Source organism: Staurois parvus, unplaced genomic scaffold (genome assembly GCF_062004578.1).
Source record: "Staurois parvus isolate SC_StPar_1 unplaced genomic scaffold, SC_StPar_1.0 ptg002720l, whole genome shotgun sequence".
In the NCBI taxonomy this organism is placed as follows: Eukaryota; Metazoa; Chordata; class Amphibia; order Anura; family Ranidae; genus Staurois; species Staurois parvus.
The window spans coordinates 5,760-71,578 of NW_028320516.1; the positions used below are offsets into that span (position 1 = coordinate 5,760).

The window sequence follows — 65,819 nt, forward strand, 5'->3', positions numbered from 1 at the left end:
CCTGGGAACTCAGCACAGGGATGGTGGGAACCCCTCATAATGGGCACAGCAGCCGTACAGACCCGGGAACTCAGCACAGGGATGGTGGGAACCCCTCATAATGGGCACAGCGGTTGTACAGATCCGGGAACACAGCACAGGGATGGTGGGAACCCCTCATAATGGGCACAGCGGTTGTACAGATCCGGGAACTCGGCATGGGGATGGTGGGAACCTCTCATAATGGGCACAGCGGGTGTACAGACCCGGGAACTCAGCACAGGGATGATGGGAACCCCTCATAATGGTGACCATTGGCACTGAGACTGAAAATGAAATCCAAACATTTTGGGTTGTCACGGGAAGAGGGAGGAAATGGTCCCCAGACTCAGGAATTGGGTGGCAAATCCCTGTAACCCTTTCAGCTCTACTTGTTGCAGGAGTTGGGTGTTTGTGAATCGCTCTTCCCTGTCTCAGTCGCCCATTGACTTTGCAGTGCGTCCCCTGTAATAGGAGAAGATCCGTGCTGCAGCAGGATGGCACCGTAGGCCGATGCGTGGCCCGGGCAGTGCGGGGTGTTGGGGTGATGGAGATCAGTTTTTCCCGCAGCTACTGGAGTGTTGCAGTCCATTGTGTCTGGCAGGTGGCCGATTGACGTCCTGTAATGAGATCTGACCTCCGCTCTGTAAACAATACTATTGTTGTGGGTGGAATTTGTGATGATCGGCGTTACTAAGAGAACCGTCCTGGAGGGCGAAACGCGGCCTGGAGCTGGGCCCGGCGCTGACAGCCAATGGCTCCCCTCTGACACACCGGCACCATCAGAGCTCCTGGGCAGGAGGGGGTTAAAGGAGAACTAAAGGCAAACCTTATTACTTCTTCATTTTATAGAAAGTAATGGGGGGAGATAACAACTGTCAGTCCCGTGGGGGAGATTTCCCTTCATTTCCTGTCCCATCGCCCAAACAGGAAGTGAGAGGAAATCCCTGGTTGTCACCAGAACTAGTGTCCCCAATTTCCTCTCTAAGAACCCCAAATTTGGGAGTTTCCTTTGCTTTGATCATTTTCAGCACAGAGAGGACGAATCTCCCCCACGGGGGTCACAAACAAGAATAAAAACCTAACGGGGGGGGTCTAACCCCTCGCCACTCTTGGACTAAAAAAAAAAAGTTTTAGTTTACGGAAGAAGTAAATGTTGCTAAAAAAATCCATTTATTAGGAAACAAGGAGATACAAATCCAGTGGAGGAAACTAGCGCGTTTCAGCATGACGTGAAACGCGTCGACTTCCAAGACTGTATTTTTATCTCCTTGATTCCCAATAAATGGATGTTCGTTAACCCCTTGGCTCCGCCCCCTCCTGTATATTCCTGCAAGCAGCCTGTAGTGGGTGGGGCCTGCTGGGCCCCTCCCAGAGCTCAGCTCTCTGCACAGGCTATGTTCAGTACAGTGACGTTGTCTGCTACGTTTACCAGGTAATATCTGAGTTTGCAAGACGTTAGGAGCGTACAAAGTGGATTTCCTACCTTTTGTGGCTGTTGAAGAATGAATAATGAAAGCGTTTGGGAAGAAAGTCCCCGCCTCCCGGCCCTTTAAGGGTATGAGAAGCCGGGAGGCAGGGCGGGGCTTAGGGTCACGTGACTGCCGTGACACGTCATCGCGGCGGTCACATGATCGGGAAAGGTCCCAATCGAAAGAGGAGATCGGAGAGGACCTTTTCGAGAGTACCGGACATGTGTGCTGGGAGCGGGCAGGGCGCGCGCTCTCAGCACATATGTTTTTTTTTAATAGAACGCAAACGTGTGGCTGCTTTGCGTCTAGGCCCAGACCCCGGGAGGACGCACATTCGCGTTCAGCCGGCGCCAAGAGGTTAAGTGAGTTTTACACCCTGGTCACACTGGGTGCGCAATTACAGCGGTCATATTGGTGCGATTCTGACTTGGTCGAACCGCATCGATTTCTAAAGTTGTCCATGCGTGACTTCAGGGACGACTTACATAGACGTCTGTGTCCTGCAAGCCGCAGATGTCTTGAGAGTTACAGCTCAATTTGGAATACCATCCGACTTTACTGGAAGTCGCACGATTTCCAAGTTGGATCGGTGTGACCGGGGTGTTACTTTGTTGCCTGCGGAGTCCCAGGAGGATGAAAGCCGGAGCGCCGCTCATTCCTATTCCCCTGATCAGGGTTTGGAGGTTCCATTACATTCCATCTCCCCTATCTGGACTGGTTTTGGATCCGAAGGACACAGAGAAGTTAATGAAAAATCACCAAATACATAGTAACGTTCCGGAAATCGCTACTTTCATCAAATCTAAATATTATCAGCTTCAAAATACAAGTATCAAAGAAATATCATTACATTATATCAAAAATGTCCTGGATTGTTTCTTGGATACACAGAATATACAGTCAGGTCCATAAATATTGGGACATGGACACAATTCTAACATTTTTGGCTCTATACACCACAATGGATTTGAAATGAAAGGAACAAGATGTGCTTTAACTGCAGACTGTCAGCTTTAATTTGAGGGTATTTACATCCAAATCAGGTGAACGGTGTAGGAATGACAACAGTTTGCATATGTGCCTCCCACTTGTTAAGGGACCAAAAGTAATGGGACAGAATAATAATCATAAATCAAACTTTCACTTTTTAATACTTGGTTGCAAATCCTTTGCAGTCAATTACAGCCTGAAGTGTGGAACGCATAGACATCAGCAGACGCTGGGTGTCATCCCTGGTGATGCTCTGCCAGGCCTCTACTGCAACTGTCTTCAGTTCCTGCTTGTTCTTGGGGCATTTTCCCTTCAGTTTTGTCTTCAGCAAGTGAAATGCTCCATCGGATTCAGGTCAGGTGATGGACTTGGCCATTGCAGAACATTCCACTTCTTTGGTGTCTTTTGCAGTCTGCTTTGGGTCATTGTCCATCTGCACTGTGAAGCGTCCAATGAGTTGTGAAGCATTTGGCTGAATATGAGCCGATAATATTCCCGAAACACTTCACAATTCATCCGGCTGCTTCTGTCAGCCGTCACATCATCAATAAATACAAGAGAAGCAGTTCCATTGGCAGCCATACATGCCCACGCCATGACACTACCACCACCATGATCACTGATGAGGTGGTATGCTGAGGACCATGAGCAGTTCCTTCTCCATACTCTTCTCTTCCCATCACTCTGGTACAAGTTGATGTCGGTCTCATCTGTCCATAGGATGTTGTTCCAGAACTGTGAAGGCTTTTTTACATGTCGTTTGGCAAACTCTAATCTGGCCTTCCTGTGTTTGAGGCTCACCAATGGTTTCCATCTTGTGGTGAACCCTCTGTATTCACTCTGGTGAAGTCTTCTCTTGATTGGTGACTTTGACACACATACACCTACCTCCTGGAGAGTGTTCTTGATCTGGCCAACTGTTGTGAAGGGTGTTTTCTTCACCAGGGAAAGAATTCTTCGGTCATCCACCACAGTTGTTTTCCATGGTCTTCCGGGTCTTTTGGTGTTGCTGAGCTCACCGGTGCGTTCCTTCTTTTTAAGAATGTCCCAAACAGTTGTTTTGGCCACGAATAATGTTTTTGCTATCTCTCTGATGGGTTTGTTTTGTTTTTTCAGCCTAATGATGGCTTCACTGATAGTGACAGCTCTTTGGATCTCATCTTGAGAGTTGACAGCAACAGATTCCAAATGCAAATAGCACACTTGAAATGAACTCTGGACCTTTTATCTGCTCATTGTAATTGGGATAATGAGGGAATAACACACACCTGGTCATGGAACAGCTGAGAAGCCAATTGTCCCATTACTTTTGGTCCCTTAACAAGTGGGAGGCACATATGCAAACTGTTGTAATTCCTACACCGTTCACCTGATTTGGATGTAAATACCCTCAAATTAAAGCTGACAGTCTGCAGTTAAAGCACATCTTGTTCATTTCATTTCAAATCCATTGTGGTGGTGTATAGAGCCAAAAATGTTAGAATTGTGTCCATGTCCCAATATTTATGGACCTGACTGTAACTGGATATAACATTTAGAGGGAAAGTTGATCCAGGGAATATCCGATTGCCTCTCAGGGGATCAGGATGGACTTTTTTTTCCCTGCAGGAGCAAATTGGATCATGCTTTGCTGGTTTTTTTTGCCTTCTTCTGGATCAACTGTGGGTGTAGGATTATAACTTTTTTTTTTCTATGGTTGCACTGGATGGACTTTTGTCTATTTTCAGCCAGACTAACTATGTAACTTCAATCAGATTCAGGAATCAGCCGGATCTTACAGTGTTCCTGAACCCCGGTCCCCGCATTCACTATATCCGCTCTCCCCGGTCCTCGCATTCACTATATCCGCTCTCCCCGGACCCCGCATTCACTATATCCGCTCTCCCCGGACCCCGCATTCACTATATCCGCTCTTCCCGGACCCCGCATTCACTATATCCTCTCTCCCCAGACCCCGCATTCACTATATCCGCTCTCCCCGGTCCTCGCATTCACTATATCCGCTCTCCCCGGACCCCGCATTCACTATATCCGCTCTCCCCGGACCCCGCATTCACTATATCCGCTCTCCCCGGATCCCGCATTCACTATATCTGCTCTCCCCGGACCCCGCATTCACTATATCCGCTCTCCCCGGACCCCGCATTCACTATATCCACTCTCCCAGACCCCGCATTCACTATATCCGCTCTCCCCGGACCCCGCATTCACTATATCCGCTCTCCCCGGACCCCGCATTCACTATATCCGCTCTCCCCGGACCCCGCATTCACTATATCGCTCTCCCCGGACCCCGCATTCACTATATTGCTCTCCCCGGACCCCGCATTCACTATATCTGTTCTCCCCGGACCCCGCATTCCCTATATCCCCTCTCCCCGGACCCTGCATTCACTATATCCGGTCTCCCTGGACCCCGCATTCACTATATCCGCTCTCCCCGGACCCCGCATTCACTATATCCGCTCTCCCCGGACCCCGCATTCACTATATCTGTTCTCCCCGGACCCCGCATTCCCTATATCCCCTCTCCCCGGACCCTGCATTCACTATATCCGGTCTCCCTGGACCCCGCATTCACTATATCCGCTCTCCCCGGACCCCGCATTCACTATATCCGCTCTCCCCGGACCCCGCATTCACTATATCTGATCTCCCCGGACCCCGCATTCACTATATCCGCTCTCCCCGGACCCCGCATTCACTATATCCACTCTCCCCGGACCCCGCATTCACTATATCCGCTCTCCCCGGACCCTGCATTCACTATATCCGCTCTCCCCGGACCCTGCATTCACTATATCCGCTCTCCCCGGACACGGCATTCACTATATCCACTCTCCCCGGACCCCGCATTCACTATATCCGCTCTCCCCGGACCCCGCATTCACTATATCCGCTCTCTCGGTATTGATCACTCACTGTGTTCATTGATAACAGAAGCCTAGTAAACTGTTTTTTTTTTTTCAAGGGGACCCTGTCAGGTTAACTGTATGGGGCCCCGTGATTTCTAACAGCAGCCCTGATTCACAGCGACAACTAAACACAATTTAACTGATAGGAGTGCAGCAGAGGAAGGAGGCAGCAGACAGAAATGACACCCAGTGCTCTGGACTGAGACAAGTACACACTATAGAATGATGTGCTTTGTCCATACTTCATGTCTGACCCCCACTACCACAGCCCAGGGCTGTGGGGAAGAGGCTCTTGTCCCCATAAATATGGGGACAAGGTGCCTTGGGGGGGGGGGAGCCCGCTCCCCCAAAGCACCCCCCCCCAAGGTTTGGGAGGGGGCGCTTGCTTGTCCCCCCTCTTTCCTGGCCTGCCAGGCCTGTGCTTGAATAAAGTGTCTGGTAGGAATTTTAGGGGATCCCTATGCTTGATTTTTGGGAGCCCCCTACCCCAAAGCACCCCCCCCCCCCCCGATGTTGAGGAAGGTACCAGAGATTTCTGGCAGGATCAACGGGTATATTTGTTGCCCGTATTGAACACATGCAATGAAATGCTTCCAATGGGGGATTGAACAGTCCAGAGGGGAGCAGATGAGAGACGCTCATTGTTGGGGATTACGTGTCCTTTAAGCTCACACAACTTGATGTCTGGTATGTAAAGCACCACAAGTCTTATAAATCCCCATAGATGGCGGGGGGGGGGGGGGTATAAAGCCTCAGGAGTCACAGATCTGTAGGCGGGGTGGAGTGAAGGATGAAAGCTCAGCGTTTTCAGGTTTGAGATGACAGGTTCATTCATGTGGCCCTCGGTGGGTGTCCGGGGGTCTCGTCATGCAATGAAGCCGCATTGTCTGGACGTGTGACGTGTCCCTGAGTTACATGTGAAGCCGCCTCCGGCATCTCCTGCCGGGACTTCTGTCAGCTGGGAGGACGATGCCAATACCAGGGAGGCAGTCGGGGCCCCTCACTCCATAGAACCCGGCGGCCATGCACAGCAGCCAAGGACAGGAGGTAAGAGAGACATCCGCACCTGATGAAGTCCAGATTCATGCATGAAGCAGACAATGATCTCCGGGATCAGCAATTCTTGTCTGTATTCATTCATCAGGCGTCTCGGGGAGATTTGTGTATTCCTTCCAGATCTGTACATTGAGCCAGTGTGACACTTCCTGGAATAAAGACCGCTCGCTGCTGCCCCCTCTCCTTGTGCAGGGGGTCTGGTCTGGTCTCCGCCCCCTCTTGTAGTTTTCTACAGGCAGCCTGCATTGGGTGGAGCCTCCTGTGCCCCTCCCCCAGCTCTGCTCCCTCCTTGTGCAGGGTGACCGGTCCCACCTCTGCCTCCTCCTGTAGTTGTCAGTGGTGGGTGGAGCCTACTGGGCCCCTCCCCCAGCTCTGCTCCCTCCTTGTGCAGGGTGACCGGTCCCACCTCTGCCTCCTCCTGTAGTTGTCAGTGGTGGGTGGAGCCTACTGGGCCCCTCCCCCAGCTCTGCTCCCACCTTGTGCAGGGTGACCGGTCCCACCTCTGCCTCCTCCTGTAGTTTTCTGCGGTGGGTGGAGCCTCCTGTGCCCCTCCCCCAGCTCTGCTCCCTCCTTGTGCAGGGTGACCGGTCTCACCTCTGCCCCCTCCTGTAGTTTTCTGTAGTGGGTGGAGCCTACTTGGCCCCTCCCACAGCTCTTCTCCCACCTTGTGCAGGGTGACCGGTCCAACCTCTGCCTCCTCCTGTAGTATTCGGTGGTGGGTGGAGCCTACTGGGCCCCTCCCCCAGCTCTGCCTAATGTAGTTTTCTGTGGTAGGTGGAGCCTCCTTGGCCCCGCCCCCAGCGCTGCTCCCTCCTTGTGCAGGGTGACCAATCCGACCTCTGCCTCCAACTGTAGTTTTCTGTAGTGGGTGGAGCCTCCTGGGCTCCTCCCACAACTCTTCTCTCTGCACAGGCTCTGTACAGCACAGCGATGATGCAATTGCTACTTTTACAAAGTAATAGCTGGGTTTGCAAAGGCATTTGGCGCTCACAAAGTAGATTTATATCATTAGTTAAAGTAAAGTTTTTGTGAGCGGATTTCAGCTTTAACGGCCCTATTTATTACAGTCTTATATACAGTTTATTGTTCACATTGCGCATGTAATTCGCAGAGGAATTGCACCGCACAGACATTCGATTACAATTCTCAGATGAATCGCACCGCACAGACATTCGCATGGAATTCGCAGAGGAATCGCACCGCACAGACATTCGCATGCAATTCGCAGAGGAATCGCACCACACAGACATTCGCATGTAATTCACAGAGGAATTGAACCGCACAGACATTCGCATGTAATTCGCAGAGGATTCGCACCGCACAGACATTCGCATGTAATTCGCAGAGGATTCGCACCGCACAGACATTCGCATGCAATTCGCAGAGGAATTGAACCGCACAGACATTCGCATATAATTTGCAGAGGATTCGCACCGCACAGACATTCGCATGTAATTCACAGAGGAATTGAACCGCACAGACATTCGCATGTAATTCGCAGAGGATTCGCACCGCACAGACATTCGCATATAATTTGCAGAGGATTTGCACCGCACAGACATTCGCATGCAATTCGCAGAGGACTCGAACCGCATTCCTATGCAAAATACATGCAATTGTCTGTGACGTGCGATTTCAGAATACATTTTGTGTGGCTCAAATCGCATCGCATCCGCACCAAAAAGGCGCAGGATCCTTTTTTAAATCTGCACCATGTGTTGTCACCTATTTCTGGAAGTCACATGGCGTTTTGCGACCTGTTTCGAGGCGTCATTCATTTATCACTAACACCCGCACCAAATCGCATGAACGCGATGCAGGAAAGGCAAAGGATGTGCGGCGTCTCCAGGTTTGAACCCGGGCTCAGAGTGCAAAATCATTTACAGTGATATCAGTTCACAACGGTAGAACATAAAACCGCCGATGCATTGTGGGAGCCCAGCAAGCTCCTCCTCCTTCAGGGCTCCGGTGCTGCGAAGACTGCGATAATGTAATGGGAGCCGCATGCTGGACCGCATGTCATCCGAATGCATAGAAACTGCTACACACGTGTGCTTCGTTCCAGATCGAAATTTGGATGAAATTTTCAGTATTCGAAGAGTTGGATGTATCCCAATTTCCAAATGACAATAGTAGCGAATTTAAACGAACCCGAAATAACACAACGAGATTTCGTCTGAAAATCGAATCGAATTCGAACACAAATTTGAGATATAAACATATTGCTGACTATTGCTGCTTTCCTTCAAAGACTGCGGGGTTTACTTATTAACCCTCGGGTCACATCTACACCGCGTTCCAAATCATTCTGCAAATTCTATTTAAGTGTCACAAAGATGAAATATTTAGTTTTTCAGTGTAACTCATGGATGGCATTGTGTGTCAGGGCTCTTTTGATCACTGAAAACAATCTCAGACACCTGTGATCATTAGATTGGCCGGTGAACCCAATTGAAGGAAAAACTACTAAAGGACATAAAGGCGTTCCACATTATTAACCTCTTCAATACCGGGGAATTTTACACCTTCCTGCCCAGGCCAATGTTCAGCTTTCAGCGCTCTCACACTTTGAATGACAATTGCGCGGTCATACAACATTGTACCCAAACTAAAATTTTATTATTTTCTTCACACAAATAGAAATTTCTTTTGGTGGTATATAATCACCGCTGGGGTTTTTATTTTTTGCTAAATTAACATAAAAAGACCAAAAATAAAAAAAACAACGTTTTTCTTTGTTTCTGTTATAAAAGTTTGCAAATAAATAATTGTTCTTCATAAATTTAGGCCGAGATGTATTCTGCTACATGTCTTTGGTGGAAATAACCCAAATTAGTATTTATTATTTCGTCTGTAGGAAAGTTAAAGAGTTCACAAACTATGAGATATATCTGAATATTGATCAATCCTGAAGTACTGACAGCCAATCTTTGAGGTCCAAGAATGTCAGAACAGTACAGATATCCCCCAAATGTCAGAACAGTACAGATATCCCCCAAATGTCAGAACAGTACAGATATCCCCCAAATGTCAGGACAGGACAGATATCCCCCAAATGTCAGGACAGATATCCCCCAAATGTCAGGACGGTACAGATATCCCCCAAATGTCAGAACGGTACAGATATCCCCCAAATGTCAGAACAGTACAGATAGCCCCCAAATGTCAGGACGGGACAGATATCCCCCAAATGTCAGAACAGTACAGATATCCCCCAAATGTCAGGACGGGACAGATATCCCCCCAAATGTCAGAACGGTACAGATATCCCCCAAATGTCAGGACGGGACAGATATTCCCCAAATGTCAGGACAGTACAGATATCCCCCAAATGTCAGGACGGTACAGATATCCCCCAAATGTCAGAACAGGACAGATATCCCCCAAATGTCAGGACGGGACAGATATCCCCCAAATGTCAGGAGAGTACAGATATCCTCCAAATGTCAGAACAGGACAGATATCCCCCAAATGTCAGGACGGGACAGATATCCCCCAAATGTCAGGAGAGTACAGATATCCCCCAAATGTCAGGACGGGACAGATATCCCCCAAATGTCAGGACAGTACAGATATCCCCCAAATGTCAGGAGAGTACAGATATCCCCCAAATGTCAGGAGAGTACAGATATCCCCCAAATGTCAGAACAGTACAGATATCCCCCAAATGTCAGGACGGTACAGATATCCCCCAAATGTCAGAACAGTACAGATATCCCCCAAATGTCAGGACGGTACAGATACCCCCCAAATGTCAGAACGGTACAGATATCCCCCATATATCAGGACGGTACAGATATCCCCCAAATGTCAGGAGAGTACAGATATCCCCCAAATGTCAGGAGAGTACAGATATCCCCCAAATGTCAGAACAGTACAGATATCCCCCAAATGTCAGGATGGTACAGATATCCCCCAAATGTCAGAACAGTACAGATATCCCCCAAATGTCAGGACGGTACAGATACCCCCCAAATGTCAGAACGGTACAGATATCCCCCATATATCAGGACGGTACAGATATCCCCCAAATGTCAGGAGAGTACAGATATCCCCCAAATGTCAGGAGAGTACAGATATCCCCCAAATGTCAGAACAGTACAGATATCCCCCAAATGTCAGGATGGTACAGATATCCCCCAAATGTCAGAACAGTACAGATATCCCCCAAATGTCAGGACGGTACAGATATCCCTCAAATGTCAGGACAGGACAGATATCCCCCAAATGTCAGGACAGTACAGATATCCCCCAAATGTCAGGACAGGACAGATATCCCCCAAATGTCAGGACGGTACAGATATCCCCCAAATGTCAGAACAGTACAGATATCCCCCAAATATCAGGACGGTACAGATATCCCCCAAATGTCAGGAGAGTACAGATATCCCCCAAATGTCAGGAGAGTACAGATATCCCCCAAATGTCAGGACAGTACAGATATCCCCCAAATGTCAGGACGGTACAGATATCCCCCAAATGTCAGAACAGTACAGATATCCCCCAAATATCAGGACGGTACAGATATCCCCCAAATGTCAGGAGAGTACAGATATCCCCCAAATGTCAGGACAGGACAGATATCCCCCAAATATCAGGACGGTACAGATATCCCCCAAATGTCAGGAGAGTACAGATATCCCCCAAATGTCAGGACAGGACAGATATCCCCCAAATGTCAGAACAGTACAGATATCCCCCAAATGTCAGGATGGTACAGATATCCCCCAAATGTCAGGACAGGACAGATATCCCCCAAATGTCAGGACAGGACAGATATCCCCCAAATGTCAGAACAGTACAGATATCCCCCAAATGTCAGGATGGTACAGATATCCCCCAAATGTCAGGACAGGACAGATATCCCCCAAATGTCAGGACAGTACAGATATCCCCCAAATGTCAGGACAGTACAGATATCCCCCAAATGTCAGGACAGTACAGATATCCCCCAAATGACCCCTTTTTGCAGAGTAGACAGTCCGACGTACTTCATAAGAGGCATGGCGAGTTTTTTGAAGTTGTATTTTTTTTGTCATAATTTTTCGGAAAATGAAAAAATGTAAAAAATTTGTTTCACTATTTTTTTTTTACATACTGTCACCAGTGCAGTACAGCGTCATCATATAACTGGCATGGCGGTGATCAGGGACACTGACTGGTGACAATATGAAAAAAAAAAAAATATATATATATTTTTTTTTTTTCTTTATTATTTTTTATTTTTTATTAAATTTTTTTATTTTTTTTAAGATTTTTTTTTCATATTTCACTATGACCAAAGTAGGATAATGTTACCATAGTAACATTGTACTACTTTGGGGAAGTGATCAGTATTTTTTTTTTTTTTACACAATTTGCTTATAGCAAAGAATTACTTTGCTATAAGGAAGCATTTACCTGAATGACATCGATTCATTCAGGGTTTTTTTTTGTGCTTAGCTGTGATTTGGCCACAGCTAATCACATGACATGTGCATGTGACCTGCTGTGACCATTCACAGCTAGACACTAGTATAAAAAAAAACAGAAAAAGACAGACAATCCCAGTATCTATCCCGCCATTTGTAGACGCTATAACTTTCACGTAAACTGATTAATTTACACGTATCGGGATATTTCTTTAGCGATCACACGGAGCGGGAGACATTTTGGCCTAAATTGATGACGAAATTTGATTTCTTAAATGTTTCTTCCAGGATATGTTTTATAGGAAAAAATCTAAAATATTGTTGTTGTTTTTTTCAAAATCGTCAGCCTTTTTTTGTTTATAGCTCAAAAAATAAGGAAAGCGCAGGCGATCAAATACCGCCGAAAGAAAGCTCTATTCATGGGAAAAAACCAACATAAATTAAATTTGAGTGCAGCGTCCCGCAATTGTCCGAATAACGCAGCTCCGTATTGCAAAAATGTCCTGGTCAGTAAAGGGGGGATCCTCTGGAGAGCAAATGGTGGGGTATAATTCCTCCCACTGACACCAATGATGGGACACTATTCCTCCCACTGACACCAATGATGGGGCACTATTCCTCCCACTGACACCAATGATGGGGCACTATTCCTCCCACTGACACCAATGATGGGGCACTATTCCTCCCACTGACACCAATGATGGGGCACTATTCCTCCCACTGACACCAATGATGGGGCACTATTCCTCCCACTGACACCAATGATGGGGCACTATTCCTCCCACTGACACCAATGATGGGGCACTATTCCTCTCACTGACACCAATGATGGGGCACTATTCCTCTCACTGACACCAATGATGGGGCACTATTCCTCCCACTGACACCAATGATGGGGCACTATTCCTCCCACTGACACCAATGATGGGGCACTATTCCTCCCACTGACACCAATGATGGGACACTATTCCTCCCACTGATACCAATGATGGGGCACTATTCCTCCCACTGACACCAATGATGGGGCACTATTCCTCCCACTGATACCAATGATGGGGCACTATTCCCCCCACTAACACCAATGATGGGGCACTATTCCTCCCACTGATACCAATGATGGGGCACTATTCCTCCCACTGACATCAATGATGGGGCACTATTCCCCCCACTGACACCAATGATGGGGCACTATTCCTCCCACTGACACCAATGATGGGGCACTATTCCTCCCAATGACACCAATGATGGGGCACTATTCCTCCCACTGACACCAATGATGGGGCACTATTCCCCCCACTGACACCAATGATGGGGCACTATTCCTCCCACTGACACTAATGATGGGGCACTATTCCTCCCACTGACACCAATGATGGGGCACTATTCCCCCCACTGACACCAATGATGGGGCACTATTCCTCCCACTGACACCAATGATGGGGCACTATTCCTCCCACTGACACCAATGATGGGGCACTATTCCCCCCACTGACACCAATGATGGGGCACTATTCCTCCCACTGACACCAATGATGGGGCACTATTCCTCCCACTGACACCAATGATGGGGCACTATTCCTCCCACTGACACCAATGATGGGGCACTATTCCCCCCACTGACACCAATGATGGGGCACTATTCCTCCCACTGACACCAATGATGGGACACTATTCCTCCCACTGATACCAATGATGGGGCACTATTCCTCCCACTGACACCAATGATGGGGCACTATTCCTCCCACTGACACCAATGATGGGGCACTATTCCTCCCACTGACACCAATGATGGGGCACTATTCCTCCCACTGATACCAATGATGGGGCACTATTCCTCCCACTGATACCAATGATGGGGCACTATTCCTCCCACTGACACCAATGATGAGGCACTATTCCTCCCCCTGACACCAATGATGGGGCACTATTCCCCCCACTAACACCAATGATGGGGCACTATTCCTCCCACTGACACCAATGATGAGGAGCTATTCCTCTCACTGACACCAATGATGGGATTTTGTGTATCCCAATGAGGATTTTTCACTGAACTATTGCACTGTAACTGCTGTAGCCGTGTTTGGCGTGTGGTTGTGGCACGGTCCCATAAACATCAAAGGGTGAGTTTGCCGAGCGGTGGTTGAGGGAAGTGGTTAGGGTTGGTAAAAACACAGTTCAGGGTCCTATTTATACTGCCCCTCTGACACCAGTATGAACTCATTCTTACCGGAAATTCACATCCAACGCCTTGCCTTCCGGGCTGGGAGATAGAATTGGATTTTCTAAAGCTTTATTAACTTTTTCTCCACGCAGGAAACAGGCTGACGTCATCGAGCGTACCAAACCAGAGCGCCGATTATGACGTTGTTTAGATTTTAGAAGTAGAAATCTGCGCACTCCATGAAGTCACGTGACAACCACAACCAGCGCCATAAAATACGAAAATAATTCTTCAAACAGCGTACATATAATTACAAAGACAATGGTGTCACGGGGGAGGGGAGGAGCTCGTGTGCCATGACCTGTGTGCTGAAAAAGATACAAAATATATACAGAAAGTTACAAAAGAAACGAGATCTATACAGAAGATCTGGGACTGATACATAAGATCTGGGACTGATACATAGGATCTGGGACTGATACATAAGATCTGGGACTGATACATAAGATCTGGGACTGATACATAAGATCTGGGATTGATACAGAAGATCTGGGACTGATACATAAGATCTGGGACTGATACAGAAGATCTGGGACTGATACATAAGATCTGGGACTGATACAGAAGATCTGGGACTGATACATAAGATCTGGGACTGATACAGAAGATCTGGGACTGATACCTAAGATCTGGGACTGATACAGAAGATCTGGGACTGATACATAAGATCTGGGACTGATACATAAGATCTGGGACTGATACATAAGATCTGGGACTGATACAGAAGATCTGGGACTGATACATAAGATCTGGGACTGATACATAAGATCTGGGACTGATACATAAGATCTGGGACTGATACATAAGATCTGGGACTGATAGATAAGATCTGGGACTGATACATAAGATCTGGGACTGATACATAAGATCTGGGACTGATACTTAAGATCTGGGACTGATACTTAAGATCTGGGACTGATACCTAAGATCTGGGACTGATATATAAAATCTAGGACTGATACATAGGATCTGGGACTGATACATAAGATCTGGGACTGATACATAGGATCTGGGACTGATACATAAGATCTGGGACTGATACATAGGATCTGGGACTGATACATAAGATCTGGGACTGATACATAGGATCTGAGACTGATACATAAGATCTGGGACTGATACATAAGATCTGGGACTGATACATAGGATCTGGGACTGATACATAAGATCTGGGACTGATACATAGGATCTGAGACTGATACATAGGATCTGAGACTGATACATAGGATCTGAGACTGATACATAAGATCTGGGACTGATACATAGGATCTGGGACTGATACATAGGATCTGGGACTGATACATAGGATCTGAGACTGATACATAGGATCTGAGACTGATACATAGGATCTGAGACTGATACATAAGATCTGGGACTGATACATAGGATCTGGGACTGATACATAAGATCTGGGACTGATACATAGGATCTGAGACTGATACATAGGATCTGAGACTGATACATAGGATCTGAGACTGATACATAAGATCTGGGACTGATACATAAGATCTGGGACTGATACATAGGATCTGGGACTGATACATAGGATCTGAGACTGATATATAAGATCTGGGACTGATACATAAGATCTGGGACTGATACCTAAGATCTGGGACTGATACATAAGATCTGGGACTGATACCTAAGATCTGGGACTGATACATAAGATCTAGGACTGATACATAGGATCTGGGACTGCCTGCATGAATCCGAGTTCTCTAACATGTATCCGGCTGGCCCCCATTTTGAAATAGATGTCACAATCTGCCTGTTTACCGATAGGCAATTTTTCCACCAATCGTATCCATTCCTGTATTGAAGGTGGTTTGGGGGGGTCCCTGGTATTTGGGGGTCAGTCTCCTGGTCATCGGGTGTGATATCGATGTATTCCTGTAGTGAAGGTGGTCTGGGGGGGTCCCTGGTATTTGGGGGTCAGTCTCCTGGTCATCGGGTGTGATATCGATGTATCCCTGTAGTGAAGGTGGTCTGGGGGGGTCCCTGGTATTTGGGGGTCAGGCTCCTGGTCATCGGGTGTGATATCGATGTATCCCTGTAGTGAAGGTGGTCTGGGGGGGTCCCTGGTATTTGGGGGTCAGGCTCCTGGTCATCGGGTGTGATATCGAAGTATCCCTGTAGTGAAGGTGGTCTGGGGGGGTCCCTGGTATTCGGGGGTCAGTCTCCTGGTCATCGGGTGTGATATCGATGTATTCCTGTAGTGAAGGTGGTCTGGGGGGGTCCCTGGTATTTGGGGGTCAGTCTCCTGGTCATCGGGTGTGATATCGATGTATTCCTGTAGTGAAGGTGGTCTGGGGGGGTCCCTGGTATTCGGGGGTCAGTCTCCTGGTCATCGGGTGTGATATCGATGTATTCCTGTATTGAAGGTGGTCTGGGGGGGTCCCTGGTATTTGGGGGTCAGTCTCCTGGTCATCGGGTGTGATATCGATGTATCCCTGTAGTGAAGGTGGTCTTGGGGGGTCCCTGGTATTTGGGGGTCAGTCTCCTGGTCATCGGGTGTGATACCTATGTATTCCTGTAGTGAAGGTGGTCTGGGGGGGTCCCTGGTATTTGGGGGTCAGTCTCCTGGTCATCGGGTGTGATATCGAAGTATTCCTGTAGTGAAGGTGGTCTGGGGGGGTCCTGGTATTTGGGGGTCAGTCTCCTGGTCATCGGGTGTGATATCAAAGTATTCCTGTAGTGAAGGTGGTCTGGGGGGGTTCATGGTATTTGGGGGTCAGTCTCCTGGTCATCGGGTGTGATATCGATGTATTCCTGTAGTGAAGGTGGTCAGGGGGGGTCCCTGGTATTTGGGGGTCAGTCTCCTGGTCATCGGGTGTGATATCGATGTATTCCTGTAGTGAAGGTGGTCTGGGGGGGTTCCTGGTATTTGGGGGTCAGTCTCCTGGTCATCGGGTGTGATATCGATGTATTCCTGTAGTGAAGGTGGTCTGGGGGGGTCCCTGGTATTCGGGGGTCAGTCTCCTGGTCATCGGGTGTGATATCGATGTATTCCTGTAGTGAAGGTGGTCTGGGGGGGTCCCTGGTATTTGGGGGTCAGTCTCTTGGTCATCGGGTGTGATATCGATGTATTACTGTAGTGAAGGTGGTCTGGGGGGGTCCCTAGTATTCGGGGGTCAGTCTCCTGGTCATCGGGTGTGATATCGATGTATTCCTGTAGTGAAGGTGGTCTGGGGGGGTCCCTGGTATTCGGGGGTCAGTCTCCTGGTCATCGGGTGTGATATCGATGTATTCCTGTAGTGAAGGTGGTCTGGGGGGGTCCCTGGTATTTGGGGGTCAGTCTCTTGGTCATCGGGTGTGATATCGATGTATTACTGTAGTGAAGGTGGTCTGGGGGGGTCCCTAGTATTCGGGGGTCAGTCTCCTGGTCATCAGGTGTGATATCGATGTATTACTGTAGTGAAGGTGGTCTGGGGGGCTCCTGGTATTCGGGGGTCAGTCTCTTGGTCATCGGGTGTGATATCGATGTATTCCTGTATGTGGGGACAGACATAGTTGTGTTCTGGAATACGAGGTCCAGGGGGTCCCATAGAAGGGTCACGATGGTCATTCTCACTGAGGTGGAATATCTGTTTCCAATAAAAGTCACTAAGTGGTCACCAATCAGGTGATAGGGGGGCCAGTCCACATCTCCAGCACATTGGAGGAACCCAAGGAGCCCCCCTACATGCAATGGGACATGCAATCCAGCTTTGTGGTGGGATTTAGGTGCAGTTAGTCCCAGAAACGTTGACATTCCCAGAAGATTATTCCTTCCTGAGTTAAGGAGAGCCCTGCATACCTCTGATGCGGGTCACATGATCCCCACTGCTGCAAGGTATGTGGTTGCGCTGAGACGTCTTTGACGTTATCGATGACAGCAGCAAATTTTATAAGCTGATGGGATTTAGTATTTTTCATGTTTTTTAGCACCTCTTCAGAAGACGAGAGGAAATAATTGTGGCATGTTAAGACAAATCTGTCTGAGTCACCCTAAGAAGAGTGCAATTCATTGACTGTAGTCCCTGGATGTCATGATGGAAAGGTGCCAGATCACGGATACAGAGCAAGGCAGCCACTAGCAGCAGAGGACTCGGGTTTCACGGTACGGTGAGGTGTACATAGGAAGATCTGTGACATTGTAGAGGAGTACATAGGATGATAAATGGGATGGTGGAGGAGTGCATAGGATGATCCATGACATGGTGGAGGAGAGCATAGGATGGACCATGGCATAGTAGAAGAGTACATAGGAGGGTCCATGGCATGGTGGAAGATTACATAGGAGAGTCCATGGCATGGTGGAAGAGTACATAGGATGACCCGTGGCATGGTGGAGGAGTACATAGGATGAACCATGGCATGGTGGAGGAGTACATAGGATGGACCATGGCATGGTGGAGGAGAACATAGGATGGACCATTGCATAGTAGAAGAGTACATAGGATGGTCCATGGCATGGTGGAAGAGTACATAGGATGGTCCATGGCATAGTGGAACAGTGCATAGGATGGTCCATGGCATTGTGGAAGATTACATAGAAGGGTCAATGGCATGGTGGAAGGTTACATAGGAGGGTCCATGGCATGGTGGAAGATTACATAGGAGGGTCCATGGCATAGTGATACAGTACATAGGATGGCCCATGACATAATGGAAGAGTACATAAGATGATCTATGGCAGAAGAGTACATGGGATGGTCAATGGCATCATGGAGGAGTGCATAGGATGGTCCATGACATGATGGAAGAGTACATAGGATGGTCCATGGCATAGTGGAACAGTGCATAGGATGGTCCATGGCATTGTGGAAGATTACATAGAAGGGTCAATGGCATGGTGGAAGGTTACATAGGAGGGTCCATGGCATGGTGGAAGATTACATAGGAGGGTCCATGGCATAGTGATACAGTACATAGGATGGCCCATGACATAATGGAAGAGTACATAAGATGATCTATGGCAGAAGAGTACATGGGATGGTCAATGGCATCATGGAGGAGTGCATAGGATGGTCCATGACATGATGGAAGAGTACATAGGATGATCCATGACATGGTGGAGGAGAACAGGATGGTCCATGGCATAGTAGAAGAGTGCATAGGATGGTCAATGGCATGGTGGAAGATTACATAGAAGGTTCAATGGCATGGTGGGAGATTATATAGGAGGGTCCATGGCATGATGGAAGAGTACATAGGATGGTCCATGGCATGGTGGAGGAGTACATAAGATGATCCAGGGCATGGTGGAGGAGTACATAGAATGGTCCGTGGCATGGTGGAGGAGTACATAGAATGGTCCGTGGCATGGTGGAAGAGTACATAGGTTGATCCATGGCATGGTGGTGGAGAACAGGATGGTCCATGGCATAGTAGAAGAGTGCATAGGATGGTCCATGGCATGGTGGAAGATTACATAGAAGGTTCAATGGCATGGTGGAAGATTACATAGGAGGGTCCATGGCATGGTGGAGGAGTATATAGGATGGTCCATGGCATGGTGTAGGAGTACATAGGATGATCCATGGAATGGTGGAAGGGTACATAGGATGATCCATGGCATGGTGGAAGGGTACATGGGATGATCCATGGCAGAAGAGTAGATAGGATGGCCCATCGCATGGTGTAGGAGTACATAGGATGATCCATGGCATGGTGTAGGAGTACATAGGATGATCCATGGCATGGTGTAGGAGTACATAGGATGATCCATGGCATGGTGGAGGAGTACATAGGATGATCCATGGCATGGTGGAGGAGTACATAGGATGATCCATGGCAGAAGAGTATGTGGGATGGTCAATAGCATCGTGGAGGAGTATGTAGGATGGTCCGTGGCATGGTGGAGGAGAACATAGGATAGTCCATGGCATGGTGGAGGAGAACATAGGATAGTCCATGGCATAGTAGAAGAGTGCATAGGATGGTCCATGGCAGGGGCGGACTGACCATTCGAGCACTCGTGCACTGCCCGAGGGCCCGGGGTCAGTAGGGGGCCCCATGAAATGCCCCTGGTACCTTTTTTATAGGCTTGTTTGAGTGTGGGCAAGGACACAGGGGCCCCATGATCCCCTATTGCCCGGGGGCCCCATGAGTTGTCAGTCCGCCCCTGGTCCATGGCATAATAGAATAGTGCATAGGATGGTCCATGGCATGGTGTAGGAGAACATAGGATGATCCATGGCATCGTGGAGGAGTACAAAGGATGGCCCATGACATGGTGGAGGAGTATATAGGATGGCCCATGACATGGTGTAGGAGAACATAGGATGATCCATGGCATCGTGGAGGAGTACAAAGGATGGCCCATGACATGGTGGAGGAGTATATAGGATGGCCCATGACATGATAGCACAGTACATGGGATGGTTTATTGCATAATGATGGGGTACATATGATGGTCCACAGCTTGAAAACACAGTACATGGTACATAGCAAGATGATAATGATGATGATAGTACATAAGATGGTCCATTGCATGATGGCACAGTACACAGGATGGTCCATTGCATGATGGCACAGTACACAGGATGGTCCATTGCATGATGGCACAGTACACAGGATGGTCCATTGCATGATGGCACAGTACACAGGATGGTCCATTGCGTGATGGCACAGTACACAGGATGGTCCTTGGCATGATGGCACAGTACACAGGATGGTCCATTGCGTGATGGCACAGTACACAGGATGGTCCTTGGCATGATGGCACAGTACACAGGATGGTCCTTGGCATGATGGCACAGTACACAGGATGGTCCTTGGTATGATGGCACAGTACACAGGATGGTCCATTGCGTGATGGCACAGTACACAGGATGGTCCTTGGCATGATGGCACAGTACACAGGATGGCCCTTGGCATGATGGCACAGTACACAGGATTGCCCTTGGCATGATGGCACAGTACACAGGATGGTCCTTGGCATGATGGCACAGTACACAGGATGGTCCTTGGCATGATGGCCCTTGGCATGATGGCACAGTACACAGGATGGTCCTTGGCATGATGGCACAGTACACAGGATGGTCCTTGGCATGATGGCACAGTACACAGGATGGCCTTGGTATGGTGGTGCAGTGGTGACTTTCCAGGACATCCCAGGATTCTACAGCTGAAAGTGTCATGGCTGCAACGTTTGTAAGTTCCCTGTAATGCATGTGGACAGATGTCAGAGACGGGTACAAGTTCCGAAATCTTCTCTCATCAGGGACATCATAATATTCCTTATAGCCCGGTGACCGGTACTCACAATGTAGTATTCGATGAATGCAATCCATCTAAACATGTAGCGGCACACAGCAGATAAATCGCCCAGATATTTCCAGTTTTTTTTTCTTTTCAAAACAAAATAGTCCCTTCAGAGGGTTGGTGAGCTCCTGAGGGCACACAGAGAAGGAGAGCAACATGAGAGAAGTCCTGTAAAATGACATCATCCATAATATCCGGGGTATTGTGAAGCTGATAAATCATACAGACCACATCTGCATTGCTGAATGTAGCATGGATAAAACGTATTAATACGTGTTCAAATAAAGTGCCGCCCCCTGATGACGTCGTCTATGACGAAACACGTAGGGTGGATCTGCGGATTGAGCATATTGCATCGGAGTCCGATCCATTATGCTCCACAATCCGCAGATCCGATCCATCCTGCAGGGATTGTCGGCTTGCTTTAAAACTTTCCTTCTCGTGGAGCTCGTGGAGAGATCAGTTAACCCCATACAGGTTGCAAGACAATGATCCCCGCAGATCCGATCCATCCTGCAGGGATCTTCCGAGGGGTGACACCAAGTGTTACCGCACCGGGTGACACCAACCCTAGGGACGCCCCTGGCCAGGGGTCTCCAACCTTTCTAAACAAAGGGACAGTTTACGGTCCTTCAGACTTTAGGGGGGCTGGACATCGGGAGTAGTCCGGGCATCAGTTGGAGTAAACAATGCCCCATCTTTGTTGTCATTGGTAGGAATTGTGCCCCGACATTGATGTGATCGAGCACCGTTGTTGGTGTCATTGAGAGGAATTGTGCTCTATCACAAGTGCAGATGCAAAGAATTGTCTCCCATCACTGGTGTCATTGGAAAAAATGTGCCCCATCTCTGGTGTTATTGGGCCCCATTGTTGGTATCATTGGGAGGAACTGTGCCCCACCATTGGTGTCATAGGGAGGAATTGTGTCCCATCGTTGGTGTCATTGGGAGAAATTGTTTCCCAACATTGATGTGATTGGGCACCATTGTTGGTGTCATTGAGAGGAATTGTAACCTATCACTGATGTAAATGCAAATAATTGTGCTCCATCACTGGTGTCATTGGAAAGAATGTGCTCCGTCTCTGGTGTTATTGGGCCCCATTGTTTGTGTCATTGGGAGGAACTGTGCCCCATCATTGGATTCATAGGAAGGAATTGTGTCCCATCGTTGGTGTCATTGGGAGGAACTGTGCTTCATCATTGGTTTCATAGGGAGGAATTGTTTCCCAACATTGATGTGATTGGGCACCATTGTTGGTGTCATTGAGAGGAATTGTGCCCTATCACCAGTGCAAATGCAAAGAATTGTGCCCCATCACTGGTGTCATTGGAAAGAATGTGCCTCGTCTCTGGTGTTATTGGGCCCCATTGCTTGTGTCATTGGGAGGAACTGTGCCCCATCATTGGTGTCATAGGGAAAAATTGTGTCCCATCGTTAGTGTCCTTGGAAGGAACTGTGCTCCATCATTGGTGTCATAGGAAGAAATTGTGTCCCATCGTTGGTGCCATTGGGAGAAACTGTGCTCCATCATTGGTGTCAATGGGAGGAATTGTGTCCCATCCTGGGTGTCATTGGGAGGAATAGTGTCCCATTGTTGGTGTCATTGAGAGAAATTGTGCCCCATTGTTGGTGTCAGTGGGAGGAATAGTGCTTCATCATTGGTGTCATTGGGAGGAATTGTGTCCCATCGTGGGTGTCATTGGGAGGAATTGTGTCCCATTGTTGGTGTCATTGAGAGAAATTGTGCCCCATCGTGGGTGTCATTGGGAAGAAATGTGCCCCATCATTGGTGTCATTGGGAGCAATTGTGCCCCTTCATTGGTGTCAGTCAATGAAGTAGTGCTCCAAGGGCCAGATAAAAGCAAACAAAGGGCCACATTCGGCCCCCGGGCCGCAGTTTGGAGACCTCTGCTCTAAGCACAGATTTTGGGTTATATTAATAAGTGTCTAATGCTGCCATCTAGTGACAGATTATAAAGCTGCACCAGCAGGGAGAACAGCACAGCAAATGATACCACAGACCTGATTTTAGTGCCGGTTCACACTGATAAAGTGCGGGACTTGCAGCGATTTCAGTGCGTTTCCCGCACCAACCCCCTCCCCAAAATGGTTCGCAAATTGCAGCGCAATTGGCTGAATCAAGCCACATGGGTGTGAACACCTATGTGATCCAATTCTAGTGCGGAAAACAAAAACTTTCATGCGGATGAGGTGCAATTTGCAGTGCGATCTGAGCCATACAAAATGAAGGACTCAAATAGTAAATCTGCAAAGAATCACATGTGGTTTGAACAGGAATGCGGCGTGATTCCTCTCCCAATCATACGTGGTTTGCCACACCGCAATAGTAGGAGCTTTGTGTACATATAAGAGCTCTAACAGCTGCTGCACTCAAATGAGAACCATCTGACACCATTCATATGTGCAAAAGAGAGATACAAAGTAACATTGTTTATAAACATCGATCAGACGGGAGATAGAGAGATACAAAGTAACATTGTTTATAAACATCGATCAGACGGGAGATAGAGAGATACAAAGTAACATTGTTTATAAACATCGATCAGACGGGAGATAGAGAGATACAAAGTAACATCGTTTATAAACATCGATCAGACGGGAGATAGAGAGATACAAAGTAACATTGTTTATAAACATCGATCAGACGGGAGATGGAGAGATACAAAGTAACATCGTTTATAAACATCGATCAGACGGGAGATAGAGAGATACAAAGTAACATCGTTTATAAACATCGATCAGACGGGAGATAGAGAGATACAAAGTAACATTGTTTATAAACATCGATCAGACAGGGGATAGAGAGATACAAAGTAACATTGTTTATAAACATCGATCAGACGGGAGACAGAGAGATACAAAGTAACATTGTTTATAGACATCGATCAGATGGGAGACGGAGAGATACAAAGTAACATTGTTTATAAACATCGATCAGACGGGAGATGGAGAGATACAAAGTAACATTGTTTATAAACATCGATCAGACGGGAGATAGAGATACAAAGTAACATTGTTTATAAACATCGATCAGACGGGAGATGAAGAGATACAAAGTAACATTGTTTATAAACATCGATCAGACGGGAGATAGAGATACAAAGTAACATTGTTTATAAACATCGATCAGACGGGAGATGGAGAGATACAAAGTAACATTGTTTATAAACATCGATCAGACGGGAGATAGAGAGATACAAAGTAGCATTGTTATTTTGTATCTACTCTGTCTCAGTCATCTACAGATCGATCGGATGAACTTCCATCTACATATTATGTCAGATAACACAACTTGACAAGTAGAAAAAAAACATTTTGTGTCATATATAAAAAAAGTGCAGCATTGAAAATAAAAGCCCTTATTTTATTTGCAAATAACTTTGCAATGCTTTTTGCCAGGATTCTCATTTCAGCATCCTTTTAACAACTTCCCGCCCGGCCCCTGTACATAAACGCCTGGACGGGAGCAGTGCAGGGGCGGGGTTGCCGTTTATAAACGTCCTCTCCACTTCCCTGCCTGTGCGCACTCCCTGGGAGCGCACGGCACCGCAATCTGGTGTCCGCTGTGTCCGGAGGAACACCGATCGCTGTAAGCGACCTCTGTGTGAGGTCCCAATCATGTGATCACTGATTGGCCAATTAGTGATCACATGCATAGTAGTAAGCACTTCCTGACATCATTGCTTACTACGTGTGAAATCTGTGAATGATCATAGAGGTCACATGGTACAGGGCTATTCACAACAGAGACAAGCTGTGACCAATCACAGCTCACAGCCAGAGAGAAGGAGAAATCATTTCTTTTACAGCCTTTATGGGTGTAAAAGCAATCAGTACAAAAAAAAAAAATCTTCATCAGCCCCCACAAGTAGCACTGCTAGGGTGACAGTATGTAAAAAAAAAAACATAAATAATAATATAAAAAAATAAAATTAAAATGAAACAAAACTTTTTTAAAAATTATAATTTTTGGTTATAAACTAATTTGGGTTATTTTTGTTTTACTAAAAAGATAACGGAATAAATTTTGGCCAAGATTTATGAAGAAAGATTATTTATTTGCAAAATTGTAAGAAAAAAACCTTTTTTTTTTCAAAATGTTTGCACTATTTCATTTATATTGCAAAAAATAACAATCCCAGCGGTGAATAAATACCACCAAAATAAAGTTTTTTCTATCTCAAAAAAAGGCTAAAAAATGCATACGGGTACAGTGATGCACGACCGCACAATTTTCATTCAAAGCGTGATAGCGCTGAAAGCTGAAAATTGGCATGGACAGGAATGGGGGTGAAAGTGTCCGGACTGGAAGGGGGGGAAAGTGTCCGGACAGGAATGGGGGTGAAAGTGTCCGGACTGGAAGGGGGGGAAAGTGTCAGGACTGGAAGGGGGGGAAAGTGTCCGGACTGGAAGGGGGGGAAAGTGTCCGGACTGGAAGGGGGGGAAAGTGTCCGGACTGGAAGGGGGGGAAAGTGTCCGGACTGGAAGGGGGGGAAAGTGTCAGGACTGGAAGGGGGGGAAAGTGTCCGGACTGGAAGGGGGGGAAAGTGTCCGGACTGGAAGGGGGGGAAAGTGTCCGGACTGGAAGGGGGGGAAAGTGTCCGGATAGGAAGGGGGTGAAAGTGTCCGGACTGGAAGGGGGGAAAGTGTCCGGACTGGAAGGGGGGGAAGTGTCCAAACTGGAAGGGGGGAAAGTGTCCGGACTGGAAGGGGGTGAAAGTGTCCGGACTGGAAGGGGGTGAAAGTGTCCGGACTGGAAGGGGGGGAAAGTGTCAGGACTGGAAGGGGGGGAAAGTGTCCGGACTGGAAGGGGGGGAAAGTGTCCGGACTGGAAGGGGGGGAAAGTGTCCGGACTGGAAGGGGGGGAAAGTGTCCGGATAGGAAGGGGGTGAAAGTGTCCGGACTGGAAGGGGGGGAAAGTGTCCGGACTGGAAGGGGGGGAAGTGTCCAAACTGGAAGGGGGGAAAGTGTCCGGACTGGAAGGGGGTGAAAGTGTCCGGACTGGAAGGGGGTGAAAGTGTCCGGACTGGAAGGGGGGGAAAGTTTCCGGACTGGAAGGGGGGGAAAGTGTCCGGACTGGAAGGGGGGTGAAAGTGTCCGGACTGGAAGGGGGTGAAAGTGTCCGGACTGGAAGGGGGGGAAAGTGTCCGGACTGGAAGGGGGGGGGAAAGTGTCCGGACTGGAAGGGGGGTGAAAGTGTCCGGACTGGAAGGGGGGGAAAGTGTCCGGACTGGAAAGGAGGGAAAGTTTCCGGACTGGAAGGGGGTGAAAGTGTCCGAACTGGAAGGGGGGGAAAGCGTCCGGACTGGAAGGGGGGTGAAAGTGTCCGGACTGGAAGGGGGGGAAAGTGTCCAGACTGGAAGGGGGGAAAGTGTCTGGACTGGAAGGGGGGAAAGTGTCCGGACTGGAAGGGGGGAAAGTGTCCGGACTGGAAGGGGGGAAAGTGTCCAGACTGGAAGGAGGGGGAAAGTGTCCGGACTGGAAGGGGGGGAAAGTGTTTAGACTGGAAGGGGTGAAAGTGTCCGAACTGGAAGGGGGGGAAAGTGTTTAGACTGGAAGGGGTGAAAGTGTCTGGACTGGAAGGGGGTGAAAGTGTCCGGAATGGAAGGGGGTGAAAGTGTCCGGAATGGAAGGGGGGGAAAGTGTCTGGACTGGAAGGGGGGGAAAGTGTCCGGACTGGAAGGGGGTGAAAGTGTCCGGACTGGAAGGGGGTGAAAGTGTCCGGAATGGAAGGGGGGGAAAGTTTCCAGACTGGAAGGGGTTGAAAGTGTCCGGACTGGAAGGGGGGGAAAGTGTCCGGACTGGAAGGGGTTGAAAGTGTCCGGACTGGAAGGGGGGGAAAGTGTCCGGACTGGAAGGGGGGGAAAGTGTCCAGACTGGAAGGGAGGGAAAGTGTCCAGACTGGACGGGGGGGAATGTGTCCGGAATGGAAGGGGGGTGAAAGTGTCCGGAATGGAAGGGGGGGAAAGTGTCCGGACTGGAAGGGGGGGAAAGTGTCCGGACTGGAAGGGGGTGAAAGTGTCCGGACTGGAAGGGGGTGAAAGTGTCCGGAATGGAAGGGGGGGGGGAAGTTTCCAGACTGGAAGGGGTTGAAAGTGTCCGGACTGGAAGGGGGGGAAAGTGTCCGGACTGGAAGGGGGGAAAGTGTCCGGACTGGAAGGGGGGGAAAGTGTCCGAACTGGAAGGAGGGGGAAAGTGTCCGGACTGGAAGGGGGGGAAAGTGTCCGAACTGAAAGGAGGGGGAAAGTGTCCGAACTGGAAGGAGGGGGAAAGTGTCCGAACTGGAAGGGGGGGAAAGTGTTTAGACTGGAAGGGGTGAAAGTGTCTGGACTGGAAGGGGGTGAAAGTGTCCAAACTGGAAGGGGGTGAAAGTGTCAGGACTGGAAGGGGGTGAAAGTGTCCGAACAGGAAGGGGGGTGAAAGTGTCCAGACTGAAAGGGGGGGAAAGTGTCCAGACTGGAAGGGGGGGAAGTGTCCAAACTGGAAGGGGGGAAAGTGTCCAAACTGGAAGGGGGTGAAAGTGTCCGGACTGGAAGGGGGGGAAAGTGTCCGGACTGGAAGGGGGGAAAGTGTCCGGACTGGAAGGGGGGGAAAGTGTCCAGACTGGAAGGGGGGAAAGTGTCCGGACTGGAAGGGGGGGAAAGTGTCCGGACTGGAAGGGGGTGAAAGTGTCCGGACTGGAAGGGGGTGAAAGTGTCCGGACAGGAAGGGGGTGAAAGCGTCCGGACTGGAAGGGGGGGAAAGTGTCCAGACTGGAAGGGGGGGGGGAAGTGTCCGAACTGGAAGGGGGTGAAAGTGTCCGGACTGGAAGGGGGGGAAAGTGTCCAGACTGGAAGGGGGGGGAAGTGTCCGAACTGGAAGGGGGTGAAAGTGTCCGGACTGGAAGGGGGGAAAGTGTCCGGACTGGAAGGGGGGGAAAGCATCTGGACTGGAAGGGGGTAAAAGCGTCCAGACTGGAAGGGGGTGAAAGTGTCCGGACTGGAAGGGGGTGAAAGTGTCCGGACTGGAAGGGGGGGAAAGTGTCCAAACTGGAAGGGGGGAAAGTGTCCGGACTGGAAGGGGGGAAAGTGTCCGGACTGGAAGGGGGGGAAAGTGTCCGAACTGGAAGGAGGGGGAAAGTGTTTAGACTGGAAGGGGTGAAAGTGTCTGGACTGGAAGGGGGTGAAACTGTGTGTGCAGGATTATAACTTTTGTTTTTTTTCTATGGTTGAACTGGATGGACTTTTGTCTTTTTTCAGCATTGGACTCATTGTGCTTCTTTTCCCTCGCAGTGACCATCCGCAGATCCTCTCGCCTTGCTATGGATATTGAGAAGGTCATCTGATTCCATTGGAATAAAGAGGAAGATTTGTGGATTTTGTTTTTCAAGGATTATTGCGATTGGCCCAGGTGAACGATATGATTCAGTCATGATTCTGGGGGAACATTGGATCCTGGATGGTACCAGGTGACCCTCAAGGAGGGCTCAGGGTATGGAGCCCCCTCTGAACTGTAGCGCCCTACCAGAGAGTCACATCGACACAACACTGGACAGAATGGAGGCGCTGGGGGTCCTGCAGGAACTGTGCCGCATGTCAGGGGTGAGCGGAACCGTCTGTGTGACATACAATGTGAATCCGTATTCAGAGTTAATGAAAGAGTTTCTTTACATTCATTTACCCCCGGGTCACATCTGTGCGGGTGGTGCCGCTGCGAAAGTCTGTGCAGCTGCCGCACAGAGAATTGTGGATCTGCGAGCGGGTACCGTTAGTTCTAACGGCACTCCGCCTGCACTAAGAAACACAACCGTACTGGGAACCTCGGCTGCGTTTTCCAAAGAAAATTATATATTAAAGTCCAATAAAAAAGTCCATGTTTGCCTGAAGTCTGGAACCCATGGACATGACCAAAGACTGGGTTTCCTCCTTTCTGATGCTTTGCATGAAGTCTGGAACCCATCGACATGACCAAAGACTGGGTTTCCTCCTTTCTGATGCTTTGCCTGAAGTCTGGAACCCGTGGACACTACCAAAGACTGGGTTTCCTCCTTTCTGATGCTTTGCCTTTAGTCTGGAACCCATGGACGTGACCAAAGACTGGGTTTCCTCCTTTTTGATGCTTTGCCTGAAGTCTGGAACCCATGGACATGACCAAAGACTGGGTTTCCTCCTTTCTGATGCTTTGCATGAAGTCTGGAACCCATCGACATGACCAAAGACTGGGTTTCCTCCTTTCTGATGCTTTGCATGAAGTCTGGAACCCATCGACATGACCAAAGACTGGGTTTCCTCCTTTCTGATGCTTTGCCTGAAGTCTGGAACCCATCGACATGACCAAAGACTGGGTTTCCTCCTTTCTGATGCTTTGCCTGAAGTCTGGAACCCATGGACATGACCAAAGACTGGGTTTCCTCCTTTCTGATGCTTTGCCTGAAGTCTGGAACCCATGGACATGACCAAAGACTGGGTTTCCTCCTTTCTGATGCTTTGCCTGAAGTCTAGAAAATGTATGAAGTTTGAGTAACAGTTCTAAAAAATATTTTTTTCACAAATTTTTGGGACATTTGACTTTAATTTGGGACTTTTTTTGTTGGACTTTAATATATAATTTTTTACATTTTTATTATTTGTATTATTTGCACTGTATCACTTCTATGAGTATATTTTGATGTTTCTGAACAGCAGCATTTATTTTTTATTTATTCCTTTGGGGCAAGTTTTCTATATATATATTCAAGCTATATATAAATCACCATATTTCTCTGGGTCAAAAAAAAATGACCTTCAAAACACAAACTGCGCTAAATGAAAAAATATAAAATATACCCCAAAATAAATGAAAATAAATAAATAAATTATCACTTTATTATTTACAGAGCGCCGCACTAATAGTTTGGAATTATAAAATATGATTTGTCAATAATATTTAAGCTATAGTTATATAATGGATATGGGCGGACAGTGCGCACTCTCAGGTTTACTTTGAGGGTATGTACATCCACATTGGAGGAAGGGTTTAGGAATTACAGTTATGACGGCGCTTCACAGTACAGATGGACAACGATCCAAAACACACTGCAAAAGCAACCCAGGAGCTTTTGAAGGAAAATACGTTGAGTATTCTGCAATGGCCGAGTCAATCATCTGATCTCAACCCCATTGAGCATGCATTTCACTTGCTGAAGGCAAAACTAAAGGCAGAAAGACCCAGAAACAAAGAACAACAGAAGACAGCTGCAGATAGAGCCTGACAAAGCATAAGAAAGGAGGAAACCCAGTCTTTGGTCATGTCCATGGGTTCCAGACTTCAGGCAAAGCATAAGAAAGGAGGAAACCCAGTCTTTGGTCATGTCCATGGGTTCCAGACTTCAGGCAAAGCATCAGAAAGGAGGAAACCCAGTCCTTGGTCATGTCCATGGGTTCCAGACTTCAGGCAAAGCATAAGAAGAAGAAAACCCAGTCTTTGGTCATGTCCATGGGTTATAGAGTTCAGGCAAAGCATCAGAAAGGAGGAAACCCAGTCTTTGGTCATGTCCATGGGTTATAGAGTTCAAGCAAAGCATCAGAAAGGAGGAAACCCAGTCTTTGGTCACGTCCATGGGTTTCAGACTTCAGGCAAAGCATCAGAAAGGAGGAAACCCAGTCTTTGGTCACGTCCATGGGTTTCAGACTTCAGGCAAAGCATCAGAAAAGAGGAAACCCAGTCTTTGGTCACGTCCATGGGTTCCAGACTTCAGGCAAAGCATCAGAAAAGAGGAAACCCAGTCTTTGGTCATGTCCATGGGTTTCAGACTTCAGGCAAAGCATCAGAAAAGAGGAAACCCAGTCTTTGGTCATGTCCATGGGTTTCAGACTTCAGGAAAAGCATCAGAAGGAGAAAACCCAGTCTTTGGTCATGTCCATGGGTTATAGAGTTCAGGCAAAGCATCAGAAAGGAGAAAACCCAGTCTTTGGTCACGTCCATGGGTTTCAGACTTCAGGCAAAGCATCAGAAAGGAGGAAACCCAGTCTTTGGTCACGTCCATGGGTTTCAGACTTCAGGCAAAGCATCAGAAAAGAGGAAACCCAGTCTTTGGTCACGTCCATGGGTTTCAGACTTCAGGCAAAGCATCAGAAAAGAGGAAACCCAGTCTTTGGTCATGTCCATGGGTTTCAGACTTCAGGAAAAGCATCAGAAGGAGAAAACCCAATCTTTGGTCATGTCCATGGGTTATAGAGTTCAGGCAAAGCATCAGAAAGGAGGAAACCCAGTCTTTGGTCATTTCCATGGGTTATAGAGTTCAGGCAAAGCATCAGAAAGGAGGAGACCCAGTCTTTGGTCATGTCCATGGGCTCCAGATTTCAGACAAAGCATCAGAAAGGAGGAAACCCAGTCTTCGGTCATGCCCATGGGTTCCAGACTTCAGGCAAAGCATCTTAAAGGAGGAAACCCAGTCTTTGGTCATGTTCATGCGTTCCAGACTGCAGGCAAAGCTTCAGAAAAGAGGAAACCCAGTCTTCGGTCATGTCCATGGGTTCCACTATTCAGGCAAAGCATCAGAAAGGAGGAAACCCAGTCTTTCATCACGTCCATGGGTTCCAGACTTCAGGCAAAGCATCAGAAAGGAGGAAACCCAGTCTTTGGTCACGTCCATGGGTTCCAGACTGCAGACAAAGCATCAGAAAGGAGGAAACCCAGTCTTTGGTCATTTCCATGGGTTCCAGACTTCAGGCAAAGCATCAGAAAGGAGGAAACCCAGTCTTTGGTCACGTCCATGGGTTCCAGACTGCAGACAAAGCATCAGAAAGGAGGAAACCCAGTCTTTGGTCATGTCCATGGGTTCCAGACTTCAGGCAAAGCATCAGAAAGGAGGAAACCCAGTCGTTGGTCATGTCCATGGGTTCCAGACTTCAGGCAGTCATTGCCAGTAAAGGATTCTCAACAAAATATTACAAATGAACATTTTATTTATGATTATATTCAATTGTCCAATTACTTTTGGTCCCTTGAAAAAGGGGGGGGTTGCTCTTAAGAGCTGTAATTCCTAAACCCTTCCTCCAATCTGGATGTACATACCCTCAAATTACACCTGAGAGTGTGTACTGTCCGCCCATTTCCAATATAGAACTGGAGCTTGAATGGGTTTTGGTTAATACCTGCAAAAAACTAAACTTGTGCCTGTGTCCAAATATATGTGGACCAAACTGTATGTAAAGGATATGTTCACCTTTTGTAACATGTTACACGTTGCGCCCATATTCAGGGTGTAACATCACTAAAATTCCCATCATTTATTATTTGGTGGTGCAACACATTTATTTTGGCGATATTTTTTGTATTATTGTGTGCAAATGTAGTGGGTGGTGCTCTCATTTGTCGTTATAAATTTCCACGCAGGACACTCCCCCCCCTTTTTTTTTAAACATGTAACATGTTACTGTTGGAGCAACCTCCGCCCCCCCCCCCCAATCCACCAGGAGCAGGGGATCCTCTCCCCGTACCCGCTGTCACAATTTTAACAAAAATGTGGGCGTATGGGGCTCCACCCACCTAGTGATGTAAGTCATTCACAGAGTTCTGTGAAGTGGAGAACTACATGTCCCGATGTGGCTGTTGGCTTGTGGTTCTCATTGAAGTACCATGGTGCTGACGAGTGATCTAGGTGGTTCATTGATGCTTCCCGTCATCCTGTAATTGCCTGCCTGTGTGAGGGACAAGCAGACCGCTTACACTGACAGTCTGCAGAGCCTCAAATTGTACCTGCGACCTGCTGATTGTGAGTGCATTGCTCTGCAGGCTCCTAGTAAAAAAATAAAATAAATAAATGCACATTTGTTTTACGTGCAAAAAGATGTGCAATTTTTGTTTACAAAGGTGAACTTATCCTTTTAAAGGGTATGTCCACCGCCAATGGTGAGACTTCCTTGAAGTAACTGTTGTGTCTGCTCCTCCCACAATGGGGAGATTCCCCCCCAGTAGTTTGTGTCTCTGCTCCTCCCACAATGGGGAGATTTCCCCCCACTAGTTTGTGTCTCTGCTCCTCCCACAATGGGGAGATTCCCCCCAGAAGTTTGTGCCTCTGCCCCTCCCACAATGGGGAGATTTCCCTGCAGTAGTTTGTGTCTCTGCTCCTCCCACAATGGGGAGATTTCCCCCCACTAGTTTGTGTCTCTGCTCCTCCCACAATGGGGAGATTCGCCCCAGTAGTTTGTGCCTCTGCCCCTCCCACAATGGGGAGATTTCCCTGCAGTAGTTTGTGTCTCTGCTCCTCCCACAATGGGGAGATTTCCCCCCACTAGTTTGTGTCTCTGCCCCTCCCACAATGGGGAGCTTCCCCCCAGTAGTTTGTGCCTCTGCCCCTCCCACAATGCGGAGATTTCCAGCAGTAGTTTGTGTCTCTGCCCCTCCCACAGTGGGGAGATTTCCCTGCAGTAGTTTGTGTCTCTGCCCCTCGCACAATGGGGAGAATCCGCCCAGTAGTTTGTGTCTCTACCCCTCCCACAATGGGGAGCTTCCCCACAGCAGTTTGGGTCTATGCCCTCCCAAAATGGGGAGATTCCCTCAGTAGTTTGTGTCTCTGCCCCTCCCACAATGGGGAGAATCCCCCCAGTAGTTTGTGTCTCTGCCCCTCCCACAGTGGGGAGATTTCCCTGCAGTAGTTTGTGTCTCTGCACCTTCCACAATGGGGAGATTCCCCCCAGTAGTTTGTCTCTGCCCCTCCCACAATGGGGAGAATCCGCCCAGTAGTTTGTGTCTCTGCCCCTCCCACAATGGGGAGATTCCCCCCAGTAGTTTGTGTCTCTGCCCCTCCCACAATGGGGAGAATCCCCCCAGTAGTTTGTGTCTCTGCCCCTCCCACAATGGGGAAATTTCCCCCAGTAGTTTGTGTCTCTGCCCCTCCCACAATGGGGAGATACCCCTCAGTAGTTTTTGTCTCTGCCCCTCCCACAATGAAGAGATTTCCCCCCAGTAGTTTGTGTCTCTGTCCCTCCCACAATGGGGAGATTTCCCCCCTGTAGTTTGTGTCTCTGCCCCTCCCACAATGGGGAGATTTCCCCCCTGTAGTTTGGGTCTATGCCCTCCCACAATGGGGAGATTCCCCCCAGTAGTTTGTGCCTCTGCCCCTCCCACAATGGGGAGATTTCCCTGCAGTAGTTTGTGTCTCTGCTCCTCCCACAATGGGGAGATTTCCCCCCACTAGTTTGTGTCTCTGCCCCTCCCACAATGGGGAGCTTCCCCCCAGTAGTTTGTGCCTCTGCCCCTCCCACAATGGGGAGATTTCCCGGCAGTAGTTTGGGTCTCTGTCCCTCCCACAATGGGGAGATTTCCAGCAGTAGTTTGTGTCTCTGCCCCTCCCACAGTGGGGAGATTTCCCTGCAGTAGTTTGTGTCTCTGCCCCTCCCACAATGGGGAGAATCCGCCCAGTAGTTTGTGTCTCTGCCCCTCCCACAATGGGGAGCTTCCCCACAGCAGTTTGGGTCTATGCCCTCCCACAATGGGGAGATTCCCCCAGTAGTTTGTGTCTCTGCCCCTCCCACAATGGGGAGAATCCCCCCAGTAGTTTGTGTCTCTGCCCCTCCCACAGTGGGGAGATTTCCCTGCAGTAGTTTGTGTCTCTGCACCTCCCACAATGGGGAGATTCCCCCCAGTAGTTTGTCTCTGCCCCTCCCACAATGGGGAGAATCCGCCCAGTAGTTTGTGTCTCTGCCCCTCCCACAATGGGGAGATTCCCCCCAGTAGTTTGTGTCTCTGCCCCTCCCACAATGGGGAGAATCCCCCCAGTAGTTTGTGTCTCTGCCCCTCCCACAATGGGGAAATTTCCCCCAGTAGTTTGTGTCTCTGCCCCTCCCACAATGGGGAGATACCCCTCAGTAGTTTTTGTCTCTGCCCCTCCCACAATGAAGAGATTTCCCCGCAGTAGTTTGCATCTCTGCAACTCCCACAATGGGGAGATTCCCCCCAGTAGTTTGTGTCTCTGTCCCTCCCACAATGGGGAGATTTCCCCCCTGTAGTTTGTGTCTCTGCCCCTCCCACAATGGGGAGATTTCCCCCAGTAGTTTGTGTCTCTGCCCCTCCCACAATGATGAGACTTCCCCCAGTAGTTTGTGTCTCTGCCCCTCCCACAATGGGGAGATTTCCCCCCTGTAGTTTGTGTTTATGCTCCTCCCACAATGGTGAGATTTCCCCCCACTAGTTTGTGTCTCTGCTCCTCCCACAATGGGGAGATTCCCCCCAGTAGTTTGTGCCTCTGCCCCTCCCACAATGGGGAGATTTCCCTGCAGTAGTTTGTGTCTCTGCTCCTCCCACAATGGGGAGATTTCCCCCCACTAGTTTGTGTCTCTGCCCCTCCCACAATGGGGAGATTTCCCCCCACTAGTTTGTGTCTCTGCCCCTCCCACAATGGGGAGATTTCCAGCAGTAGTTTGTGTCTCTGCCCCTCCCACAGTGGGGAGATTTCCCCCCAGTAGTTTGTGTCTCTGCCCCTCCCACAGTGGGGAGATTTCCCTGCAGTAGTTTGTGTCTCTGCACCTCCCACAATGGGGAGCTTCCCCACAGCAGTTTGGGTCTATGCCCACCCACAATGGGGAGAATCCCCCCAGTAGTTTGTGTCTCTGCTCCTCCCACAGTGGGGAGATTTCCCTGCAGTAGTTTGTGTCTCTGCACCGCCCACAATGGGGAGATTCCCCCCAGTAGTTTGTCTCTGCCCCTCCCACAATGGGGAGAATCCGCCCAGTAGTTTGTGTCTCTGCCCCTCCCACAATGGGGAGATTCCCCCCAGTAGTTTGTGTCTCTGCCCCTCCCACAATGGGGAGAATCCCCCCAGTAGTTTGTGTCTCTGCCCTTCCCACAATGGGGAGATACCCCTCAGTAGTTTGTGTCTCTGCCCCTCCCACAATGAGGAGATTTCCCCGCAGTAGTTTGCATCTCTGCCCCTCCCACAATGGGGAGATTCCCCCCAGTAGTTTGTGTCTCTGTCCCTCCCACAATGGGGAGATTTCCCCCCACTAGTTTGTGTCTCTGCCCCTCCCACAATGGGGAGATTTCCCCCAGTAGTATGTGTCTCTGCCCCTCCCACAATGAGGAGATTACCCCGCAGTAGTTTGCATCTCTGCCCCTCCCACAATGGGGAGATTTCCACCCTGTAGTTTGTGTGTCTGCCCCTCCCACAATGATGAGATTTCCCCCAGTAGTTTGTGTCTCTGCCCCTCCCACAATGGGGAGATTTCCCCCCTGTAGTTTGTGTTTATGCTCCTCCCACAATGGTGAGACTCCCCCCAGTAGTTTGTGTCTCTGCCCCTCCCACAATGGGGAGATTCCCCCCAGTAGTTTGTGTCTCTGCCCCTCCCACAATGGGGAGAATCCCCCCAGTAGTTTGTGTCTCTGCCCCTCCCACAATGGGGAGATTCCCCCCAGTATTTTGTGTCTCTGCCCCTCCCACAATGGGGAGATTCCCCCCAGTAGTTTGTGTCTCTGCCCCTCCCACAATGGGGAGATTCCCCCTAGTAGTTTGTGTCTCTGCCCCTCCCACAATGGGGAGAATCCCCCCAGTAGTTTGTGACTCTGCCCCTCCCACAATGGGGAGATTCCCCCCAGTAGTTTGTGTCTCTGCCCCTCCCACAATGGGAAGAATCCCCCCAGTAGTTTGTGTCTCTGCCCCTCCCACAATGGGGAGAATCCCCCCAGTAGTTTGTGTCTCTGCCCCTCCCACAATGGGGAGATTCCCCCCAGTAGTTTGTGTCTCTGCCCCTCCCACAGTGGGGAGATTTCCCCCCAGTAGTTTGTGTCTCTGCCCCTCCCACAGTGGGGAGATTTCCCTGCAGTAGTTTGTGTCTCTGCCCCTCCCACAGTGGGGAGATTTCCCCCCAGTAGTTTGTGTCTTTGCCCCTCCCACAGTGGGGAGATTTCCTTGCAGTAGTTTGTGTCTCTGCCCCTCCCACAATGGGGAGAATTCGCCCAGTAGTTTGTGTCTCTGCCCCTCCCACAATGGGGAGCGCCCCACAGCAGTTTGGGTCTATGCCCTCCCACAATGGGGAGATTCCCCCAGTAGTTTGTGTCTCTGCCCCTCCCACAGTGGGGAGATTTCCCTGCAGTAGTTTGTGTCTCTGCACCTCCCACAATGGGGAGATTCCCCCCAGTAGTTTGTCTCTGCCCCTCCCACAATGGGGAGAATCCGCCCAGTAGTTTGTGTCTCTGCCCCTCCCACAATGGGGAGATTCTCCCCAGTAGTTTGTGTCTCTGCCCCTCCCACAATGGGGAGAATCCCCCCAGTAGTTTGTGTCTCTGCCCCTCCCACAATGGGGAGATTCCCCTCAGTAGTTTGTGTCTCTGCCCCTCCCACAATGGGGAGATTTCCCCCAGTAGTTTGTGTCTCTGCCCCTCCCACAATGGGGAGATTCTCCCCAGTAGTTTGTGTCTCTGCCCCTCCCACAATGGGGAGATTCCCCCCAGTAGTTTGCATCTCTGCCCCTCCCACAATGGGGAGATTTCCACCCTGTAGTTTGTGTCTCTGCCCCTCCCACAATGATGAGAATTCCCCCAGTAGTTTGTGTCTCTGCCCCTCCCACAATGGGGAGATTTCCCCCCTGTAGTTTGTGTTTATGCTCCTCCCACAATGTGGAGAATCCCCCCAGTAGTTTGTGACTCTGCCCCTCCCACAATGGGGAGATTCCCCCCAGTAGTTTGTGTCTCTGCCCCTCCCACAATGGGAAGAATCCCCCCAATAGTTTGTGCCTATGCCCCTCCCACAATGGGGAGAATCCCCCCAGTAGTTTGTGTCTCTGCCCCTCCCACAATGGGGAGATTTCCCTCCAGTAGTTTGTGTCTCTGCCCCTCCCACAATGGGGATAATCCCCCAGTAGTTTGTGTCTCTGCCCCCATCTCAGGGGTCCTCAGTCCTGATGCAAGCAGTGGGCTAACTCTTGGGAGGAGTTATGCAAATATAATACATTAATGGATACAGGTCAGTCTGGAGAAGTGGGCGTTCCTAGGCAGGCTGTATTTGCATGAAGACCTTTCTAGGTAACACCCACATGCGATCCTGTGAAATCCAATGAATGAAAGGGGCGTGACCAAGGACAGTCAGGCTGGAGAGGAAAGGACTAGATGACGCTGGATGTCCTCCAGCCACGCAGGCTCTATCTTTTGGTGTTCGTGGATCGATTTGCTCACCATAAGTACAATTGTTCCATTAGGCTGATATATGATGTAGGATTTACCTCTATGTGGTGTAATGAGTGATGCTCGGTATCTCCCCCTACAGGCCTCTGACAGAACACAGCTTTCCACTGCAGTACAGGGAATTCTGGGATCTCTGCTCTCCTGCGGACTCCTGTTGTCTCTCTTCTTCATCATTTTCACCATTCGCTTCCGGCAGAACAGGTATTGGCTGTTGGGTAGGCTAAACCCTATAGAGAGGAACACAGCATGACACCAAGTGACACCATGTGAGGTCCTGAGGTCACCCAGGAAAGGGACTGTCACATCCATCCCTATCATCCAGAACTGCAAATCTGTAAAGCCCATCCAAAGACACAGAAGACCTTGTACTACTTTCTTCATATAGCAGATGTGACGGGGTCCTAAAACATGACTGTGCAGTCCCGCAGGCACCAGGGTTAAGCACGATGCAAAAAACAAATTAAAATTTCAAATAGTTTGTTTTCCGCATCAATGGCGTGCCAGCTGCGACATGCGATTTTCCTGCCGCAATCGAAAGTGCCTGATCCAACACGATGGATTTTTATTAGAAAAGCAAAATAATTGATGGCACAACCTGATGAGCTATTTTTGACTCATCTATGGCCTTGCCCTAGACATAGCACACTCAATAATCAGCACTCAGTAAGACACAGTATATTACTCACTTCAGCCCCCCCATCCATCATGGCTTTGTATACTTTACTGTATATATATATATTATTGACACTAACACTGACAATACTCACTGTCTTCACCTTTGTGTCAGGATAGTGAAGATGTCCAGCCCCAACCTGAACCTGGTCATCCTGCTGGGAAGTCTTCTCGTGTACATCAGTGCCTTCATGTTTGCTCTCCAGGAATCTGTCTCCTCCATACAGACTGTTATCCAGGTGAGTGACAGCCGAGGATATACGTTCTACGCACAATGTCTGTGAGAGTGTGAAGGACGAGGAGGTACCTTCTACGCACAATGTCTGTGAGAGAGACGAGGAGGTATCTTCTACACACAATGTCTGTGAAGGACGAGGAGGTACCTTCTATGCACAATGTCTGTGAGAGACGAGGAGGTACCTTCTATGCACAAGGTCTGTGAGAGATGAGGAGGTACCTTCTACACACAATGCCTGTGAGAGATGAGGAGGTACCTTCTACACACAAGGTCTGTGAAGGACGAGGAGGTACCTTCTACACACAAGGTCTGTGAGAGATGAGGAGGTACCTTCTACACACAATGTCTGTGAGAGATGAGGAGGTACCTTCTACGCACAATGTCTGTGAAGGACGAGGAGGTACCTTCTATGCACAATGTCTGTGAGAGACGAGGAGGTACCTTCTATGCACAAGGTCTGTGAGAGACGAGGAGGTACATTCTACGCACAATGTCTGTGAAGGACGAGGAGGTACATTCTACGCACAATGTCTGTGAAGGACGAGGAGGTACCTTCTATGCACAAGGTCTGTGAAGGACGAGGAGGTACCTTCTATGCACAAGGTCTGTGAGAGACGAGGAGGTACCTTCTACGCACAATGTCTGTGAAGGACGAGGAGGTACCTTCTATGCACAAGGTCTGTGAGAAACGAGGAGGTACCTTCTACACACAATGTCTGTGAAAGTTGAGGAGGTACCTTCTACACACAAGGTCTGTGAAGGACAAGGAGGTACCTTCTACGCACAATGTCTGTGAAAGACACAAAAGTATCTCCTAGGCACAATGTTCGAAAGACGAGGCTGTACCTTCTAAACACAATGTCTGAAAGACAAGGAGGTACCTTCTATGCACAATGTCTGTGACAGATGATTACATGCCTTCTACACACAATGTCTGTGAGAGTTGAGGAGGTACCTTCTACGCACAATGTCTGTGAAAGATGAGGAGGTACCTTCTACGCACAATGTCTGTGAGAGACGAGGAGGTACCTTCTACACACAATGTCTGTGAAAGATGAGGAGGTACCTTCTACACACAAGGTCTGTGAAGGACAAGGAGGTACCTTTTACGCACAATGACTGTGAAAGACACAAAAGTATCTTCTAGGCACAATGTTCGAAAGACAGGGAGGTACCTTCTACACACATTGTCTTTGACAGATGAGGACATGCTTTCTACACACAATGTCTGTGAGAGACGAGGAGGTACCTTCTACGCACAATGTCTGTGAGAGACGAGGAGGTACCTTCTACTCACAATGTCTGTGAGAGACGAGGAGGTACCTTCTACACACAATGTCTTTGAAAGACACAAAAGTATCTTCGAGGCACAATGTTCGAAAGACGAGGCTGTACTTTCTACACACAATGTCTGAAAGACAAGGAGGTACCTTCTACACACATTGTCTGTGACAGATGAGGACATGCCTTCTACACACAATGTCTGTGACAGATGAGGACATGCCTTCTACACACAATGTCTGTGAGAGACGAGGAGGTACCTTTTACGCACAATGTCTGTGAAAGACACAAAAGTATCTTCTAGGCACAATGTGAGAAGGTACCTTCTACACACAATATCTGTGAAGGACGAGAAATTACCTTCTACACACAAGGTCTGAAAGACAAGGAGGTACCTTCTATGTACAATGTCTGTGAAAGACGAGGAGGTACCTTCTACACACAAGGTCTGTGAAGGATGAGGAGGTACCTTCTACACACAAGGTCTGTGAAGGACCAGGAGGTACCTTCTACACACAAGGTCTGTGAAAGATGAGGAGGTACCTTCTACACACAAGGTCTGACTGTGACAGTCGAGGACATGCCTTCTACACACAAGGCCTGTGAAAGATGAGGAGGTACCTTCTACACACAATGTCTGTGAGAGACGAGTAGGTACCTTCTACACACAAGGTCTGTGGAAAACGAGGAGGTACCTTCTACACACAATGTCTGTGAAAAATGAGGAGGTACCTTCTACACACAAGGTCTGTGAAGGACGAGGAGGTAACTTCTACACACAATGTCTGTGAGAGATGAGGAGGTACCTTCTACAGACAAGGTCTGTGAAGGACTAGGAGGTACCTTCTACACACAATGTCTGTGAGAGATGAGGAGGTACCTTCTACACACAAGGTCTGTGAAGGACGAGGAGGTACCTTCTACACACAAGGTCTGTGAAGGACGAGGAGGTACCTTCTGCACATAATGTCTGTGAGAGATGAGGAGGTACCTTCTACACACAAGGTCTGTGAAGGACGAGAAGGTACCTTCTGCACACAAGGTCTATGAAGGATGAGGAGGTACCTTCTGCACCTATCTGTGAATGATTGACTAGGGTCTGTTGCATGACAAGGAATATATGTCAGTACTTGTATGAGCCATTGAACCCCCCCCCACCTGATTTCCTTCCCTGGACCTTTCCCTGGTTAATTTTGGAAAGTAATTCTCCTTTATCCATGCCTATGAAATGCAGAGAGCATGCCAACTTGATGTCTACGCTGAGCTAATGCATCTAAGTCAGAGGGAGTGCAGGCAGAGGCAGCAACACTCAAATATTAGTGACTCTGTAAATGCTGCTGCTCTGTTAATGTGGACCACCCAGTAAGGGTTGACTTCCATCCATGCTTTTTTGGGGAAACGTGTTAACATGGGTGTCACCCCAATGCCTGTTTATAGATGTTAGAGGCAGATTGCACATTTTTCTAAGCACAGGCCTCCTTAAAAATACTGTACAGTGTATATATCTCCCTCAACTCCATTTTCTCCTTGCTCAGCCCCCCTGCTGCATTCATCTAGGGCAGGGGTGGGCAACTGTGGCCCTCCAGCTGTTTTAGAACTACAAGTCCCATGAGACATTGTAAAATTGACAGTTACAAGCATGACTCCCAAAGGCAGAGGCATGATGGGACTTGTAGTTCACCAACAACTGGAGGGCCACAGTTGCCCAGCCCTGATCTAGGGATATCATAAACTGCATTGTATTCCCTGACTGACTCTTTTTTTTTTTGGCTCTCAGGTGAGGATCAGCTTCCTGTATATCGGGGTGTCTCTGGTGTTTGGGCCATTGCTGGGGAAGAGCTGGAGACTACATCGAGTGTTCACGCATCGCATCCCCGACAAACGAGTGGTGAGTTTTACTGAACCCCAATAGTGATCACAACCAGGGGCGGACTGACCATTTGGAAGCTCGGGCACTGCCCGAGGGCCCGGGGTCAGTAGGGGGCCCCATGAGATGCCCCTGGTACATTTTTCATAGGCTTTTTTGAGTTTGGGCAAGGACACAGGGGCCCCATGATCCCCTATTGCCTGGGGGCCCCATGAGTTGTCAGTCTGCCCCTGTTCTAGATTACATTTTTTTGTATGAATGAGTAAGACTACTATGGACCCATACTCATTAACATGGGGGGGTGGGGTGATGTTTGGCTTATGTCTATTAAGGTTCTATTTCCTGTTAGATCATATCCTGCAGCCTCACTTCCTGGGAGCTCATGAACCAGTCTAACAGGTTCATTTGCATTTCAATAGGGGAGGCCTGCCTTCCAAAAACCACAGGTAACTAAAATGTTAATGCTATAAAATCACTACAAATGGCCATGGCAACACAGGGGCTTACCTGAGGGCCCCTTATTCTTAAAGGAGGCTTCCACATTTAAATGAGACCCCCCCCCGCAGCCACTGGGCCAGGATTGTAGGGAAGAGGCCCTTGTCCTCATCAATATAGGAACAAGGTGCTTTGCCAGGGCCCCCTTTCTGGCAAGACACCCCCTTTGTTGAGGGCTGGTATGGTTCAAGAGGGGAGGAGGTCATTTGCTCATCCCTCCCTTTCCTGGGCACCCTTCCTGCATGCTCAGATTAAGGGTCTGATATGGATTTTTAGGGGGACCCAACACCTTATTTGCTTTGGAATGCCCCTTAAAATCAATACCAGACCCCAACTATATGGTATGAATTTCCTGGAGGATCTCATGCATTTTTCTTTGTATTTTTTTGGCATGTGGTACCCCTTAAAATCCATACCAGTCTCAAAGGGTCTGGTATTCATTTTGGGGAAGGGGGGGGGGACTCTACACAAAAGTTCTTTGTCATTCTTACTGTACATATAGCAAAAGTGACGTTTATGAAGACAAAAAAGATGATACAAGTTAAATTAGCAAATGACATTTCATTGCCGGCTTCTTGAAAAAAAAAACACACAGGTTCCTCCAAAGGTCCCCCAAAATACATAGCAGACCCTATATCTGCTATGTATTTTGGGATTCTTTGGTGGGGCCTGTGAGGTTTTTTTTTTTTTTTTTAATGAAACCAGCAATGAAATGTCATTTGCTAACAATTTAACCTGTATATTATCAATCTTAAGAAGGCAGCGGGGAGATGTCATTTGCTGGCACTTTGTAATAATGTTTTCCTTGTGGTTTGATGGATTCGGCTCCCATTGATTTTAATGGGATTCAGGTTCAGCATCCGAACTTTGAAGTTTGTGAACCCAAGGCAGTTCGTCTCATCCCCTAGTGGACAGAGAGACACACAGCATGGTACCCCAGTCCCTGGCACCTCTCACACCGAACACATCTAGTGTTACCACAACACTAATATCGGGGGGTCAGGTCAGAAATGAAAGTTGTGATCAGGGGCGGACTGACAACACATGGGGTCCCCCGGGCAATAGGGGATCATGGGGCCCCTGTGTCCTCACCCACACTGAAACCACACCAAAAAAAAAGTTACCAGGGGCATCTCATGGCCCGATTGCCCAAATGGTCAGTCCACCCCGGGCCTCAGGATGCCAACACTGTTATGTGATTACTGACCTCTGCGGAGCTGAGCTTTGGCAGGTCTCACATTTACAGAGAAGGAATAGCAGCAGTGCCGTGACAGGTCCTCTTATGATGTATCACTGATTCCTGTGTTCATCCTGCAGATTATAAAGGACCTGACCCTGCTGGGTCTACAGGCCGCCCTGCTGTTCATTGACTCCGTGCTGCTCCTCTCCTGGGTGTTGTCTGATCCCATCCTTTGTGCCCAGAATGTCAGCGCCAGCATCAAGGTGAGAACCCAAATCCATTCTGATCAGTAATAGAACCCAATATGTGATGTCACTGGACAGTCAGCAGGCAAATATCTTCTAGCTACATAAAAAACGGGAACTCGCTGCCATGTCTTGCATTCACTCTCCTTGGACTTCGCCCCATTTTACAGTGTTTTGGTGCATAAAGGCTTCTTTCTAGAAACTTGACCATGCAGCTCGTTTTTGTTCATGTATCTTTGTACAAAACCAATCCTACTACCTTTTCCCAGAGCAGCCTGAATTTCTCCTGAGGTCACCTGTGGGGTTTTTCTTTGTATCCTGGCAGTTGTGGCTACAATCTTTCTTGGTTGACCTGACCTTGGCTTTGTATCGAGAGCCCATAATTTTCCACTTCTTAGTAAGTGATTGAACAGTACAGACTGGCATATTCAAGGCTTTGGATATCATTTCATATCCTTTTCCATCTTTATAAAGTTCTCTTACCTTGTTACGCAAGTCTTTTGACACTATATTGCTAAAAGTATTGGGCCGCCGGCCTTTCCACACACATGACCTTTAATGGCCTCCCAGTCTTAGTCCGGAGGGTTCAATATTGAGTTGGCCCCGCCCTTTCCACGCACATGACCTTTAATGGCCTCCCAGTCTTAGTCCAGAAGGTTCAATATTGAGTTGGCCCCGCCCTTTGCAGCTATAACAGCTTCAACTCTTCTGGGAAGGCCGTCCACAAGGTTTAGGAGGGTGTCTATGGGAAGGTTGGACCATTCTTCCAGAAGCACATTTGTCAGGTCAGGCACTGATGTTGGGGGAGGGGGCCTGGCTCGCAGTCTCCGCTCTAATTCATCCCAAAGGTGTTCTATGGGGTTGAGGTCAGGACTCTGTGCAGGACAGTCAAGTTCCTCCACCCCAAACTGGCTCCTCCATGTCTTTATGGACCTTGCTTTGTGCACTGGTGCGCACTCATGTTGGAACAGGAAGGGGCCATCCCCAAACTCCTCCCACAAAGTTGGGAGCATGAAATTGTCCAAAATATCACCTTAAGAGTTCCCTTCACTGGAACTAGGGGGCCAAGCCCAACCCCTGAAAAACAACCCCACACCATAATCCCCCCTCCACCAAACTTCACACTTGGCACAATGCAGTCAGGCAAGTACCGCTCTCCTGGCAACCGCCAAACCCAGACACGTCCATCGGATAGCCAGACAGAGAAGCTTGATTGGTCACTCCAGAGAACACGCCTCCACTGCTCTAGAGTCCAGTGGCAGCGTGCTTTACACCACGGCATCCGACACTTTGCATTGCACTTGGTGATGGAAAGCTTGGATGCAGCTGCTCGGCCATGGAAACCCATTCCATGAAGCTCTCTACGCACTGTTGTTGGGCTCATCTGAAGGCCACACCAAGTTTGGAGGTCTTTAGGTATTGACTTTTCAGACAGTTGGCGACTTCTGCGCACTGTGCGCTTCAGCATGCGCTGACCCCGCTCTGTCATGTGACGTGGCCTACCACTTGGTGGCTGAGTGGCTGTTGTTCCCAGTGGCTTCCACTTTGTTATAATCCCACTAACAGTTGAGCGTGGAATATTTAGTAGCCAGGAAATGTCACGGATGGACTTATTGCCCAGGTGGCCACCTATCATGGGACCACGCTTGGAGTCACTGAGCTCCTTAGAGCTCCATTCTTTCACCAATGTTTGTAGAAGCCGTCTGCATGCCTAGGGGCTTGATTGTATACACCTGTGTCCATGGAGGAGATTGGAACACCTGAATCACATGATATGGAGGGGATTGGAACACCTGAATCACATGATATGGAGGGGATTGGAGCACCTGAATCACATGATTGGGAGGGGATTGGAACACCTGAATCACATGATTTGGAGGGGATTGGAACACCTGAATCACATGATTTGGAGGGGATTGGAACACCTGAATCACATGATTTGGAGGGGATTGGAACACCTGAATCACATGATTTGGAGGGGATTGGAACACCTGAATCACATGATTGGGAGGGCGGGGACAATACTTTTGGCAATATAATATACAATATTAAGTGTATAATTGTACATAATGTATATACAATGATCTTTTAACACTTCTAGATTCCTAGACAGATTTTCTATGCAACCCATAAACTCACAATATGAATTTTGTACTGTTTCTTACAGGCGGCTGAGAGGGAGACGCACTGCGCTGTGACCAGAACCCTCTCCTGCTCCTCCCTCTACCCAGATTTCTGGGTCACCCTGTTGTTGGGCTTCAAGGTAATAGCAGAGCTGAGACACACATAGGGGTCGATTCATAAAACATTTGTTGCACGAATGTCCGAAGTAATCCTACCCCCTGAACGAAATGTCAGGTTCATTCCTGTGTCATCAGCTCCATCTAGAGGTCAAAATGTGCTATAGTTTTCTCCTTGAGATATTTCACAAAACTACTGCATTGTGGCCACTAGGTGGAGCTGAAGATACAGGCAGTAACCTCTGTCAAATGCTTCTGATATTCGTGCAACGAATGTTTTATGACCGAACCCAACAGAATTATTCACGGCTTCCAGTGTAGGATGTGTACATATTCGCCAGCACACCACGGATCTCCAATATGGTCCAAAAAAGGTTTTTATTCTAAAAAGATCACAGCACAACAGAAAGTCAAGGTTTTGGAGCCACGCAGGACCCCTTTGTCAGGCATGTCGTGCCTTTTGTGGGAAGGCAGTTTTAGTGGCCAGCGGTGGTATGCAGGAGCTCAGCAACTGTCCTTGTTGAGGATATCCAGTCCTGTTATGTGGTAGGGAGATCCAGTGGCCGTATTATCACAGGGACTGCATGGGCTGCAGGTTAATCCTTAACAAGCACTTCTCTGCAAGTAATCCCCCATCCAAAATTTTGTTGGAGTTAAAATGCATCCAAAGCCAACATTTTTTTGTGTTTTGGATGGAGCAGAGAAGAATTAGGACCCCTGATGGGTGTTTTTTTTCAGCAGCCATTGGAGCAAATCGCCCTCTCTGCTGGTCCTTGTGACCATTATCCCAGTGGCACAAAGTGATGGGAAATCCCGCATTTTACAGTTGTCACCAGAAAAGGAAGTGAGGGTAGATCTTACAGTGGGGACAACTAAGAAGCAATTTTCCTTCATTTTGGAAAGATTCCTAAAAGTTTTGTCTCCTGGACAGGAAGTGATGGAAAATCTCATCAAAAAGACACAGGCAGCAAAAGAATGAAATCAGACCTGGGGCTTTAAACACTCCCTAAAGGTATACTTAAATCTGACCGCCGGCCTCCCCTTCACTCTTGCACAGTTATACCGGCATTTCCCCTTCAGCCTTGCATCGGTGTATCGGCTCCTCCCCTTCAGCCTTGCACAGGTGTATTGGCTCCTCCCCTTCAGTCTTGCACAGTTATACCGGCTCCTCCCCTTCAGCCTTGCACCGGTGTATAGGCTCCTCCCCTTCAGCCTTGCACAGGTGTATTGGCTCCTCCCCTTCAGTCTTGCACAGTTATACCGGCTCCTCCCCTTCAGCCTTGCACGGTGTATCGGCTCCTCCCCTTCAGCCTTGCACAGGTGTAGCGGATCCTCCCCTTCAGTCTTGCACAGGTGTACCGGCTCCTCCCCTTCAGTCTTTCACAGGTGTACTGGCTCCTCCCCTTCAGTCTTGCATAGCTGTACCCCCACCACCACCCCCAGCCGCCGTTTGGTGGTTCTCTGGCTTATTGGGATGATTGGTGAGTCCGAGAACTGATCTGACAATCGCAGCTGCTGGGCATGGAGATGACTGACAGAAGGATGGCCTCCACTCATCTCTATGGCCTAGGAAGACCGGTATGATGTCATTACGTCCGGCTTATTGTAAACAAGGTGATTTTTTTTTCTTTTACAGCACTAGATTGATGCTTTTTTTAAAATCTAATGCTTTACATTGTAGAGGAGAGATGTGGGGTCATATCGACTTATTCAACCTTTCTCAACCAGGGTACCTTGAGGTTTCTTCAGGGGTGCCTTGGCACATTAGCTGAGTGATGGAGAAAAACTGAGGGAGAAGAGAAACATTGGAATATTAGTCAGTACCAGTGTGCAAAAGTGTATGCTTTGGAAGAATTAATCACCTGTAACGTTGGGTGTCCTACGTGTGTGGATGTTGCTGCGTTATATACAACTATTAGAATAGTTTTTCACATTTTAGAATGGGGTGCCTCAAGTCTGTCCATAATTTAAAAGGGTGCCTCAGGACTGTCCGTAATTATAAAGGGTGCCTTGGGGCTGTTTGTAATTTTAAAGGGCACCCCGGGATTGTCCATAATTATAAAGGGTGCCTCGGGACTGTCCATAATATAAAGGGTGCCTCGGGACTGTCCATAATATAAAGGGTGCCTCTGGACTGTCCATAATATAAAGGGTGCCTCAGGACTGTCCGTCATTATAAAGGGTGCCTCGGGACTGTCCATAATATAAAGGGTGCTTTGGCTGAAAAAAGGTTGAGCATCACTGGACGTATTGATTGGTTAAAGAGTACCTGTCGCTGCTTATTTCTATCACTAGGGATGTTTACATTCCTTGTGATAGGAATAAAGTGATCAACAATAACCAAGGAAAGCACATTAAACATCATCTTTTAAAAACAGTGCGAAAAAATATAATAATAATTAAGAATCTTTCTGGTTCATTTCAGGGTATTTTCCTCCTCTATGGAAGTTACTTGGCTGGCCTGACCAAGAACATCAGCACTCCTCCGGTGAACCAGTCTTTGGTCATCATGGTTGGCACCACCTTTGTGGTTGTGGGCACCGGGGTCGTGCTCTTAGTCACTCGATTCTTCCACTCCTGGCCCAACTTGGTGTATGGGGTGACCTCCGGCAGCATCCTCATCTGTACCACCACCATCAACTGCCTCATCTTCATCCCACAGGTACCAAAGGAAGCATGGAGAGCCCTCCTGACCCTCGTGTACTGATTGGTATTGTAGCTGCACGGTCTCCTATCGTTTTATAAAGCACCGAGTACACTGCTGGTGTTATATAAATCCGGTATAATGACAATCATTGCAAGCCCTTTCTCCATAGGATCATTATTATGGAAATAAAAATGTTAATCTTGTTGTTCCTCATAGCTGATTGGCTCATTGCCCGCCACAATTCTTGTATGAGGTGTCTTAAGGCGATATTAAGTCCAAAACCATAAATGTAACATAGTGCTGCTTGCCAATCATTCAGTTCCTCATTGCTTCCCTTTTGTTAGCAAAGCATATGTGCCATGCCTGTCCAACGTGCTCCCCTTGGCCTCGTCCACCTTGTGTCCCTTCCAGGGGCGGACTGACCATTTGGAAATTTGGGCACTCCCCGAGGGCCTGGGGTCAGTAGAGGGCCCCATGAGATGCCCCTGGTACCTTTTTCATAGGCTTTTTTGAGTTTGGGCAAGGACACAGGGGCCCCATGATCCCCTATTGCACGGGGGCCCCATGAGTTGTCAGTCCGCCCCTGGTCCCTTCCCAGTGACATTCAACATCCCATGCCCTGTTGCCCCCCTGTGGACTCCAAGCTGTAAATGTTGGTTCACCATTTGTCACTATGTAAGTTTGGAGTCCACAGGGACCACTAGGCAAACTAGTCAGCCGTCTAGGGCGCACTGCTTCCTAGGGCGCAGCCACGGCCGCTGGTTTCTCTACTCTCACCATCGCCAGATAAAGGGGGTGCTGGGGTGGAGCTCACAGGCTAGGGGAACTGTACACAATGAAAAGTGGGGGGGGGGGTGACAATCATTTGCGCTGAAATGAGTGGTTTGGGCAGGAGTGGGATGGGGGATATTTGTTCTGGGAAGGGTAATGGGGATGATGGGGGGAAATTTGTGCTGAGAGAAGCAATAGGAGGATATGTGCTAGGAGTAGGAGGGAGGCTTGGATGGGGGGGATTTGTGCTACAATAGGGGGTGAGATTTGGATAAAGTGGGAGGATTTTATGCTGGGAAGGGTAATATGGAGGAGTTTTAGTTAGAGTAGGGATTTCGGGAATTTGTGATTTGTGTTAGGAGGGGGAATGGAGGATATTTGTACTAGGAGAGGGGATTGGGGGGGTTGTCCTAGGAGGAAGGAATGGGGGGGGGTGGATTTGGGTTACAGGAGGGATTGGGGTGGGCTGTGCTAGTAGAGGGGATTGGGGGAGGGAGTATTTGTGCTAAGAGAGTGGGATTGGAGGGATTTGTGTTGGGGGGGGGGGGGGTTGTGCTAAGAGGAGGAATTGGAAGGGGTTGTGCTAGGATGTGGAATTTAGGCGGGGAGCAAGGATTTGTACTGGGAAGAGTAATTTGGATGGGGTTGTGCTAGGAGGAGCGGTTTAAGGGGATTTGTGCTAGGATATGGGATTGGGGGGATTTATGCTAGGAGGGGGGGTTTGGGGGAGAGGATTTATGCTTGGGTAAAATGTGAGGGGAAAGAGGATGTGTGCTAGTATGGGCAAAGTCGAACTACAGGTGAAGGTTGATTTTTTTTTAGGAGGGGAGGGTGCAAGTAGCTAGTCTCGCCTAGGGCGCAAAATAGTCTGGCACCGGCCCTGCACAGGGATGGCACTTTCCTGGAGGGGACAACGCAGGCCCTGCTTAGGGGGCCTTTTCTACCCTGGGACAAGAAGCCAAGGAATTGTCTGGATCACCAAGCTATTCTCGATTTAAAGCCTGTGCGACAGGGTGACAACACAGGAGTACCTTTGGGCAAGAGGAACAGAGCGTTGTCACCCTCTAACAGGAAGTGCCTGGCCAAGGCGGTAGTGGGATCACCAGGTATTACTTTAATAAAAGCTGATGATCTGAAAATAATAGCAATGGCTTTTGAAGTTACAATGTTATGGCGCATGTGAGCAGCAAGTGAATATTTTTTCTGTCTCCCCCAGCTGCTGCAGTGGAGGCAGTTGGAAGAGGAGTCCAGTCACACAAATGTCCACATGGCCAAATATTTCAACAGTCCCAGCAAAAGCATGAGATCGATGTACAGCGAGGAGCAGATCTACCAGCTGCTGGGTGAAAATACGTCCATGAAACGCCTGCTGACTGAGGTAAGTTCTGGGGTCGGTTGAGCAGCATCCATCCCTTCACTTCTGGGGTCGGCTGAGCAGTGTCCATCCCTTCACTTCTGGGGTCAGTTGAGCAGCGTCCATCCCTTCACTTCTGAGGTCGGTTTAGCAGCGTCCATCCCTTCACTTCTGGGATCGGTTTAGCAGCGTCCATCCCTTCACTTCTGGGATCGGTTGACCAGCATCCATCCCTTCACTTCTGGGGTCGGTTGACCAGCATCCATCCCTTCACTTCTGGGGTCGGTTGAGCAGCGTCCATCCCTTCGCTTCCGGGATCGGTTGAGCAGCGTCCATTCCTTCACTTCTGGGGTCGGTTGAGCAGCGTCCATTCCTTCACTTCTGGGGTCGGTTGAGCAGCGTCCATCCCTTCACTTCTGGGATCGGTTGAGCAGCGCCCATCCCTTCACATCTAAGGTCGGTTGAGCAGCGTCCATCCCTTCACTTCTGGGGTCGGTTGAGCAGGGTTCATCCCTTCACTTCTGGGGTCAGTAGAAGCAGCGTTCATCCCTTCTCTTCTGAGGTCGGTTTAGCAGTGTCCATCCCTTCACTTCTGGGGTCGGTTTAGCAGCGTCCATCCCTTCACTTCTGGGATCGGTTGAGCAGCGTCCATCCCTTCACATCTGAGGTCGGTTTAGCACCGTCCATCCCTTCACTTCTGGGGTCGGAAGAAGCAGATCCCATCCCTTCACTTCTGGGGTCGGTTGAGCAGCGATCATCCCTTCACATCTGAGGTCGGTTTAGCAGCGTCCATCCCTTCACTTCTGAGGTCGGTTGAGCAGCGGTCATCCCTTTACTTCTGAGGTCGGTTGAGCAGCGTCCATCCCTTCACTTCTGAGGTCAGTTGAGCAGCATCCATCCCTTCACTTCTGGGGTCAGTTGAGCAGCGTCCATCCCTTCTCTTCTGGGGTCAGTTGAGCAGCGTCCATCCCTTCACTTCTGAGGTCGGTTGAGCAGCGTCCATCCCTTCACTTCTGGGGTCAGTTGAGCAGCATCCATCCCTTCACTTCTGGGGTCAGTTGAGCAGCGTCCATCCCTTCACTTCTGGGGTCGGTTGAGCAGCGTCCATCCCTTCACTTCTGGGGTCGGTTGAGCAGCGTCCATCCCTTCACTTCTGGGGTCGGTTTAGCAGCGTCCATCCCTTCACTTCTGGGGTCAGTTGAGCAGCACCCATCCCTTCACTTCTGGGGTCGGTTGAGCAGCAACCATCCCTTCACTTCTGGGGTCGGTTGAGCAGCATCCATCCCTTCACTTCTGGGGTCAGTTGAGCAGCGTCCATCCCTTCACTTCTGGGGTCAGTTAAGCAGCGTCCATCCCTTCACTTCTGGGGTCGGTTGAGCAGCGTCCATCCCTTCACTTCTGGGGTCGGTTTAGCAGCGTCCATCCCTTCACTTCTGGGGTCAGTTAAGCAGCGCCCAGCCCTTCACTTCTGGGGTCGGTTTAGCAGCGTCCATCCCTTCACTTCTGGGGTCGGTTGAGCAGCGTCCATCCCTTCACTTCTGGGGTCGGTTTAGCAGCGTCCATCCCTTCACTTCTGGGGTTGGTTGAGCAGCGTCCATCCTTCACTTCTGGGGTCGGTTGAGCAGCGTCCATCCCTTCACTTGTATTGGCTGACACTGGAATCGCCCGGACTCATGCTCCCTTCTTCGCACTTGCCGGAGGGGTGATTTTTTTCCTTCCATCCACAGCTTGGAGCGAAGCCATAAGGTATACTTTTCATTAATATCTGGCACTTTGGTTGTATCTGCTTCTGCCTTAAACAATAATGGCCGGCTCACAACTTGGTTTCTTATAGGTTATAGAACAGAAAGAGCGAGGTGTGGCTTCACTCCCTCTATAATCCTCAGGGGCCGGCTTATACTGTGGGGTACTGCCAGGCTGCCATATGAAATAGTGGGGCCCCATATTGCCTGCCTGACATAATCCCCCCCCCCTTCCTGGATAGGGATGAGCAGGGGAAGACTGACAACTCATGGGGCCCCCGGGCAATAGGGGATCATGGGGCCCCTGTGTCCTTGCCCAAACTCAAAAAAGCCTATGAAAAAGGCACCAGGGGCATCTCATGGGGCCCCCTACTGACCCCGGGCCCTCAGGCAGTGCCCGAGCTTCCAAATGGTCAGTCTGCCCCTGGGGATGAGCCAACAGTTCGGTCCAAATTCAACTATGGCTGTATGGCATTCAAACAAATACAAGAACTATGGCCTATTCAGCAGAAGCTGAGCATCATACGTATATGGAAGGCATTTCTACCATTTGTATATATCACCGCTTCCCTCTATCAATGGTTCCTAAGGAAGCAGCACTTTGGCTAAATGGTTAGCACTTCCACCCGGCAGGACTAGGGTCGTTGGTTTGAATCCCAACCAGGGCACCACCTGCCTGGAGTTGCATGTTCTTCCTGTGCCTGTGTGGGTTTCCTCTCACACTCCAAAGATATGCTGGTAGGTATGTTGGCTCCTGTCTACATTTTCCTTAGTATGTATGAATGTGAGTTAGGGACCTTAGATTGTACCCCCCTTGAGGGTTAGGGACTGATGTGAATGTACAATATATATGTAAATTGATGGTGCTATATAAGTACCTGAAATATATATAATAAGCAGCAGGTGCTTGCATTTGCTACATCTCTAGCCCCTGCCAATGCCAGTGGCACAAATTCCAATGAACCTTCCATAGATCCCCATGGAGTAATCCTCTGTGCCGTGGCTCTCAGCAATTAAATTATAGTTCTGTCCTGCCCTAGTGGATTGAAATCGAAGAAAAGGCCAACATTTTCAAAATTTATAAAATTTTGTCGGGAGCTGAGGCAGCAAAGACTACGCCACCTGCTCCTAAAAGTCAGAAAATAGTTCCTTCTTTGTCCTCGGGCCCTGATGGTGCCCAGGGAACTTTATTTGTGGGGAACCCCATCCTGTGGTATCAAAAGTAATTTAAAAAAAGTCCACTCTTTGTCCCGGGCCCCCCTGCTAAACTGATAGGCCCTGGGCCCCGTGTCAAAATGAATTCTGAATGCATTTAGACAGGTGCTCCTGCTGCGCAATGCAAAGCAAATGTCATAATGATTGAGCAGGAGGGGTGGTGGCCAATGAGGAGGTGCAGGACGTAAGAGGCCTTTCCTCAAAACTCTTGCTGAAGTTTTTTTAGGACGTATCTCTTATATTTCCCTTCTGTTCAAAATCCTCAAGTGGTTACACAGTCAGCAACCTCATCGCTGTCCGAAAACGAGTCAATGGCAGCCACCCGTTAAGAGAATTGGCCGAATAATTACCTGTCTAGTGGGTGGTGAAGGAAAGCTGGAACTTCTGTCAGACATTTGTTGCTGTCTGAGCCTCTGTTGCAGATTTCCGCTCATTTCCTGTCTGGTGAAACTGTTGCGAATGTGTAACACCCTCCTAGTTAGGTGCTAGGTTAGGAAAATTTCGTTCTTAGCTCCACTGTAGTCAGTTGAGCTGCTTGTGATTAATATGGGCTGTTCTGTATCTCACTGGTTGCTGGATTGGCTGTTTCCCTCTGCCTTCTGCAGGGTTCCTGGAAAACAGTGGGCTGGGAGAGTCAAATCAGTAACTTAATATTTATACAATCCCAGCCAATCCCTGGGGGAGGATGTCCAGATGGTGGCTGGGAGGGAGCATAAATAGCTTGGGGCTTGGAACAGAAGGGTTCTTGTCCAGAGATCCCAGTGTGAAGGACTGCTGCCCTTCTGGGCATTCTACTGCTCAACAAGGTCCCAGCTGTGCTAGCTGGGGGGCCTATTGTGCTAAACTTTGCTAGAGCCTAACTTTAACCCCTGTAAATCCCTTACTTTACAAAGTGCCAAGATCTATCTACACCCTATGCTGGAAGCCACTAATTCACTTTTATTTGCTCCACAGAAAAATGCAGTGATCGACAGTCTACAGGAACAAGTTACAAATGCGAAGGAAAAGTTAATGCAACTCTTAAAATCAGAATGCAGCGTAGAGATCACAGAAGTGTCCATGCTGTCTGTTTCTACATTGCAAATAGCTCCTATCAGCGAGGCCACCAACAAATCAGAGAACCAGGAACCAAGTGAAAAAGTGACGACCAGCGACACAAACCTGGATCAGAGTCCACATGAAGAAGGTGACATAGAGTCAAATGTTGAAAACCCTCATCCTCTTACAGAAGACCCCAAGGAAGACAATGCCCTCCAGCCCTCTGAAAGCTCCATTCCAAAACAAGAGTTTGATGTGCCCACATGTTTCATGGAGAGCACCTCAAAACCTCCAAGTGAGTGCACAGACAAAGGAGCAGAAGGCACGTGCGAGGCTTGGGAACGGTTATCGAGGAAGGTGAACTATGTGAGCACCGAGAAGCTGCAGGAGATTCTCAGGGAACTTAGTGTAGAAACTCTGTCAAAAGGTTGCCAGTTGTCCCCTGGAAGACAGAGGTGTGGAAGCCACAGCATCCACAGAGAGACAATGGGGCATTCTACGGAACGCTTCCGGAATGTCAGCCTCAACTTTTCGCCGTCCATGCCTCGAAGAAGAAGGGGGCTTGCCTACAGTCGTAGGAATACTGGGCCTTCCTTGCAGCCCAACAAGAAAATGCCCCAAGCAGACCAATGGTTCATAAACCAGAGTGCTAGAGACAAATGGGAATGTGCAAACGCACACACGGAGGACACACTAAATAACCCGGGTGAAATGAGTCTGGATGAAACTATTGATAACATTTCACAGCATGTACCCTCTTCTCCAGCCAATAATATGGAACTAGGTGTTCAAACCGAAGGGACGAGGGTCCATGAAAATGGTGGACTATGGATATCCACATTATCAGACCCATCAAACTTTTCAAGGCAACCTGGCCGTATTATAAACTGGATTCATGCGGGACAGGACACAAATGGGCCATTGAGGTTTCGATCGGAGTCTCCTTTCTCCGAGTCAGACACCAGCAGCTCTGAGGAGACTTTTTGTCTTTGTCACCGGCCGTACTGCGATATATGCTTTCCACATATGTGTGAGACCAGCGACACGGAGACTGAGTCTACAGACTACTTAAAAGGTTGGCCAACCCATCTCACAGGTTCTCAGCTTGTTGTAAATTTTAAGGAAGACCTACAGCCAACCTTTGTTTGAGGTATCACTAGTGTGGTTGTCCTGTCCTGTCACTCCTTGGGTTAAGGTTACCAGATTTTCAAAATGGACACCCTACTGACCACACCCACAAAACCACCATTTATATACCCGTAGTATCACTTGCTCTGAGACAGTTGGTCACAGACAGTTCAGGAGTCAGGATAAAGTAACGCCCAGAGTTCAGGGGTCAGAATGAAGTAACACAAAGAGTTCAGGGGTGGAAATTAAGTAATGCAAATGATTTAGAGGTCAGGATTGAGGCCTGGTTTACACCCATGTGTCCTTTGGGTGCTTTTTGCAGAAACGCACTACAGTCCGTTTAACATGGTTTCCTTTGGGACAAGTTCACATCTATGCTTTATTCAAGCCGCTGTTTGGAAAGGGTTAGAGACTCTTTAAATGCAAAATGTTGTGTTTTTGGTTCAATAGACTTCATTATAGACGCTGCAGAAGAACATGTAGTGTGTTTTTTTATGTGTTCTTGATGGGTTTTTTATGAGTTTTTGACACGTTTTGGGTTTTCTTTCATCCCTCTCACAAAACAATTGGAAAAAAAAAGGTGTAAATGCAAAACGCATCAAGAAACGCTTCAGAAAGGCGTGTGAAAAAAAAACGCAAAACACACTACAAAAAGTACTTCAGAAATGGATCAAAAGCAAACTGCATACGTTTGAACCGGGCCCAAGTAACACCCAGAGTTCAAAGGTCAGAAGTAAGTAATGGCAACAGTTTAGGGGTCAGGATCAAGTAATGCAAAGAGTTCAGGGGTCATGATTAAAGCAGAACTCAGGGCAAAAACATCTTTACATGTCCTTGTTGCTGATTTACTACCTTCACTGTTCGCTTAGTAGTTGCTCTGAAATAGCCTATTCATTTTCGAATAAAACGTTCATTCTCTTTGGTTTCCTGTTTGTTAGATCGGTGGCTGCTATGCCTCCTATTCCCCCAGCCACTGGTCTTGGCACATCCCTGCCGTAGTTCTTTCTCCAGGAAGCAGTGATATAATAAAGCTCTACCTACTGTGGTGGGCGGAAAGGGACTCTCAGACACATTCAGCATGTACAGGTCTAGTGTACCCGCCCACATTCACTACAATTCCCAGAGGTTGATGGGAACTGTAGTTTCCTTTCACTGCAGAGATAGAGGAGAGGACACAATGTAATCCCGGCTGTTACACCTCCTCCTTGGCAGAGCAGATGCTGTTATCTTTTGAATTACAGAGATGATGTCATGAAAATTCAGTTCGACTTTTCTCCTATTGGTAAGGATTTTATTAACCGTTTAGTGTTTTGTGTAGGGGGGGTGTACTAATGGTTACTTTTTTTTCCACATTCCAGAGTTCTTCTTTAAGTAATGCAGAGAATTCACAAGTACAGATTAAGTAACTCTCAGAGTTCAGGGGTCAGGATTGTGTAACACACAGAGTTCAGAGGTCAGGAGTAAGTAACACCCAGAGTTCAGGGGTCAGGATTGAGTTCAAGGGTCAGGATTGTGTAACACACAGAGTTCAGAGGTCAGGAGTAAGTAACACCCAGAGTTCAGGGGTCAGGATTGAGTTCAAGGGTCAGGATTGTGTAACACACAGAGTTCAGGGGTCAGGAGTAAGTAACACCCAGAGTTCAGGGGTCAGGATTGTGTAACACCCAGAGTTCAGGGGTCAGGATTGTGTAACACAGAGTTCAAGGGTCAGGATTGTGTAACACACAGAGTTCAAGGGTCAGGATTGTGTAACACACAGAGTTCAGGGGTCAGGATTGTGTAGCACAGAGTTCAAGGGTCAGGATTGTGTAACACACAGAGTTCAGGGGTTAGGATTGTGTAACACACAGAGTTCAAGGGTCAGGATTGTGTAACACACAGAGTTCAAGGGTCAGGATTGTGTAACACACAGAGTTCAAGGGTCAGGATTGTGTAACACACAGAGTTCAGGGGTCAGGAGTAAGTAACACCCAGAGTTCAGGGGTCAGGATTGTGTAACACCCAGAGTTCAGGGGTCAGGATTGTGTAACACAGAGTTCAAGGGTCAGGATTGTGTAACACACAGAGTTCAGGGGTCAGGATTGTGTAGCACAGAGTTCAAGGGTCAGGATTGTGTAACACACAGAGTTCAGGGGTCAGGATTGTGTAACACACAGAGTTCAAGGGTCAGGATTGTGTAACACACAGAGTTCAAGGGTCAGGATTGTGTAACACACAGAGTTCAGGGGTCAGGAGTAAGTAACACACAGAGTTCAGGGGTCAGGATTGTGTAACATACAGAGTTCAAAGGTCAGGATTGTGTAACACAGAGTTCAAGGGTCAGGATTGTGTAACACACAGAGTTCAGGGGTCAGGAGTAAGTAACACCCAGAGTTCAGGGGTCAGGATTGTGTAACATACAGAGTTCAAAAGTCAGGATTGTGTAACACACAGAGTTCAGGGGTCAGGAGTAAGTAACACCCAGAGTTCAAGGATCAGGATTGTGTAACACACAGAGTTCAGGGGTCAGGAGTAAGTAACACCCAGAGTTCAAGGGTCAGGATTGTGTAACACACAGAGTTCAGGGGTCAGGATTGTGTAACTCTCAGAGTTCAGGGGTCAGGAGTAAGTAACACCCAGAGTTCAGGGGTCAGGATTGTGTAACACAAAGAGTTCAGGGGTCAGGAGTAAGTAACACCCAGAGTTCAGGGGTCAGGATTGTGTAACACAAAGAGTTCAGGGGTCAGGAGTAAGTAACACCCAGAGTTCAGCGGTCAGGATTGTGTAACACCCAGAGTTCAAGGGTCAGGACTGTGTAACACCCAGAGTTCAAGGGTCAGGACTGTGTAACACACAGAGTTCAGGGGTCAGGAGTAAGTAACACCCAGAGTTCAGCGGTCAGGATTGTGTAACACCCAGAGTTTAAGGGTCAGGATTACGCAATGTGCAGAGTTTAGGGGGTCAGGATTAAGCAGGTAACTCATAGATTTTTCCTGGTGTCCTCTACATTTGGGGTCCATCTTTCTTCTTTTTCCAGTCATCCCCAGCTGCTTGGGCAATGTCCCCAGGAGGCAGGCACCCCAGATTAAACATTGCATTGTGCATTCTCCAACTCCCAGTCCCGTTGTACACAACGAGGGTGGCTGGAGCACCCGGAGCAGCCTGTATAGGTGCAGACTCATGAATTGCTGTGATCATGCAGGCCACCTTAGCAGCGCCATTTTGGATTGACGCTTGGCTGGCGTACAGCTCGCTTTGAGCGCGCACACTGGAATATATACTGTAAGGTGCCCGACAAATGGTGACCTTACCTTGGGTCTATTGGAGCGATATTCAGTGAGAATATAATCAGATGACATAGTTTTGTGTTGAAAGTTTCTTCACCAAGGCAATGTGTGTTTTTCCAAAGTTTGAATTTGTTTGAAAATCAGTTTCCACTGTTGAAAAAAATAAACACCAAAAAAATTGTGTTTTTACTCCCTTTTTTTTTGCAGAAAAAAAGTTTTGCAAAATCTCTAGAAAAAAAAAGGATTTTCAGAATTCTACAGGATAGGATACAACTGATTACAGCTTGAGGGCTGTTTATGAAGAACGGTGCATAGTTGGCACAGTGGCTGAATGGTTAGCACTTCCACCTGCCAGTACTGGGGTTGTTGGTTCAAATCCCAACCACGGCACCACCTGCCTGGAATTTGCATGTTCTCCCTGTGCCTGTGTGGGTTTCCTCTGGGTACTCCAGTTTCCTCCCATGCTCCAAAGACATGCTGGTAGGTTAATTGGCTGTACTGAGTGTCTACCCCCATGATGGGATTGGCACTGGCTCCTTATCTGTGAAGTCCCTTTGAGGACTACATGCCTGATTTTATTCGCTGTTTGTGAGTACCATTCTTTAATTAATAAAATTTGGTTGCTGAGGTAATGCGCAAGGTTGGTGCGCTTCTCGTTTTTGTTTCACTTTGCGGTAGGTTAATTGGCTCCTGTCTAAATTGTCCCTAATATCTGTATGTATGAATGTGAGTTAGGGACTTTAGATTGTACGCTCCTCGGGGGCGGGGACTGATGTGAATGTACAATATATATGTAAAGAGCTGCGTAAATTGATGGCGCTGTACAGGGGCGGACCGACAACTCATGGGGCCCCCTGGCAATAGGGGATCATGGGGCCCCTGTGTCCTTGCCCAAACTCAAAAAAGCCTATGAAAAAGGTACCAGGGGCATCTCATGGGGCCCCCTACTGACCCAGGCCCTCGGGCAGTGCCCGAGTTTCCAAATGGTCAGTCCGCCCCTGGTTGAAGCATAGAGCTTACAGGGTCTTTCAAGTGGCTGTTACTTCCGAAAACTGCATGCCCTAGGATGAAGGGAAACGGTTGTGGGTGGGGCCCCCTTGCCCGGGGCACACGGGGGGCCTTTTAAACTCTCTCTCCTCCTCAAAACAAAATTAATTATATCCATCAAGGGCCTATGTATATAAAGGTAGAGATATCAACCTTTACCTTTATTTATACATGGGCGGCACAGTGGCTTAGTGGTTAGCACATCTGCCTTGCAGTAAATGGGTCATGGGTTCAATTCCCGACCATGGTGCCTCCTGCATGGAGTTTGCATGTTCTCCCTGTGCTTGCATGGGTTTCCCAGGCCCTCAGGCAGTGCCCGAGTTTCCAAATGGTCAATCCACCCCTGGCGCTGTATAAGTATCTGAAATAATAGTCATTTGTCCAGTGAATCTGCCAGTACATTCTGTGTGAATTTTTGCAAAAATAATTGTTCTTTAATCTCATCAGCTCTGAAAGGTTTTATCCCCTTCATGACCAGGGCATTATTTACTATTCAGCACTGCACTACTTTAACTGCTAATTGCTCAGTCAGGCAGCACTGTACCCAAGTGAAATTTATATATTTTTTTCACACAAATAGAGCTTTCTTTCGCTAGTATTTGATCATCGCTGGGGGTTTTATTTTTTTATTATATAAACGGAAAAAAAAATGGAATGAAAAAAATACTTTTAGTTATAAAAAAATACAAAAATAAATGTTTTTCATAAATTTAGGCCAAAATGTATTCTGCTACATGTCTTTAAAAAAAATCCCAATAAGTGTATATTAATTTTTTTGTGCAAGTTACAGCATCTACAAACAATGGTGTATATATTGGATTTTTTTTTTTTTTTTTTTTAATACAAGTAATCTCAATCAACAATTTAGAATGGGACTGTTATAGTGCGGCGGGCAATCTGACACTAACTGATGTTAAGTGGGAACTGACTAAATGATACTGACATTTCCAGAGACACTAATACAGTGATTATTGCTGATACTATACATTGTACTGTACTAATGACGCCGGCTGGAAAAGGGTTAACATCTAGGGGCAATCAAAGAGTTAACTGTGTGCCTGACATGTGTAATGTGTGGAAAAGGTACAGCTTTTCCTATTAGAAAAAAAAAACAGCCACGTAGCTGCTTTCCATTCAGAGCCGTGTTGTTTGTCAACACAGGACTCTGAATTGTCATTCGCTAAGCCGATCAGCAGGTCCAAGTCATAAATCAGGTCCTGCTGATCGGTTTGTGCTGTAGCGAATGACAACACAGAAGGGGTGGCGGGCGGCGTGTGCACGTGCGCCTGCTACCTGGAAACTCTAGATCACGGCCCGCAGGATATCCCAATAGGCCGGTCAGCAACTGGTTGATCTACTTTTTCTTCTTCTGAATGTTCTTTTATTATTACCTGTAGTTTAATATGTCCACTAGATGGGAAATTCAGTACATACCGTATTTGTCGGCGTATAAGACGACTTTTTGACCCTTGAAAATCTACTCAAAAGTCGGGGGTCGTCTTATACGCCGGTGTACGGCATACTGACACTTTTTAGGGGGGCGGCACGGTGCCGCCGCCGCCCCCCCCCCTTCCAATGGAAGGGACACTAAGTACAGGGGCGGGCAGGGGCTGCTGTTTCTTACCTGGCTCCGGTCCCACGACGATCCGGTCCAGGAAGCGCGGCTGCTCCTTCGGTTCGGCCACTGGATGTTCGCGCGGCTGCTCGGCTCCGCCTCCTCACCGGTGATTGGCCGCCAGAACTGTAGCTCAGGAAAGGCACACAGGCGGCCAATCACCGGCGAGGGGGCGGAGCCGAGCGGCCCCGTGAAAATCGAGTGCAGGAGCAGCAGGTAAGTGTGCCGTGTAGAGGTGCTGTTGCAACCACATATGCTGGCTGCAGCAGCACCATACTAGAACAGGGTCAGCAAGTGTCATTGGTGTCAGTGGGAGGAATAGTGCTCCATCACTGATACCAATGATGGGGCACTATTCCTCCCACTGACACCAATGATGGAGCACTATTCCTCTCACTGACACCAATGATGGGACACTATTCTACCCCCCACTGACACCAATGATGGGGCACTATTCCACCCCCCACTGACACCAATGATGGGGCACTATTCCTCCCACTGACACCAATGATGGGGCACTATTCCTCCCACTGACACCAATGATGGGGCACTATTCCTCCCACTGACACCAATGATGGGGCACTATTCTACCCCCCACTGACACCAATGATGGGGCACTATTCCACCCCCCACTGACACCAATGATGGGACACCATTCCTCCCACTGACACCAATGATGGGGCACTATTCCTCCCACTGACACCAATGATGGGGCACTATTCCTCTCACTGACACCAATGATGGGGCACTATTCTACCCCCCACTGACACCAATGATGGGGCACTATTCCACCCCCCACTGACACCAATGATGGGACACCATTCCTCCCACTGACACCAATGTTGGGACACTATTCCTCCCACAGACACCAATGATAGGGCACTATTCCTCCCACTGACACCAATGATGGGGCACTATTCCTGCCACTGATACCAATGATGGGGCACTATTCCTCCCACTGATACCAATGATGGGACACTATTCCTCCCACTGATACCAATGATGGGACACTATTCCTCCCACTGATACCAATGATGGGGCACTATTCCCCCCACTGATACTAATGATGGGGCACTATTCCTGCCACTGATACCAATGATGGGGCACTATTCCTCCCACTGACACCAATGATGGGGCACTATTCCTGCCACTGATACCAATGATGGGGCACTATTCCTCCCACTGATACTAATGATGGGGCACTATTCCTCCCACTGACACCAATGATGGGGCACTATTCCTCCCACTGACACCAATGATGGGGCACTATTCCTCCCACTGACACCAATGATGGGGCACTATTCCTGCCACTAATACCAATGATGGGGCACTATTCCTCCCACTGACACCGATGATGGGGCACTATTCCTCCCACTGATACCAATGATGGGGCACTATTCATCCCACTGACACCGATGATGGGGCACTATTCCTCCCACTGACACCGATGATGGGGCACTATTCCTCCCACTGACACCAATGATGGGGCACTATTCCTCCCACTGACACCGATGATGGGGCACTATTCCTCCCACTGACACCAATGATGGGGCACTATTCCTCCCACTGACACCAATGATGGGGCACTATTGCTCCCACTGACACCAATGATGGGACACTATTGCTCCCACTGACACCAATGATGGGGCACTATTGCTCCCACTGGTGTGCATTGGAAGAGGGGTAGTCTTATACGGCGAGTATAGCCCAAACACTACATTTTAGCAGGAAAAGTAGGGGGTCGTCTTATACGCCGGCAAATACGGTATGTCTTTATAAGAAGAGATGCAATGTAACAAGTCTAGGTAACGCTACAGAGAATTGGCAAATAAATGTAGAAATCTCTAGAATTGTTACATTGTATCTCTTGTTACAAAGATCTGTACATTTCCTATGCTCCTCAGCACCATCTAGTGGCCATGATGCAGCATTTTACTATCACCCGTAAATAAAATAACTTGTTCAGAAGAGAAAATAGGCTAAAGAACATTTGTTTTTGGCCAGTCCATACAGACCACATGGACATGCAGATTTTTTTGACAAATGGCTATGCAATTTTTTTCCTCTATTATTTCTGAGTCTAATGCATAATACAATAAAAGGAATAAATGTGGATCTAAATTCTGGTTTCAGGTCTACTTGAAGAAATACACTATATTGCATTGGGCCTCCTGCCTTTCCACGCACATGACCTTTAATGGCCCCCCAGTCTTAGTCCGTAGGGTTCAATATTAAGTTGGCCCCGCCCTTTCCACCCACATGACCTTTAATGGCTTCCCAGTCTTAGTCCGTAGGGTTCAATATTGAGTTGGCCCCGCCCTTTCCACGCACATGACCTTTAATGGCCTCCCAGTCTTAGTCCGTAGGGTTCAATATTGAGTTGGCCCCGGCCTTTCCACGCACATGACCTTTAATGGCCCCCCAGTCTTAGTCCGTAGGGTTCAATATTGAGTTGGCCCCGCCCTTTCCCCACACATGACCTTTAATGGCCTCCCAGTCTTAGTCCGTAGGGTTCAATATTGAGTTGGCCCCGGCCTTTCCACGCACATGACCTTTAATGGCCCCCCAGTCTTAGTCCGTAGGGTTCAATATTGAGTTGGCCCCGCCCTTTGCAGCTATAACAGCTTCAACTCTTCTGGGAAGGCCATCCACAAGGTTTAGGAGGGTGTCTATGGGAAGGTTGGACCATTCTTCCAGAAGCACATTTGTCAGGTCAGGCACTGATGTCGGGGGAGGAGGCCTGGCTCGCAGTCTCCGCTCTAATTCATCCCAAAGGTGTTCTTTGGGGTTGAGGTCAGGACTCTGTGCAGGACAGTCAAGTTCCTCCACCCCAAACTGGCTCCTCCATGTCTTTATGGACCTTGCTTTGTGCACTGGTGCGCAGTCATGTTGGAACAGGAAGGGGCCATCCCCAAACTCCTCCCACAAAGTTGGGAGCATGAAATTGTCCAAAATGTCGCCTTAAGAGTTCCCTTCACTGGAACTAGGGGGCCAAGCCCAACCCCTAAAAAACAACCCCACACCATAATCCCCCCTCCACCAAACTTTACACTTGGCACAATGAAGTCAGGTAAGTACCGTTCTCCTTGCAATAGACACGTCCATCGGATTGCCAGACAGAGAAGCGTGATTGGTCACTCCAGAGAACATGCCTCCCCTACTCTAGAGTCCAGTGGCGGCGTGCTTTACACCACGGCATCCAACGCTTTGCATTGCACTTGGTGATGGAAGGCTTGGATGCAGCTGCTCGGCCATGGAAACCCATTCCATGAAGCTCTCTACGCACT

The 65,819-nt window shown here is 48.5% G+C and overlaps 1 protein-coding gene across 1 annotated transcript; it reads left to right on the top strand.

Annotated features, from left to right (window-relative positions):
* The first annotated feature begins 28,827 nt into the window (after positions 1–28,827).
* On the top strand, positions 28,828–58,528 carry LOC149429393 (putative G protein-coupled receptor 156). Its single transcript, XM_089666458.1, has 9 exons — positions 28,828–28,935; positions 38,574–38,692; positions 39,279–39,402; positions 42,460–42,570; positions 44,362–44,487; positions 46,637–46,732; positions 49,135–49,371; positions 51,344–51,505; positions 55,393–58,528. The coding sequence occupies exons 1-9, from the start codon at positions 28,828–28,830 to the stop codon at positions 56,623–56,625; spliced, it is 2,316 nt and encodes a 771-aa protein (XP_089522584.1). The 3' UTR covers positions 56,626–58,528.
* The last annotated feature ends 7,291 nt before the right edge of the window (positions 58,529–65,819 follow it).

Excerpts from the sequence above, each read along its gene's own strand:
- LOC149429393 (XM_089666458.1), top strand. The coding sequence starts at position 28,828 with ATGGAGCCCCCTCTGAACTGTAGCGCCCTACCAGAGAGTCACATCGAC. Across the intron at positions 38,693-39,278 it reads ATTCGCTTCCGGCAGAACAG|GATAGTGAAGATGTCCAGCC; the intron begins GTATTGGCTGTT and ends CCTTTGTGTCAG. Across the intron at positions 46,733-49,134 it reads CCCTGTTGTTGGGCTTCAAG|GGTATTTTCCTCCTCTATGG; the intron begins GTAATAGCAGAG and ends GGTTCATTTCAG.